General features: G+C 43.4%; 6 protein-coding genes across 8 annotated transcripts; 3 read left to right on the top strand and 3 right to left on the bottom strand.

Moving 5' to 3' along the window:
• Positions 1-11,656: 11,656 nt before the first annotated feature.
• cdcp2 (CUB domain containing protein 2) lies at positions 11,657-18,658 on the top strand. The gene is made up of 7 exons (XM_020467657.2): positions 11,657-11,942; positions 13,593-13,940; positions 14,141-14,292; positions 14,501-14,696; positions 16,551-16,904; positions 17,051-17,229; positions 17,559-18,658. The coding sequence occupies exons 1-7, from the start codon at positions 11,888-11,890 to the stop codon at positions 17,868-17,870; spliced, it is 1,596 nt and encodes a 531-aa protein (XP_020323246.1). The 5' UTR covers positions 11,657-11,887; the 3' UTR covers positions 17,871-18,658.
• A 1,437-nt stretch (positions 18,659-20,095) lies between these two features.
• On the bottom strand, positions 20,096-21,999 carry tceanc2 (transcription elongation factor A (SII) N-terminal and central domain containing 2). Its single transcript, XM_020466651.2, has 4 exons — positions 21,509-21,999; positions 21,249-21,390; positions 20,737-20,933; positions 20,096-20,473 (listed from the first exon to the last, which is right to left on the bottom strand). Exons 1-4 carry the CDS (start codon positions 21,605-21,607, stop codon positions 20,285-20,287), a joined length of 627 nt encoding a protein of 208 aa, XP_020322240.1. The 5' UTR covers positions 21,608-21,999; the 3' UTR covers positions 20,096-20,284.
• Positions 21,985-31,557, top strand: tmem59 (transmembrane protein 59). Its single transcript, XM_020466650.2, has 8 exons — positions 21,985-22,252; positions 22,723-22,828; positions 23,736-23,830; positions 24,176-24,328; positions 24,574-24,649; positions 26,791-26,917; positions 27,147-27,264; positions 30,342-31,557. The coding sequence occupies exons 1-8, from the start codon at positions 22,097-22,099 to the stop codon at positions 30,492-30,494; spliced, it is 984 nt and encodes a 327-aa protein (XP_020322239.1). The 5' UTR covers positions 21,985-22,096; the 3' UTR covers positions 30,495-31,557.
• A 4,002-nt stretch (positions 31,558-35,559) lies between these two features.
• Positions 35,560-40,228, top strand: LOC109874792 (low-density lipoprotein receptor class A domain-containing protein 1). The gene is made up of 6 exons (XM_031810253.1): positions 35,560-35,773; positions 35,945-35,984; positions 36,228-36,377; positions 37,826-37,963; positions 38,809-38,937; positions 39,905-40,228. Exons 1-6 carry the CDS (start codon positions 35,744-35,746, stop codon positions 40,060-40,062), a joined length of 645 nt encoding a protein of 214 aa, XP_031666113.1. The 5' UTR covers positions 35,560-35,743; the 3' UTR covers positions 40,063-40,228.
• Positions 40,229-44,968: 4,740 nt separating this feature from the next.
• On the bottom strand, positions 44,969-50,697 carry lrrc42 (leucine rich repeat containing 42). Of its 2 annotated transcripts, none has more exons than XM_031810251.1 (7): positions 50,089-50,697; positions 49,761-49,892; positions 49,131-49,252; positions 48,778-48,863; positions 46,827-46,940; positions 45,891-45,975; positions 44,969-45,598 (listed from the first exon to the last, which is right to left on the bottom strand). In XM_031810251.1, exons 1-7 carry the CDS (start codon positions 50,496-50,498, stop codon positions 45,249-45,251), a joined length of 1,299 nt encoding a protein of 432 aa, XP_031666111.1. In that variant the 5' UTR covers positions 50,499-50,697; the 3' UTR covers positions 44,969-45,248. The 2 variants fall into 2 exon arrangements, with proteins under 2 accessions (XP_031666111.1, XP_031666112.1); XM_031810252.1 differs by having other exon boundaries at positions 49,131-49,249; positions 50,089-50,687.
• Positions 50,698-56,166: 5,469 nt separating this feature from the next.
• LOC109875368 (homeotic protein spalt-major-like) lies at positions 56,167-68,789 on the bottom strand. 2 transcript variants are annotated; one of them, XM_031810250.1, is made up of 5 exons: positions 68,349-68,789; positions 64,299-65,006; positions 63,786-64,100; positions 63,324-63,734; positions 56,167-62,968 (listed from the first exon to the last, which is right to left on the bottom strand). In XM_031810250.1, the coding sequence occupies exons 1-5, from the start codon at positions 68,611-68,613 to the stop codon at positions 62,010-62,012; spliced, it is 2,658 nt and encodes an 885-aa protein (XP_031666110.1). In that variant the 5' UTR covers positions 68,614-68,789; the 3' UTR covers positions 56,167-62,009. The 2 variants fall into 2 exon arrangements, with proteins under 2 accessions (XP_031666110.1, XP_031666109.1); XM_031810249.1 differs by having other exon boundaries at positions 63,324-64,100.
• Between the last annotated feature and the right edge of the window lie 1,602 nt (positions 68,790-70,391).

Here is a 70,391-nt window from a genome sequence, read left to right as displayed (position 1 = left end):
CCTCCTCTATCCCCTGGTCATGTATCACTTCTCTATCCCTCCTCTATCCCCTGGTCATGTATCCCTCCTCTATCCCCTGGTCATGTATCCCTCCTCTATCCCCTGGTCATGTATCCCTCCTCTATCCCCTGGTCATGTATCCCTCCTCTATCCCCTGGTCATGTATCCCTCCTCTATCCCCTGGTCATGTATCCCTCCTCTATCCCCTGGTCATGTATCCCTCCTCTATCCCTGGTCATGTATCCCTCCTCTATCCCCTGGTCATGTATCCTTCCTCTATCCCCTGGTCATGTATCCCTCCTCTATCCCCTGGTCATGTATCCCTCCTCTATCCCCTGGTCATGTATCCCTCCTCTATCCCCTGGTCATATATCCCTCCTCTATCCCCTGGTCATGTATCCCTCCTCTATCCCCTGGTCATGAATCCCTCCTCTATCCCCTGGTCATGTATCCCTCCTCTATCCCTGGTCATGTATCCCTCCTCTATCCCCTGGTCATGTATCCCTCCTCTATCCCCTGGTCATGTATCCCTCTATCCCCTGGTCATGTATCCCTCCTCTATCCCCTGGTCATGTATCCCTCCTCTATCCCCTGGTCATGTATCCCTCCTCTATCCCCTGGTCATGTATCCCTCCTCTATCCCCTGGTCATGTATCCCTCTATCCCCTGGTCATGTATCCCTCCTCTATCCCTGGTCATGTATCCTTCCTCTATCCCCTGGTCATGTATCCCTCCTCTATCCCCTGGTCATGTATCCCTTCTCTATCCCTCCTCTATCCCCTGGTCATGTATCCCTCCTCTATCCCCTGGTCATGTATCCCTTCTCTATCCCTCCTCTATCCCCTGGTCATGTATCCCTCCTCTATCCCGTGGTCATGTATCCCTCCTCTATCCCCTGGTCATGTATCCCTCCTCTATCCCCTGGTCATGTATCACTCCTCTATCCCCTGGTCATGTATCCCTCCTCTATCCCCTGGTCATGTATCCCTTTTCTATCCCTCCTCTATCCCCTGGTCATGTATCCCTCCTCTATCCCCTGGTCATGTATCCCTTTTCTATCCCTCCTCTATCCCCTGGTCATGTATCCCTCCTCTATCCCCTGGTCATGTATCCCTCCTCTATCCCTGGTCATGTATCCCTCCTCTATCGCCTGGTCATGTATCCCTCCTCTATCCCTCCTCTATCCCCTGGTCATGTATCCCTCCTCTCTCCCCTGGTCATGTATCCCTCCTCTATCCCCTGGTCATGTATCCCTTCTCTATCCCTCCTCTATCCCCTGGTCATGTATCCCTCCTCTATCCCCTTGTCATGTATCCCTCCTCTATCCCCTGGTCATGTATCCCTCCTCTATCCCTGGTCATGTATCCCTTCTCTATCCCCTGGTCATGTATCCCTCCTCTATCCCCTGGTCATGTATCCCTCCTCTATCCCTGGTCATGTATCCCTCCTCTATCCCCTGGTCATGTCTCCCTCCTCTATCCCCTGGTCATGTATCCCTCTATCCCCTGGTCATGTATCCCTCTTCTATCCCTGGTCATGTATCCCTCCTCTATCCCCTGGTCATGTATCCCTCCTCTATCCCCTGGTCATGTATCCCTCCTCTATCCCCTGGTCATGTATCCCTTCTCTATCCCTCCTCTATCCCCTGGTCATGTATTCCTCCTCTATCCCCTGGTCATGTATCCCTCCTCTATCCCCTGGTCATGTATCCCTCCTCTATCCCCTGGTCATGTATCCCTCCTCTATCCCCTGGTCATGTATCCCTCCTCTATCCCTGGTCATGTATCCCTCCTCTATCCCCTGGTCATGTATCCCTCCTCTATCCCCTGGTCATGTATCCCTCCTCTATCCCCTGGTCATGTATCCCTCCTCTATCCTCTGGTCATGTATCCCTCCTCTATCCCTGGTCATGTATCCCTCCTCTATCCCCTGGTCATTTATCCCTCCTCTATCCCCTGGTTTATGTATCCCTCTTCTATCCCTCCTCTATCCCCTGGTCATGTATCCCTCCTCTATCCCTCCTCTATCCCCTGGTCATGTATCCCGCCTCTATCCCCTGGTCATGTATCCCTCCTCTATCTCCTGGTCATGTATCCCTCCTCTATCCCCTGGTCATGTATCCTCCTCTATCCCCTGGTCATGTACCTCCTCTATCCCTGGTCATGTATCCCTCCTCTATCCCCTGGTCATGTATCCCTCCTCTATCCCCTGGTCATGTATCCCTCCTCCAACCCCTGGTCATGTATCCCTCCTCTATCCCCTGGTCATGTATCCCTCCTCTATCCCGTGGTCATGTATCCCTCCTCTATCCCCTGGTCATGTATCCCTCCTCTATCCCTCCTCTATCCCCTGGTCATGTATCCCTCCTCTATCCCCTGGTCATGTTTCCCTCCTCTATCCCCTGGTCATGTATCCCTCCTCTATCCCCTGGTCATGTATCCCTCCTCTATCCCCTGGTCATCTATCCATGTATACCTCCTTTATCCCTGGTCATGTATCCCTCCTCTATCCCCATGTCATGTATCCCTCCTCTATCCCCTGGTCATGTATCCCTCCTCTATCCCCTGGTCATGTATCCCTCCTCTATCCCCTGGTCATGTATCCCTCCTCTATCTCCTGGTCATGTATCCCTCCTCTATCTCCTGGTCATGTATCCCTCCTCTATCCCCTGGTCATGTATCCCTCCTCTATCCCCTGGTCATGTATCCCTCCTCTATCTCCTGGTCATGTATCCCTCCTCTATCCCCTGGTCATGTATCCCTCCTCTATCCCTGGTCATGTATCCCTCCTCTATCCCCTGGTCATGTATCCCTCCTCTATCCCCTGGTCATGCATCCCTCCTCTATCCCCTGGTCATGTATCCCTCCTCTATCCCCTGGTCATCTATCCATGTATACCTCCTTTATCCCTGGTCATGTATCCCTCCTCTATCCCCTGGTCATGTATCCCTCCTCTATCCCCTGGTCATGTATCCCTCCTCTATCCCCTGGTCATGTATCCCTCCTCTATCCCCTGGTCATTTATCCCTCCTCTATCTCCTGGTCATGTATCCCTCCTCTATCTCCTGGTCATGTATCCCTCCTCTATCCCCTGGTCATGTATCCCTCCTCTATCCCCTGGTCATGTATCCCTCCTCTATCTCCTGGTCATGTATTCCTCCTCTATCCCCTGGTCATGTATCCCTCCTCTATCCCTGGTCATGTATCCCTCCTCTATCCCCTGGTCATGTATCCCTCCTCTATCCCCTGGTCATGCATCCCTCCTCTATCCCCTGGTCATGTATCCCTTCTCTATCCCTCCTCTATCCCCTGGTCATGTATCCCTCCTCTATCCCCTTGTCATGTATCCCTCCTCTATCCCTGGTCATGTATCCCTCCTCTATCCCTGGTCATGTATCCCTCCTCTATCCCCTGGTCATGTGTCCCTCCTCTATCCCCTGGTCATGTGTCCCTCCTCTATCCCCTGGTCATGTATCCCTCCTCTATCCCCTGGTCATGTATCCCTCCTCTATCCCCTGGTCATGTATCCCTCCTCTATCCCCTGGTCATGTATCCGTCCTCTATCCCCTGGTCATGTATCCCTCCTCTATCCCCTGGTCATGTATCCCTCCTCTATCCCCTGGTCATGTATCCGTCCTCTATCCCCTGGTCATGTATCCCTCCTCTATCCCCTGGTCATGTATCCCTCCTCCAACCCCTGGTCATGTATCCCTCCTCTATCCCCTGGTCATGTATCCCTCCTCTATCCAGGTGTCTCACTGAGAGCCGTTTTAGCAACAAAACATTTCACCATGTCACTGGATTTCGTAAAAAATTCGGTACAAAAAAAAATACCAAAATGTCCTTACGTTGATTACTTTTTGCATCCAATCCGTTTTCCATGTTGATTTAATGTCATCGCATTGATTTTTTGTGTTTGGGTAGAGGGTACCTATCCCAGTGGGGAGTAGGGAGGGAGAAGAGGAAGAATCAGAACACAATCTGGTCACGTAGAAAGGATTCACAGGCCTTAAGACATATGGAGGACTATGGCGACTTCCTGTAACTATTAACATTGGCACCGACTATATCACACCCATGCGGAGAACCATGTACATTCACAAGCTGGCGAATAACCAACGTTCCACCAAAAGGCCACAGATAACTGACCAGTTCCATCAACTGTAAAACTGGTGAGGAATATTCTACTGAATCTCTACTGTATCGTATGGAGAGTCATTCAGATCAATTATCTGACAGCAGGTTTCCCATTTTTTAAAATATTGGTTTTATATTTCTTTTGTTTGTTCATATACTGTGTCTGAAATGGCAGCCTGTTCTCTAATATAGCACATTGCTTTTGACCTGACCCCTATAGGTCACAGTCAAAAGTTGTGCACTGTATAGCGGACAGGGTCCTATTTCAGACACAACCATCTTGAGAGGATTTGACTCATCGGATTTGAATATGATCATAATTACCAGGGCTTTTATTTGGATTATTCTATTCTGTATTTTTAATTAGTTTTGTGAATATTCATGTGAGATCATAGCCGGATCAATCTGCTGATTAGGTGAGGTCATCATTACGACTCGGACGCCAGTGGTTATAATGGTAAAGGCTGGTAGTACAGCTTAAAACAAGTCTTCATACACATACACAAACACAGGCACGGGCACGTGCACACACACACACACACAGGCACGGGGGAGCACACACACACACACACAGGCACGGGAGCGTGCACATACACACACACACACACACACACAGGCACGGGCGCGTGCACACACACACACAAACACAGGCACGGGCGCGTGCACATACACACACAGGCACGGGAGCGTGCACATACACACACACACACACACACAGGCACGGGCGCGTGCACACACACACAAACACAGGCACGGGCGCGTGCACATGCACACACACACAGGCACGGGAGCGTGCACATACACACACACACACACAGGCACGGGCGCGTGCACACACACACAAACACAGGCACGGACGCGTGCACATACACACACACACAGACACGGGCGCGTGCACATACACACACACACACACAGGCACGGGCGCGTGCACACACACACACACACAGGCACGGGGGAGCACACACACACACACACACACACAGGCACGGGAGCGTGCACATACACACACACACACACAGGCACGGGCGCGTGCACACACACACACGCACGGGCGCGTGCACACACACACACGCACGGGAGCGTGCACATACACACACACACACAGGCACGGGCGCGTGCACACACACACAAACACAGGCACGGGCGCGTGCACACACACACAAACACAGGCACGGGCGCGTGCACACACACACAAACACAGGCACGGGCGCGTGCACACACACACACACACAGGCACGGGCGCGTGCACACACACACAAACACAGGCACGGGCGCGTGCACACACACACAAACACAGGCACGGGCGCGTGCACACACACACAAACACAGGCACGGGCGCGTGCACACACACACAAACACAGGCACGGGCGCGTGCACATACACACACACACACACACAGGCACGGGCGCGTGCACACACACACACACACACACAAACACAGGCACGGGCGCGTGCACATGCACACACACACAGGCACGGGAGCGTGCACATACACACACACACAAACACAGGCACGGGCGCGTGCACATGCACACACACACAGGCACGGGAGCGTGCACATACACACACACACAAACACAGGCACGGGCGCGTGCACACACACACAAACACAGGCACGGGCGCGTGCACATACACACACACACAGGCACAGCACACATATTACAAATACTTTATCTGAATCCACACATCATACCCAAGAAGGTCTTTGTATGCAGAGAAACCATCAAATATCCAGGTTACCCATAATACACACCAACACCGAGAGTGGTGAAACAGCTTAATGAAGTGGTTTTTATATATAACAGTAGCGTAATGTTTACCTGTCTGTGTCGGGGCCTCTACATCTCTCGCTCCTCCTGTTATGTGTTCTAGACGATTTACACTGCAGCCTGTCGCGTCACCTCGCTCACTGTATCATTCATTACATCAGTGCTGCCAATGCTTAAAGGAAAACTCTACCCAAAAACTAGATTTTGGTATTCGTTTCATTAGTCCAAAAACTATCCAAAAGATAGTTTTGGGGTGGAATTTCCCTTTAAATAGATAGACAATCAGACATGTTTTTCCAGTGAAATTTCACCTGAAAGAACAACTAAGATTATTGCACTGCACAGCACCAATGGCTTCTTGTTAGACGGACAGCGTGTGGGGAAAACGTCATGCCGCATTACATTTTTATGGGACTTCCTACGCTAGGCTAATGTCTGTGTTCAAAAGATAATTGCCATCTTTCTCATTCCCCCCGCATCCATTTGTGCTGTATCAGTTTCCGTCTCGTCTTTGAACTCCCATTTTGTTATTTTGCCTTTCCACTAAGCCTCTATGTGACCTTCAGAAAGTACGACTCATCATTGCAATGCAAAACGCCAACCAAGCAGCAACAGTAGCAACTAGCAAAAAAAAAAAAAAAAATGGCCACTTATAGAGAACCACATCCTGCAAGGTCAGGGGTCAAAGAGGCTCCTTATCCTTCATCACACAGCCCACACAGTATAATGCATTCCTCTCTCTCTCTCTCTCTCTAATGTACCTCAGCCTACTGTTATTGCTTTAGGAGGGAGGATTTAATTGTGTACGTATTGGCCATGGCGATAACTCACCTCCTCTATGCAATGAATGGTTGTATAAGGACGATCTCAATGGCGGATGTTTATTCACAGTCTCCTTGAGGGAGAGAGAGAACAGTTATAGACCCACCTTTTATAACTGGAGGAAAGAAATGACAGTGATGTAAAAAAAAAATAAGTACCCAATTGTCATACTTGAGTAAAAGTAAAGATACCTTAATAGAAAATGACTCAAGTAAAAGTGAAAGTCACCCAGTAAAATCATACTTGAGTAAAAGTCTAAAAGTATCTGATTTTAAAATGTACTTGAGTACAGTTGTGGAAAAAGTACCCAATTGTCATACTTGAGAAAAAGATATACATCAGAGTGTATTTTTTAAAGTCTGCTTAGTAAGTATGCCAGATCAGAGGCAGTAGGGATGACAATGCATTATATTGACATCTGTGTGAATTGGACCATTATTCTGTCCTGCCTGAGCATTTGACATGTACTGTAGAGTGTACCTTTTTGGTGTCAGGGAAATTGTATGGGAGTAAAAAGGAAATATTTAATTTAGGAATGTAGTTGAGTAAAACGAAGCAAAATATAAATAGGCAGAAAGTTAAGTACAGATAGCACATAAAACGACTTAAGTAGTACTTGAAAGTATTTTTTACTTAAGTACGTTATACCACTGAGAAAGAGACTGACTGTAAGGGATCTTCTTGTTGGGAACACACGGTTCAGCCTTTAGTACAACATCTGAATGAATATGCAGAGTTTCAGGGCGTAGGGTTGAAAAGATCAACCCACTTGGTTAATTAGCGCTAATACACAAAGCTAAGGAGCAGCCTTCGGTGGTCTGGATGGCTGTGTTGGAGCCTGCAGATGGAGACAGGACACACAATACAACATCTGAATGAATATGCAGCTCAGAGAGATTCAGAGAGTTGTAATTGTCCAAGAGAACAACTTCAATGATGTACCTGGTTAAATGATGAAAACACATAGAGAAATGGTAGCAGCCTTTCAGACGGTAGCACACAACATCTGAACGTACATTTTAAATAAGATATAACACGTGTCTTGGTGACAGTAGTATGGTTTCATAACTCCTATCCTCGGCCAAAGCAAGGTTGTGTTTTTTTCCTACTCCGGCACTAGTTATCTGAATCAACTGTTCAGTTTATGAGGCGCTTGAATCATGTCTTGTTACTGCTGTGATAGAATAAAACACGCGGAATCTAATGAGAGGCACTCTACCATTTGTTTCAACTGTGCGCCAACACGAGAATAAAAAAAAATATCCTAAATCCATTTAGTGCTTTTAATATTTCTGAATTCATAACAGCTTTTAAGTGTTCTAAACATCCTGTCAGGCAACTGAGAATTCTATATGTTATCAGCCTGAGGTATTTCACAAGGACCTTTCCACTGTAAACTTGGCTGCTTTGCTGTTAATTGAAAGGTGTTTAGCGGTCATTGAGTTATTTCATTGCTCTAAACAACTTATATCTCACTGAAACACATTTCCACAGGCACGGAGTATACAAAGCCTTCCGCTTTCAGAAAATTAACGCAAATTATGTTCTGAATCTGTCTGCAAAATCGTAATCCAACTTTCTTGGAAACCGGAGGCTTGTATGTATTTTGGTTCCAGGAACGGTTGTGACTGAGGAAAACATGAGTGATTTTAATCTGGTTCTTATTTATTTCAGTTCAGTTCAGGGCTCAGATACAAACCAATCATCAAACAGCTTGACTCCTTACGTTTCCCGGAGTTGACTTTCAGGGTGACTCTCAATACAGCGCAACAGCGCCATCTAGCAGACCGTTTGTGGAATTGTTGCATGTGTCAGCAATTCCACAAACGGTGTCCTAGATGGCGCTGTTGCGCTGTATTGCTTTTTTTCTCTCACTTTACTCGAGCAGAGGTCTACATCGCAAAAACCACAGCAATTTAGTTAAGTGAACACACATTAATCGGATGTATTGATCAACCATTAAAAGCACTGGAAGGCAGATGAGTAAGACATGCTGATACTAAAGCACTGTGTGCAGTCTCTCTATCTTTATCCCTCTTACTGACAGTTGTGGCTGCTTTGTGTGATATATTGTTGTCTCTACCTTCTTGCCCTTTGTGTTGTCTGTGACCAATAATGTTTTGTACCCTGTGTTGTGTTGCTACCATGTTGTGTTGCTACCATGTTGTGTTTCTACCATGTTGTTCTGCTACCATGCTGTGTTGCTACCATGTTGTGTTGCTACCATGTTGTGTTGCTACCATGCTGTGTTGCTACCATGTTGTGTTGCTACCATGTTGTGTTGCTACCATGTTGTGCTGCTACCATGCTGTGTTGCTACCATGTTGTGCTGCTACCATGTTGTTTTGCTACCATGCTGTGTTGCTACCATGCTGTGTTGCTACCATGTTGTGTTGCTACCATGTTGTGTTGCTACCATGCTGTGATGCTACCATGTTGTGTTGCTACCATGCTGTGTTGCTACCATGCTGTGTTGCTACCATGTTGTGTTGCTACCATGCTGTGTTGCTACCATGTTGTGCTGCTACCATGCTGTGTTGCTACCATGCTGTGTTGCTACCATGTTGTGCTGCTACCATGCTGTGTTGCTACCATGTTGTGTTGCTACCATGCTGTGATGCTACCATGTTGTGTTGCTACCATGCTGTGTTGCTACCATGCTGTGTTGCTACCATGTTGTGTTGCTACCATGCTGTGTTGCTACCATGTTGTGTTGCTACCATGTTGTGTTGCTACCATGTTGTGTTGCTACCATGCTGTGTTGCTACCATGTTGTGTTGCTACCATGCTGTGTTGCTACCATGCTGTGCTGCTACCATGTTGTGCTGATACCATGTTGTGCTGCTACCATGTTGTGTTGCTACCATGTTGTGTTGCTACCATGTTGTGTTGCTACCATGCTGTGCTGCTACCATGTTGTGTTGCTACCATGTTGTGTTGCTACCATGTTGTGTTGCTACCATGTTGTGTTGCTACCATGCTGTGATGCTACCATGTTGTGTTGCTACCATGCTGTGTTGCTACCATGCTGTGTTGCAACCATGTTGTGTTGCTACCATGCTGTGTTGCTACCATGCTGTGTTGTCATGTGTTCTATATTTGTATTTAATTTATTAGTATCTTTATTCCCAGTCCCCGTCCCCGCAGGAGGCCTTTTGACTTGCCTAGTTAAATAAAGATTAAATAAAGTAAATACAAATATATCCTGACACTAACCACAAGACGGCCTAGCTCATGAGGACCTGCTCAACAGTAGGGTTAGAACCAAAACCTGCACACACAGAGCTCCCCGGGAGAAGGGCCAGCCCTGCTTAAGACTCCACAATGAAAGTGAATGTGTTCCCACTGTCCAGATACTCCATGAACTTCATCAACGCTTCAACAAGATCTGGGACAGATCTATATATACAGTGCCTTGCGAAAGTATTCGCGAAAGTATTCGGCCCCCTTGAACTTTGCGACCTTTTTCCACATTTCAGGCTTCAAACATAAAGATATAAAACTGTATTTTTTGGTGAAGAATCAACAACAAGTGGGACACAATCATGAAGTGGAACGACATTTATTGGATATTTCAAACTTTTTTAACAAATCAAAAACTGAAAAATTGGGCGTGCAAAAAATGAAATGTGGCAAAAGGTCGCAAAGTTCAAGGGGGCCGAATACTTTCGCAAGGCACTGTATATAACCACCATATATCTGCCTCCCTCAGTGAACCCCATCTCTCTCTCTCTCTCTCTCTCTCTCTCTCTCCTCTCTCTCTCTCTCTCTCTCTCTCTCTCTCTCTCTCTCTCTCTCTCTCTCCTCTCTCTCTCCTCTCTCTCTCTCTCTCTCTCTCTCTCTCTCTCTCTCTCTCTCTGTGTGTGTGTGAACCCCCATCTCTCTCTCTCTCTCTCTCCCTCCCTCAGTGAACCCACATCTCTCTCTCTCCCTCCCTCCCTCAGTGAACCCACATCTCTCTCTCTCTCCCTCCCTCCCTCAGTGAACCCCCATCTCTCTCTCTCCCTCCCTCAGTGAACCCCCATCTCTCTCTCTCCCTCCCCCTCAGTGAACCCCCATCTCTCTCCCCCCGTTCCCCCTCAGTGAACCCCCATCTCTCTCCCTCCCCCTCAGTGAACCCCCATCTCTCTCCCTCCCCCTCAGTGAACCCCCGCCTCTTTCTCTCTCGCTCAGTGAACCCTAATCTCTCTCTCTCCCTCCCCCTCAGTGAACCCCCATCTCTCTCCCTCATTCCCCCTCAGTGAACCCCCATCTCTCTCCCTCGTTCCCCCTCAGTGAACACCCATCTCTCCCTCCCTCAGTGAACCCCCATCTCTCCCTCTCCCTCAGTGAACCCCCATCTCTCCCTCCCCCTCAGTGAACCCCCATCTCTCCCTCCCCCTCAGTGAACCCCCATCTCTCCCTCCCCCTCAGTGAACCCCCATCTCTCCCTCCCCCTTCAGTGAACCCCCATCTCTCCCTCCCCCTCAGTGAACCCCCATCTCTCCCTCCCCCTCAGTGAACCCCCATCTCTCCCTCCCCTTCAGTGAACCCCCATCTCTCCCTCCCCCTCAGTGAACCCCCATCTCTCCCTCCCCTTCAGTGAACCCCCATCTCTCCCTCCCCCTCAGTGAACCCCCATCTCTCCCTCCCCTTCAGTGAACCCCCATCTCTCCCTCCCCTTCAGTGAACCCCCATCTCTCCCTCCCCTTCAGTGAACCCCCATCTCTCCCTCCCCCTCAGTGAACCCCCATCTCTCCCTCCCCTTCAGTGAACTCCCATCTCTCCCTCCCCCTCAGTGAACCCCCATCTCCCCCACCCACATTTATTTTTGTGATAGAGGGATGAAGTGTCCTCCATCCTGGTGCCGTCTCCTTTATAAACTCCATAGCAGCTGCATGGTGTCCAGTGTGAGCGTGTGACACCGTCATTACTAATTTATCCCATCTTTCCATACGGAGCCCTGACAAGCCACCTTTGCCACTTGTTCACTCGAAATACCCAACATATCGGGTTCCTCCGCCAAGATCCTATTCCAGTTTCTCCCACCTCTGCCATCATCCCAGGGCTGTGGTGACAGGACTTTGCTCTTGTTTTTCTATTTATTTGTATTGCCATTGGCTTTGTAATCCTATTTGAAGTGTGACAACAAACGATAACAACAACAGGACTTTTAGGATGGATATACTCTTTTATTTACTGTTGGTTGTTGGCAAGGCTGTTTCTAAGAAAGGTGAGCTTTTTCCATTTAATATATTGCTATAACATTTGCCTCAGCAAATTCAGTTACAACGCTCACAGAGCCTTCGGGAAGTATTCAGACCTTTTAACTTTCACTTTTTTCTTTTTACATTACAGCCTTATTCGAAAATAGATTTTTTTTTAAAGAAATATATATATATATATATCAGCAATCGACACACTATACCCCATAATAACAACGCAAAAAACATGTTTTAAAAATAAAAATCTTTGCAAATGTGTTACAAATTAACTTTATTTACATAAATATTCAGACCCGTTGCTATGAGACTCTAAATTGAGTTCAGGTGCATCCTGTTTCCATTGATCATCCTTGAGATGTTTCTACAACTTGATTGAAGTCCACCTGTTGTAAATTCAATTGATTGGACATGATTTGGAAAGGCACACACCTGTCTATATAAGGTCCCACAGTTGACAGTGCATGTCAGAGCAAAAAACCAAGCCATGAGGTCAAAGGAATTGTCTGTAGAGCTCCGAGAAAGGGTTGTGTCGAGACACAGATCTGGGGAAGTTTCCAAAAACTTTTATGCAGCATTGAAGGTCTCCCTCGGGGGAGAAGGGCCTTAGTCGGGGAGGTGACCAAGAACACGATGGTCACTGTGACAGAGCTCTAGAGTTCTTCTGTGGAGATGGGAGAACCTTCCAGAAGGACAGCCATCTCTGCTGCACTCCACCAATCAGGCCTTTATGCTAGTGGCCAGACAGAAGCCACTCCTCAGTAAATGGCGCTTGACAGCCCGCTTGGAGTTTGCCAAAGGGCAACCAAAGACTCTCAGACCATGAGAAACAAGATTCTCTGGTCTGATGAAACCAAGATTGAACTCTTTGGCCTGAATGCCAAGCGTCAAGTCTAGAAGAAACCTGGCACGATCCCTACGGTGAAGCATGGTGGTGGCAGCATCATGCTGTGGGGATATTTTTCAGGGACTGGGAGACTAGTCAGGATTGTGGCAAAGATGAACAGAGCAAAGTACAGAGAGATCATTGATGAAAACCTTCGGGACACATCTCTGAATGTCCTTTAGTGGCCCCACCAGAGCCCGGACTTGAACCCGATTTAACATTTCCGGAGAGACCTGAAAATAGCTGTGCAGCAACGCTTCCCATCCAACCTGACAGAACTTGAGAGGATCAGCAGAGAAGAATGGGAGAAACTCCCCAAATACAGGTGTTCCAAGCTTGTAGCATCATACCCAAGAAGACTTGAGGCTGTAATCTCTGCCAAAGGTGTTTCAACAATGTTCTGAGTAAAGGGTCTGAATACTTATGTAAATGTTATTTAATTTTTTTATAGATTTTGAAAAATTGATAAAAACCTGTTTTTTCTTTGGTCATTATGGGGTATTGTGTGTAGATGGATGAGGGGGAAAAAAATATTTACATCCATTTTAGAATATGGTTGTAACGTAACAATGTGGAAAAAGTCAAGGGGTCTGAATACTTTCTGAATGCACTGTATATGTGTTGTAACTGTTACTAATGTGTAAATTATAAACTAATACATAACAGTAAACTAATTACAAAACTTTTACAAAACCCTCAGTCTACACTATATATAAAAAATATATATAATCTATAAAACTACACCTTTTACTCATCTAACTTATATTTCACCAAGGGGTGAAATGTGGTGGGATCCTCTCTGCCTCTTCCGGCAACATCTCCAGCCCCAACTACCCAGGTCTTTACCCGTACAACATGGAGTGTGTGTGGCTGATTGTAGTGGCCGAGGGGTCCTCCGTCCTGCTCACCTTCCACGACTTTGAGTTGGAGTATCACGTCACCTGCTCCTATGACCACATCAAGATCTATAACGGTGTATCCGAGGATGAGGGGAACCTACTGGGGACGTTCTGTGGTGTCATGTCCCCTCCTCAGTTCACCTCCTCCTGGAATGTTATGTCGCTCATTTTCCACTCCGATCGTCATGTGACTCACAGAGGGTTCTCTGTGAGCTACAGGAAAGGTGAGCTTTTACTTTCTCACACAGGATAATCAAAGCCATTGATATGCATGTATGGCTTTGCTGAGTACAGCCACTCAAACCTCACAGTACCCACAACTAGGAACAAGACAAGGCCTTTGAGTAGTTGAATCAGGTGTTTTAACTTAGAGCTGGGCTGGAACAAAATCCTGCACACCCTGTCTCTCTCTCTCTCCCACCAGACATGTGCGGTGGGGTCCTAACCGGTCTGTCTGGCATCATCTCCAGCCCCGGCTACAGTCCAGATACCCAGTACAGCAACAACGCCGACTGTTCCTGGACGGTCCATGTATCCAACCACAGCGTGGTCAGTCTGGTCTTCCTCGACTTCCAGGTACGTTCTCTAACATGTAAAGACAATCGATGCATCCCAAATGGTACCCCCCAATTGAATCTATATAGTTCACTACTTTGGGCCAGAGCCCGGACACTATATGGGGAATAAGGAGCCAATTGGGATGCACATACTGGAAGATTCTAAGTATCCCGAATGGGTCATAAATATGACGTGATAAAATAAACATGTAATTCATTCACTCCAGCTGGAGAACAACGAGGACTGTAACTTTGACTTCGTGGCTCTCTTCGACGGCCCCACCGTCACCCACAGACACCTGGGGAACTACTGTGGAGGGGAGACACCTCCTAAAATTGTTACTACCTCCAACCAGCTGCTGGTGGTGTTCAAGTCTGACTTCAACATCGGGGGACGAGGGTTCAAGGCTTACTACTACTCAGGTAGGTAGGATGCTGGGAGTCGTGTACCACGGGTTTACAGATCACTGCTGGGAGTCGTATACCACGGGTTTACAGATCACTGCTGGGAGTCGTATACTACGGGTTTACAGATCACTGCTGGGAGTCGTATACTATGGGTTTACAGATCACTAAATCACTCGCTCGTGGCTAAATCACTCGCTCGTGGCTAAATCACTCGCTCGTGGCTAAATCACTCGCTCGTGGCTAAATCACTCCCTCGTGGCTAAATCACTCCCTCGTGGCTAAATCACTCCCTCGTGGCTAAATCACTCCCTCGTGGTTAATCACTCCCTCGTGGTTAATCACTCCCTCGTGGTTAATCACTCCCTCGTGGTTAATCACTCCCTCGTGGCTAAATCACTCCCTCGTGGCTAAATCACTCCCTCGTGGCTAAATCACTCCCTCGTGGCTAAATCACTCCCTCGTGGCTAAATCACTCCCTCGTGGCTAAATCACTCCCTCGTGGCTAAATCACTCCCTCGTGGCTAAATCACTCGCTCATGGCTAAATCACTCGCTCATGGCTGTCCTGTACTATACCGAGGCCCACAGGGAGGGATTAAACTGTCCTTTACTATACTGAGGCCCACAGGGAGGGATTAAACTGTCCTGTACTATACCGAGGCCCACTGGGAGGGATTAAACTGTCCTGTACTATACTGAAGCCCACGGGGAGGGATTAAACTGTCCTGTACTATACTGAGGCCCACGGGGGGGATTAAACTGTCCTGTACTATACTGAGGCCCACGGGGAGGGATTAAACTGTCCTGTACTATACAGAGGCCCACAGGGAGGGATTAAACTGTCCTGTACTATACTGAGGCCCACAGGGAGGGATTAAACTGTCCTGTACTATACCGAGGCCCACAGGGAGGGATTAAACTGTCCTGTACTATACCGAGGCCCACAGGGAGGGATTAAACTGTCCTGTACTATACCGAGGCCCACAGGGAGGGATTAAACTGTCCTGTACTATACTGAGGCCCACAGGGAGGGATTAAACTGTCCTGTACTATACTGAGGCCCACAGGGAGGGATTAAACTGTCCTGTACTATACTGAAGTCCATGGGGAGGGATTAAACTGTCCTGTACTATACCGAGGCCCATGGGGGGGGATTAAACTGTCCTGTACTATACCGAAGCCCACAGGGAGGGATTAAACTGTCCTGTACTATACTGAGGCCCACGGGGAGGGATTAAACTGTCCTGTACTATACTGAGGCCCACGGGGAGGGATTAAACTGTCCTGTACTATACTGAGGCCCACGGGGAGGGATTAAACTGTCCTGTACTATACTGAGGCCCACAGGGAGGGATTAAACTGTCCTGTACTATACTGAGGCCCACAGGGAGGGATTAAACTGTCCTGTACTATACTGAGGCCCACGGGGAGGGATTAAACTGTCCTGTACTATACCGAGGCCCACAGGGAGGGATTAAACTGTCCTGTACTATACTGAGGCCCACGGGGAGGGATTAAACTGTCCTGTACTATACTGAGGCCCACAGGGAGGGATTAAACTGTCCTGTACTATACTGAGGCCCACGGGGAGGGATTAAACTGTCCTGTACTATACCGAGGCCCACAGGGAGGGATTAAACTGTCCTGTACTATACTGAGGCCCACGGGGAGGGATTAAACTGTCCTATACTATACTGAAGTCCATGGGGGGGGATTAAACTGCACATTCACTGACACCAGGACTGTATTCGGTAGGGAGAAAATGTTTTGAAACAGGAAGGTACTAGCAACACATTTTGTTACATTTTGTCTACTGTGTGACCTACTTAAGACAACCCTGTTTTGCCCTGTATGTCCATCTGTCTGACAGGTGAATGCCAGCAGGTGCTGTCTGTACCAAGTGCAAATTTCACCAGCCCCCACTACCCTAACATCTACCCAAACAACATCAACTGTCACTGGACCATCAACCTGGCCGCGGGATACCGCATCAAACTGTTCTTCAACGCTATGGAGCTGGAGGACAGGAACAGCCTATCAGACGAGTGTGACTATGACTCTGTAGCAGTGCATGATGGGAGCAGGGAGACAACCCCGTTGCTAGGGCGATGGTGTGGCTCGGAACAACCCGGGTCTTTGATCTCTAAGAGCAACAACATGCTGGTGGTCCTCAGTACAGACAGGAACTATGCTTATAAAGGGTTCTCTGCTTCCTATGTTGGAGGTGAGTGTCTGAACTGAAGCACGGCTGGCCGAAAGTTATCCAAACTATCAAGTTTATACTTGTTTAAATCATTCAAGAGACAAATGCAATTACAAACGTGTGTGTGTGTGTTCGTGCTTGTGTTATGTCTCCACCTCCGATCCCAGTGGTACCAGTTAACATCAGCTGTACGAGGACAGAGTTTACCATCCACATCTCCCAGCAGTCACTGCCTGGGCTGGAACGTGAGAGTATCTATCTGGGGGACCGCTCATGTCCCGCCCAGCTGACACCTACCACCTATAAGATACTGGCACGTTTCGAAAAATGTGGCACTGCAGGCCAGGTAACTAACTACCCACTGGTTGATTCAAATTGTTTCCATTTTAATTCAATTGCATTGAGCCAACGTGGAATAGACGTTGAATTGTCATCTGTGCCTAGTGGGTAGCCACGGGCATGATGATGACGCTAGTTTATAGCGGTTTCATTTTTCTTCTTCATTTGTCCATTTTATTGAAGCAACAGGACAGTGTGTAAGGGAATTAAGGATACTAGAGGATGTGACAAAATAGCACTGGGACCGGGATTTGATCCCACACGGTCACAAGCATATGTTGTCTGTTTGTTGTCCATCTGTATAACCCTGACCCTTAACCTCTAACCCCTGACCAGCCACGGCGTAACATCACCATGCTGGTGAACACGCTCTACATCGACTTCTCCGACGGGAAGGGGAGGAGCATCCAGGAGTACGAGGTACAGTGCGACGCCCAGCGCAAGATGGCCACCATTCACATTGTCTCAGCCGAGGAGCGCCAGAGGATGAACGAGCTGGCCCGACGCCAAGCAGAGGGGTCTGGGGGAGGGGGAGGGAAGGAGGCAGACCCAGAGCCTCACGACCCCAGTGATATAGTGTTTATTAGCATCTGTGTGCTGGCGGTTGTACTGATGGTGATCGCTGTAATCTGGCTGGTACTGCTTTAGTAGAGATGGGGGTACGAGGAGGGAGAAGAGGGCAGAGGTGGGCGACGCAGTCTGTGAGCCAGGACATGTTGAGGTTTATAATGAAAACTGACAGATATATTTTTGTAATAAAATGTCTATATTGCTCATTTCAATTGTACCAAAACAATTATTTAATATTGTCGCCGCTCTTGACATTCATAACGACATTCAATAAAAACACAGGCAGAGATCAACATTTGATTTACTTCAATATATAAAATCTAAGATGAATACAAAACAGCTCAATTAAAAGAGGTAGGCCTAATTCATACGATTAATGACCGTGTGCTCCAAATGTCTTTCACCATTTTAGAAAAAGGCACCAATCCAGTATTTGCCAGAATGTCCCAGGTTTCCAGACACCTGACACCAGGTGTTCGGGGCTAAGTGGCTAGCTTCTTCTTGTGATTGGAGACCAGCTTTTTTTTTTTTTAAAGCACCAGTCCAGAAACAACTGGCATGTCGCAGTCTTCCTTTGCAGCAGGTCTCATGGGTCTGTGTTTAGCTACCAACATGTTTGAGTAGATCCATTTGAGCAAAGCGAGGCTCAGAATCCCCCTATCTTGATCAAAGAATCTGATTCTTTATTTTGGGTTGCTTTGTAGAGCAGTGATTCTGCTCAGTCCGACCGCAACAGAGTCGATCTCAAACACTTCAACAGTCTTCTGCAGCTGGATTGGGGTTAGCTAGCCACTTGTTAGGTTTGACTACACGCTTTGAATATATATATACATACACACACATACAGTACCAGTCAAACGTTTGGACACTACTCATTCAAAGGTTATTCTTAATTTTTTACATTGTAGAATAATAGTGAAGACTTCAAAAGCATGAAATAACACATCGAATCATGTAGTAACCAAAAAAGGTGTTAAACATATGAGATTCTTCAAAGTAGCCACCCTTTGCCTTGATGACAGCTTTGCACACTCTTGGCATTCTCTCAACCAGCTTCATGAGGTAGTCACCTGGAATTCATATCAAATAACAGGTGTGCCTTGTTAAAAGTTGATTTGTGGAATTTCTTTCCTTAATGCGTTTGAGCCAATCAGCTGTGTTGTGACAAGGTAGGGGGGATTTACAGAAAATATCCCTATTTGGTAAAAGACCAAGTCCATATTATGGCAAATAAGCAAAGAGAAACTACAGAAATTCATTACTTGAAGACATGAAGGTCAGTCAAGACGAAAAATGTCAAGAACTTTGAAAGTTTCTTCAAGTGCAGTCGCAAAAACCATCAAGCACTATGATGAAACTGGCTCTCACGAGGACAGCCACAGGAAAGGAAGACCCAGATGTATCTCTGCTGCAGAGGATATGTTCATGTTTTTGTGGCCCCACCCCCATCAAAGTTCCTCATCCCTAATCTAGTCCAAGTGTTCAGAGTTAACTGCACCTCAGATTGCAGCCCAAATAAATGCTTCACAGAGTTCAAGTAACAGACACATCTCAACATCCACTGTTCAGCGGAGAGTGTGTGAATCAGGCCTTCGTGGTCAAATTGCTGCAAAGAAACCACTACTAAAGGAAACCAATAAGAAGAGACTTGAGATTTATTCAGAATTCAAGGCACTCTTATCCAGCATGGCTACCACAGCATTCTGTAGAGATACGCCATCCCATCTGGTTTGCGCTTAGTGGGACTTTGATTTGTTTTTCAACAGGACAATGACCCAACAGATCGCCAAGCTGTGTAAGGACTATTTGACCAAGAAGGAGAGAGATGCATCAGATGACCTGGCCTCCACAATCACCCGACCTCAACCCAATTGAGACGGTTTTGGCATTAGTTTTTTTAACCTTTATTTAACTAGGCAGGTCAGTTAAGAACAAATTATTATTTACAATGACGGCCTAGGAACAGGGGTAACATGGGCTTTGTTCAGGGGCAGAATGACAGATTTTTACCTTGTCAGCTCGGGGATTCGACCTAGCAACCTTTCGGTTACTGGCCCAACGCTCTAACCACTAGGCTACCTGCCACCCCAAAATGGGACCGAAAGTTGGACCGCAGAGTGAAGGAAAAGCAGCCAACTAGTGCTCAGCATATGTGGGAACTTCTTCAAGACTGTTGGAAAACCATTCCTCATGAAGCTGGTTAAGAGAATGCCAAGAGTGTACAAAGCTGCCATCAAGACCAAGGTTGGCTACTTTGAAGAATCAAAATAAATTATTTTGATTTGTTTAACACTTTTTTTGTTACTACATGATTCTGTGTTATTTCATACTTTAGTTTTGATGTCTTCACTATTATTCTACAATATAAAAACCCTGGAATGTGTAGGTGTTTCCAAACATTCGACCGGTACAGTGTGTGCTGTATATATATATACCCACAAAGAACCCTTTTAGATATTTTTTCCATAGAGAAGGTTCTGAACAGAGTGCATTTACTTCTTGTGGGTGGACACCAGCTGGTTTACTGGGATCTTACTCTCCTTGACTTGACCCCTGACCTCTGGCTGGTGTTTGAGGGCGAAGACCAGCTTCCTGATAGTTCGTCTGTAGGAGCCGCTGACCAGCCGAGAACTCTGGTGGAACACCTCTCTCTCTATGTTCTCCACCAGACCACTGTCTGTCTAATAGATCACATATAATGAGAGGAAGATTACTATATTGTCCAATGTTCTAGAATGTCCAACAGAAATTTGTGTTCTGTGAGTATGTGTTCTGTGTATGTGTTCTCCCAAAGACAGAGCAAGAGACACCAAGACAGAGGGAGGTACCAAGAGACACAGGCAGAGAGAGTGAGACAGAGAAAGGAAGAGAGACAAAGAGACAGTGAGAGAAAGAGAGAGATTGGTGTATTGACAATCCCAACACACAGTAAAAGCCCCCTCACCTCCACTTCCAGAGCTTCAGACAACATTCTCCTGGCGTTGTTCCTCAGTCCCTCAGTCTGCTTGTCACAGCGTACTTCTATGGAGGGCTTGTTGGAGTGCTCTTCAATGAAGCGCCTCCATACAGTGTACACTTCAGCCGCTAGGGAACTCACCTCAGGGTCGGGGTGATGCTTACGCATCTTGTTAACAGTGTGGCCTAAGAGGGAAAGAGACGAGCAGAGTTATCTGTGAGTGTGTGTGTTGACTGTGTTTGGTTGTATTTGTGTACCAGAATGAGATGAACTGAACATAGATGACAAACTTTTAACAGGTGTAGTTTTTTAGGAAATGAATGAATACACTACTAGACTGTTTTGATAGATTAAGTGAATGGCAAGGGAAGCAATGCCATGATCCAAGTTCACAGACAGTGTGCTAAAAGAGAACTAAGGAATGAGGCTCCTTCCAGTTTGTGTGATTACCTCAAGTGAAGCGTCCCAATGGCAACAGGGTTGTTGGACTTTTCCCTTACCTATTCTGGTTGACTTGAGCACCTCCTTGGACGGCATCTTCTTGTTGAGCTCTGCCAGGGCTAGTAGCAGATTCTCCTTGGTCTGGCCAGGCAGTTCCAGCATGGACTTGTACCTTTCAATGTCTTCAATCACCACCACTCTCTGGTAGGAAAGGAAGACAGATCATAGATGTGTTATGTACGCATGTTTATTAGGCAGGCCTAAGTGCACAATATCATATCATGTTTGACTTGAGAAGGGGTTGGTGACAAACACTTACGCGTAGAGACTCAATAGTTGCTTGTCGATACACCTTTTCTTTACCCTTCGTTTCCTTGGGTACTTCCCCGTTTGGTAGACGCACCCCGAATTTGTCCATTTTCCAAGGTGTTGGATTTATTTATGGATGGGGGGATGGGGATGGGGGGGGGGGTCGATCATCGATATAGTATTTTATTTGTAATCATTATGAAGAGTTCGTAAACGAACAGGGAAAACAACTCTTCCAAATACTTGTTCTCCTGCGAAAAAAGGTGTTCGGTTGACAAGCGTCTTAACTAAGCGGCGCGAGTTCACGTACTACCTACCGGTAGATCGATTTCAGTGGCATTGACAATGCGTAAATAGCTCCAAATTCAGAGTGTTTTCTAGTATTATCCTCGTATGGTGTAAAAATAAAATAAAAACGCTTCAAGAAGATTGGTGGACTTTAATTTTCTCTTTGAAATCTGCGCCGCTAGGGACTAGTTGTAACATCCACGACCCAAACATCCCGAATCATGATTTTATTCTCGCGAGATTTCCACGAACGAGGAAGAAGAAGGAGCACTCGCTTGTTGTTTGTTGGGATTTTTCGCAGCAGGCTAAAATGAGGGCATTGAAGTCCTTTCGTGTGTTCGTGAGTCTGTGCTTCGTGCTCGCATACACCTCGGCAACTGCCGATGTTTTTGATGGAGTTTTGGGAAATACTGCGTCTTGCCATAAGACATGTCAAATGACTTACAGTTTGCACACATATCCTCGGGTGAGTTGCTGCAAGCTAGCTAGTAACGTTAGCCGTTTTGCTAGCTAAGCAAGTCTACTAACGGTACACCCCAAAAAAAGCTGGATAAGCTAAACTGTTATTCAGCAACCGAAAAAGGACTCTGTGGCACCTACAGTGTATTGGGCTGTTGTAGACGTCTGTCCTGTGCATGGTTGTAATGAGTGATTCAGATTGGAGGTGCCGAGTGGGCTTTTTTTCCCCTCGATTGTTTGTATCTTAACGTTACATTTTTAGTACGACATTTTTTAGAAGTACGTAGCGACGGTGACGGGAGTAACGTTTAAAATGTAGATTACAGTAGTTGCTCAGCGAAATGAACGTGCTTTTGACGTAACTCTTGCGGAGCTGGTAAATGGGAGTTTGAATCGGAGCTTTCTGAGCGTTCGAGAGAGAGAACACAAAGATACTGCTTCAGTCCTGTCCATGACTGTGTTCGTCTGTGTTTGTAGGAGGAGGAACTGTACGCCTGCCAGAGAGGTTGTCGCCTGTTCTCCATTTGCCAGTTCGTGGGTGACAGCGAGGATCTGAACCAAACTAAAGTCGAGTGTGACTCCAGTAAGATTCTCATGCAATGTCTTCAAAACAGATAGCTAGCAGCATGACTGGTACTAAGTATATAGACTCATGTGCAGGAAACAGATAATACAACTGTAAAGGCAGTTTACAGTTGAACCAAAAGCTTTATTACAAGATTTCAGGGAGGGAGAAAGAAGGCCGAGGCAAATAAAATGTCTAACGGGCCTCTTGGAAACAGGCCCTTTATATTCTAATCAGAAAGTACCAAATGTTCCCTAAACATCAGCTTGAGAGGCTTGTACGAAGTCAAACCAAAAGACAGTGACTTTTCAAGCTGCTACAGAATCAGTGTTCGTAATGTCATCAATACAATAATAATCAGGGTGTCCTTGTCGAAGAATCTAAACTTTTTTTTTTTTTAAATGTCATGGCTTGGGGGCCCACATTGATTTTGTTATCATCTTAGTTACTCAGATAGCCTAAGAACACGGCATACGCCATAACAAAATGTTTAGAATGGCAGGAAATTAGCTTTAAAACTATAAAATTCTCTCTCTGCCCCCCCAAAATGTGTCTGGGCCAAGAGGACAGTGCCATTGGCCACGCCCACTACCCCATTTTGATTCAGAAAACAACATAGTGACAAGTTACAACGTACATTGAGTATACCAAACGTTAGGAACACCTTTCCTACAATTGAATTGCACCCCCATTTTACCCCCAGAACAGCCTCAATCGATTTGAATTCGTCATGATATACCCAATCATGTGTCCTTGCGATGTCTGACTAAATTATAGAAGACCACCTATACAGTTCTTCATTCGAATTAGTTAAAATTACACCATTTAGACAGTCTTCTGGTTCCATTTAGACAGTCTTCGAGTGTTATCTGATCTGTCTGTAACCTGTTTTATTTTAATTTTTTTACTTCCTGATTCTCCCCAGCTTGTCATGAAGCGTACAGCCAGTCAGAGGAGCAGTATGCCTGTAACCTGGGCTGCCAGAGTCAGCTACCGTTTGCTGAACAAAGACAAGAGCAGGTAGTGTTCTACACCGCTCCCTCAAACACACTCAAGTGACTGCCATTGTTTTGTTGAAGACTGATATTGACAACAGAAATATTGTTGGTGAACTGGGTGACATGTAGGACAATAAACTGGAGACAGCCTATTGGAGTAGAAAATGTTGTTAACCAAGTGTGTGTGTGTGAGGAGCCTGGTCCCAGATCTGTTTGTGCTATATAGCCAAGTCTTGCACCATTGACCATAACATTTGTCCAAAAAAAGCACAAACATTGCCTGGTCCCAGATATGTGATTCCTACCTGACCCCATGAACAAGGGATGTGTGTTTGACCCTTGACCCCATAATACTATCATCCTCCAGTTGCTGGCCATGATGCCCCGTATCCACCTACTGTACCCTTTGACTCTGGTGAGAGGGTTCTGGGATGATGTCATGAGTCAGGCCCACAGCTTAATCTCCTCCTCTTGGACCTTCTACCTCCAGGCTGACGACGGGAAGCTGGTCATCTTCCAGGTAGTGTTTTTTTTTTTTCGTGGAGCGACTTCAACCCTATTCATCCAAACTAGCACTCCTTTAGGATTATTTTTCACTTCCTGTTGCACATTGCCACTAATTGACTAATGGAACTTGAGTAGGTATTTTTTTCGTATTTAACCTTTATTTAACTAGGCAAGTCATAAACATAAGTTACCAAACAATTGACCTTTTATCAAAGTAATTGTTGGGTAACTTGAGTATGTCATTTGGTTTTTTAACAGACTGAACCACAGATCCAGTTTATTCCTGCGTTTGAGCTCCAGAAAGAGGAAGTCAGGGGAGAACCACAGAAGAGATGTAAGTCCTCTTTATCATATTCACAGTTACTAGCCGGCTACCATCCGGTACTCTACCCTGAACCCTAGAGACTGCTGCCCTATGTACATATACCCTGAGTGTACAAAACATTAGGACACCTTCCTAATAGTTGAACTCCCATAAGAACAGCCTCAATTCATCGGTGCATGGACACTACAATGTGTCGAAAGCATCTATGCTGGCCCATGTTGATTCCAATGCTTCCCGCAGTTGAATCAAGTTTGTTGGATGTCCTTTGGTGGACAAGTGACATCAATAAGGGATCGTAGCTTTCACCTAGTCAGTCTATGTTATGAAAAGAGCAGGTGTTCCTAATGTGTTGTACACTCAGTGTACATGTACATAGTCATTGGACACAAGTCACTTCAATAATGTTTACATACTGTTTTACCCACTTCATATGTATACTGTATTCTAGTCAAGGTTCCTCCTATATAGCTACTGCAGTACACACCTATTTTATATTAATATACTGTATATACACATCATTATATATATCTATATCATGAACGAATTAGGTGGACGCCTACTTGTTGAACATCTCATCCCAGAATCGTGGGCATTAATATGGAGTTGGTCCCACCTTTTCTGCTATAACAGCCTCCACTCTTCTGGGAAGGTTTTCCACTAGAGGTTGGAACATTGCTGCGGGGACTTGCATCCATTCAGCCACAAGCATTAGTGAGGTCAGAGACTGTTGGGCGATTAGGCCTGGCTCACAGTCGGCAATCTAGTTCATCCCAAAGGTGTTCGATGGGGTTGAGGTCAGGGCTCTGTGCAGGCCAGTCAAGTTCTTTCCACACCGATCTTGATAAACCATTTCTGAATGGACTTCGCTTTGTGCACGGGGGCATTGTCATGCTGAAACAGGAAAGGGCCTTCCCCAAACTGTTGCCACAAAGATGGAAGCACAGAATGGTCTAGAATGTCATTGTATGTTGTAGTGTTAAGATTTTCCTTCACTGGAACTAAGGGGCCCAAACCATGAAAAACAGCCAAAGACCAGTATTCCTCCTCCACCAAACTTTAATGTTGGCAGTATGCATTGGAGCAGGTAACGTTCTCCTGGCATCCATCAAACCCAGATTTGTCCGCTGGACTGCCAGATGGTGAAGCGTGATTCATCACTCCAGAGAATGCGAGTCCAATGGCAGCGAGCTTTACACCACTCCAGCCGAAGCTTGGCATTGCGCATGGCGATCTTAGGCTTGTGTGCAGCTGTTCGGCCATGGAAACCCATGAAACTTCCGACTAACAGTTATTGTGCTGCCAGAGGCAGTTTGGAACTCGGTAGTGAGTGTTGCAACCGAGGACAGACAATTTTTACCTGCTTCAGTACTTGGCGTTCCTGTTCTGTGAGCTTGTGTGGCCTACCACTTTGCGACTGAGCCGTTGTTGCTCCTAGACGCTTCCATGTCACAATAACAGCACTTACAGTTTGACCAGGGACAGCTCTAGCAGGGCAGAAATTTAACGAACTGACTTGTTGGAAAGGTGGCAACCCAAGACGGTACCACATTGAATGTCACTGAGCTATTCAGTAAGGCCAATGTTTGTCTATGGAGATTGCATGGCTGTGTGCTCGATTTTTATACACCTGTCAACAACGGGTGTGGCTGAAGTAGCCGAATCCACTAATTTGAAGGGGTGTATATATGCAGCAATATTCCAACATCTAGTGGAAAGCCTTCCCAGAAGAGTGGATGCTGTTATTGCAGCGGTGGGGGGCAACTCCATATTAATGCACATGATTTTGCAATGAGGTGTTTGACAGAGCAGGTGTCCACATTCTTTTTGCCATGTAGTGTTCTGGACTGACATTTCTTAATTTTGGCGATTTGTGTGTATTGTTAGGTATGCTGGATGGTTGGTACTAGAAACATAAGCATTTCACTTCACCTGCGATAACATTTGCAAAATATGTGTACTCTGCTGATTTTAAAATTTTATTTAAAATGTATATATTTTTATCAAATTGACAAACTGGAAAAACTAACTAAATGCTTTGTGTGCATGTAGTATTTACGTATGAACTTTTACAGAATCACAATGTTTACTGTGTAATGCAACAACAAAAAAACACAATTGGTAAGGAAACATGTCCATCTCTCCCGCTCCAGATCCTGGTCTTGGTAGCCCGGTGTACAAGGACTACCAGCGTAGTTTCGTCCAGGAGAGGGACAGGGACATGTATGTGGACCGCAGCATCAACGAGGACAACTACAACCTCTTCAGCTGTCTCTCCAGGTCAGTGACAGAAGGACACGCCTTGTACACAAACTATTAGGTTTAGATGGTTAATCAGGCAATACAGCTGAGGAAGCAGGAGGCGAAGTTCGGGGGTGCTAAAATAGAGTCCACGGTTTATATACTGAAGATTAACCTAAGATGTCAAGAAGGAAGTGTTTATGGAATAACACTGAGCTCCTGATTTGAATGACTCATTGATGTGTATCTGACATCCCTCTCTCTCCAGGAACCCCTGGCTCCCAGGCTGGATCCTGACCACCACTCTGATCCTGTCTATTCTGGTTCTCATCTGGATCTGCTGTGCTACTGTGGCGACCGCTGTTGACCAATATGTCCCAGCTGAGGTAACTCTTCCCTCTAGGTCAAAAATGATGAAGGAATATTCTAAAATCCCATAAATCTTTGCAGAAATGCAAAAAAGAAATAAAGGGACGGCACTGGTCCCACGAATCCCACTTAACCTGGGTACAGATCTGAATTTGTCCCATTTCGTCACAGGAGGATTTGATTGAATATTTAGAATCGCCACCCGGGTGCAGCTGGCAGAGGTGTTTTGTAGGCTATACAATGCAGTACCGTACCATAGTTTCTAAACCCAGGGGCGCAACATAGCGAGACTTCCAGGAACGCTTGTCAAGCAGACCACGCCAGGGTTTGGTGTTTGAGATGTCAATAAGGGAAGTTATTATTTATATATATATATATATATATTATTTTATTTTTCATTCGTTAATTTTCTCTAAATTGTGAAAGGTGCAACCTAGATTCGAGCCAATTTCTTAAGTAGTTGACCATGGTATTATTCAAACCTGGTGGAAGTGACACTGACACGGTGTATCCTATAATAACTCAAATACATAGGTAGGTTATGCTACAGTTAACACCATCTGCTATAAAATTCACTCACTTTAGGCAACGTCATTCCAAACAACAATGTAGGCTACTTTAAACAACACTATAATTAAACCAGGTCTAAAGGCATATCCCCATGAAACTGACTGACGTCAAATGGTTACTATGCAGTTGAATAATTATCATTCACGATTGAATGTGGTGGTGTTTTTGTCTTACAGTAACGCTCTGCTATTTGGTTCTGTTTGGTGGAATACTGAGATGGTTGTGATCTTGTAGACATTGATTCAGCTTTGATAAAATTTTGATCAAATGAACACCATTCGTCGGGGTAAAATATTGACCGTGTTTGAAATGTGTTACTAAATCTAGTCAATCAGGGGATTGAGTTGTTTGAGCCAGAAGGGCGTGGGTCGGAATTGAACCTTCACCGTCACAGATGTGTGCTGAAGGCAGCTTGGGTTGAATGTAATAATTCTAATTCCCTTCTCCCCTCTGCCAATCGCCATTCTCCGAAGCACCTCTCACTCGCGTGGCTCTCTCTCGGATATCTCAATTCTTATTTGCCGTGATCGAGGTCATTCTCACAGGCATCTCGGCTCTGAAGACGGACACATCGGGGACGTAACTGTAACCTTATCGAATTCCAAGGCACATATTGAAGATCTTAGGAGTACTGTCTACAGCCTCTCCTACCCCCCCTATATCAATCTCCTGTCCCCTCTCCCTATATCAATCTCCTGTCCCCTCTCCCTATATCAATCTCCTGTCCCCTCTCCCTATATCAATCTCCTGTCCCCTCTCCCTATATCAATCTCCTGTCCCCTCTCCCTATATCAATCTCCTGTCCCCTCTCCCTATATCAATCTCCTGTCCCCTCTCCCTATATCAATCTCCTGTCCCCTCTCCCTATATCAATCTCCTGTCCCCTCTCCCTATATCAATCTCCTGTCCCCTCTCCCTATATCAATCTCCTGTCCCCTCTCCCTATATCAATCTCCTGTCCCCTCTCCCTATATCAATCTCCTGTCCCCTCTCCCTATATCAATCTCCTGTCCCCTCTCCCTATATCAATCTCCTGTCCCCTCTCCCTATATCAATCTCCTGTCCCCTCTCCCTATATCAATCTCCTGTCCCCTCTCCCTATATCAATCTCCTGTCCCCTCTCCCTATATCAATCTCCTGTCCCCTCTCCCTATATCAATCTCCTGTCCCCTCTCCCTATATCAATCTCCTGTCCCCTCTCCCTATATCAATCTCCTGTCCCCTCTCCCTATATCAATCTCCTGTCCCCTCTCCCTATATCAATCTCCTGTCCCCTCCCCCCTTAGTTACAAGCCCTTAACCAACAATGCAGGTTTAAGAAAATATTTACTAAAATAAAATTGAAAAAAAAGTTACACAATAAAATAACAATGAGAGTATGTACAGGTAGGGGTAAAGTGACTATGCATAGATAATTAACAGCGAGTAGCAGCAGTGTAAAAACTAAGTGGGGGGGGGGGGGGGGGGTCAACGTAAATAGTTTGATGCCATTTGATTAATTGTTCATCAGTCTTATGGCTTGGGGGGGTAGAAGCTGTTAAGGAGCCTTTTGGATTTAGACTTGGTGCTCCGGTACCGCTTGCCGTGCAGTAGCAGAGAGAACAGTCTGACTTGGGTGACTGGAGTCTTTGACAATATAGTATATGGGTTCTGGATGACAGGAAGCTTGGCCCCAGTGATGTACAGAGCTTTACGCATTACCCTCTGTAGCGTCTTGCGGTCGGGTCAGGATGCTCTCGATGGGGCAGCTATATAACTTTTTGAGGATCTGGGGACCCATGTCAAATCTTTCCAGTCTCCTGGGGGGGCGGGCGTTGTCGTGCACTCTTCGACTTTCTTGGTGTGTTTGGACGATGATAGTTTGTTGGTGATGTGGACACCAAGGAACTTGAAACTCTCGACCGACTCCACTACAGCCCTGTCGATGTGAATGGAGGAATGTTCGGCCCACCTTTTCCTGTAGTCCACGATCATCTCCTTTGTCTTGCTAAATATTAGGAAAGTTGATCATTATAGTGGGCCTAGCCTATGGAAAGCTGATGGGATCCTCTTTTTAAGAGGCCATCAACTTTGTTGTCTCACAATTGCATAGCTCATGGACTCTCATGCAGTGTTGGATTACATTTTTGAATACATTTGCATTGATGTCAGAGTGATTAGAGGGACAAATAGAGTGCTGAGTACCAGGCAGTTAGCAAGTTTGGTAGGTTACTAATGACCATCAGCAGCATCCGAGCTTGGAAGAAGCCTAGTTACCTTGACTAAACGGTCACGACTCGTGACCACCAGTGTGGCGGGAATATACTCACCGCAACAGCCCTAGTCCAGGTAGCTATTTGGTTAACTATTTATCAGTCTTATGGCTTGAGGGTAGAAGCTGTTCAGGGTCCTGTTGGTTCAACTGACTGGTTTTAGTGAAAGGGTACTTAACAGTGGTTTATTAACACATGATAGCAATCAAGACAGAACCAAAGTCTCCCTATCAATATTGAAAATCAAACTTTTACGTCTTTTGTCTTTGTAGAAACTGAGTATCTATGGAGACATGGAGTACGCCAAGGACCAGAAACTGCTGACCCCTTACCCAGCATCCTCTCTGGTCATCATCACCTCTGGGCAGGAGGAGGAGGCTGGACCCCTCCCTTCCAAAGTTAACCTGGACCAGTCCAACATCTAAACATCAAACCAGCTAGCCTGGGCACCAGTCAGTTTGTGCTATCTTTCCGCTTCTTGCCACTCCTAAACTGGCAAGGACACAACCCAACCTTTACCCAGGCTACAAACCAACAGGGGGGAGATGATGATTAAGAGTAAAATGCCTTTTTATGGAGATTTTCGAGACTACAATTAATCAGGTTGAGGTTGAGGAAGGAAATCTAAGAAGATTTATGAAAAAGCATGCTAAATTGGGTATCCATTGAAAGGGGTGTTCTTCAGTCCAGGAGTAGGTTTAATCTGGGTCTGCAAACTGAAGCTGGCCCTTGTTTTTGTTTTAATTTCCCAGAAAGCCTAAGTCAGTCTTACTTTTTCACACTGTTAGAACCCGTTTTAGTCTAAAACTGCTTCTAGCACATTTTTTTTTTTTGTAGTGACTGTTGTCTTGTTCCTCTCTCAAGCTCTAGAGATTGGCATAAGAATTGGGGGGTGTTTATTGTTGTTCTGTGAATTGGCATAAAGTGATGCACTATCACGATGATGGCAGCACAGTTACATTAGCTTCTTTTTAAGACTTTCTTTGTTGGTGTGTGTGTATTCCAGACCCTCATTTGATGTATTATTGAATCATTATTATTTTGTTGTTTGAATTCTCTTCATGAGTCCCCAATGGCCCCCTATTCCCTAGATAGTGTTGTCAAAGAATACTGCACTAAAGGAAATAGGGAGCCATTGGGGATGTAGCACAAGTTTTATGTGCCAGTTTCATTTAGAATGTAGAAACCCTAAATACATTTTGGTGAAATGACACGGGTCAGTAACGGGCTATGTGCATCTACCACTACCGCTGCATCTATCCCTTTCACTTATTGTGGTCGTGTTTAATCTGTAGTGTTTGGGTGGAGGTTTTCTGTTTATAAGCAGCTCTTTGTCACAACAGAGACTTTTGTTTTAAAATATACAATTAACGCTGATAAATGTGACTTCAGATTTGCTTTAGACATGACAGCGCTGTGGGTTGTTGTAACTTTACTTTGGTTTTCTCCTGATGAGGAATGGTTTTGAAATAAACAAGATTGAGTCAAGCGGCTGTTTGTCTATATGTTATTTTGACAGCGTGATACTTCAAATACTTTAACTTGTAGTCATGTTTACCATATTGACTGTTCGGTCTGTCCTAAATCCTCTAAATCACAGCAACATGGCAAAAGGAGAACTTTGGAAGGAAGGGGTGTAAGTATCCAAGAAGTGCCTGCGTCACCCACAAATGATTTCCCTGTCCCCCTCCCTCCCTTTCTCTGTCTCTTCACTCTCATTAGTCTGGTCCTCTCCTTCCCCCTCCTCCCTCCCTCCTTAAACGTATGCTTAAGGGAAGAAGAGAAACGAAGTCTATCGAACATCAACGATTGAGTATCTATAGGGATGTTTGAGCTCCAGAAAAAGGAATCCCAGTTTATTTTTATTTAACTAGGCAAGTCAGTTAAGAACAAATTCTTATTTACAACGACGTCCTACTGGGGAACAATGAGTTAACTGCCTAGTTCAGGGGCAGAAAGACAGATCTTTTTTTTCAACATTGTCAGCTCGGGGATTCGATCGAGCAACCTTTCGGTTACAGACCCAACGCTCTAACCACGAGGCTACCTGCTCGTAAGGCCTCACTGTATCATTGTCCACCCAAGATCAGAGACATTATCTAATAAATCATGACAATGTTGTATTGCAACAATTTGGATTTACTTAGTGTGAAACACAATTTTTGATTAAAACGTTTCCATCTCCTACCACAATTCCAGGCATGAGACGCTGGTGTACAAGGACAACCAGCGTAGTTTTGTCCAAGAGAGGAACAGGGACATGTATGTGGACTGGAGCATCAACGAGGACAACTACAACCTCTTCAGCTGTCTCTCCAGGCCAATTCTCACAGGACACGTCTTCTGCCATTGGGCCTTTGAGCAAAGCACTTAACCCCTGAAACTGCTCCAGGGGTACTGCAGACTAGCTGATCCTGCTCTTTCAATCTCTCTGTGTGTTTTCTGTTCTCAACCAGTTAAGCAGGGGTTGGAACCGAATACTGGGGGGAAAAAAACATTTTTTGAGGAACAGAATCAGAACCAGGAACAAACGTGTTCAATCCTGTTCCAGAACAGAACCGTTATTTTAAAAAGCATTGGAACCAGTTAATAACTATTTCACATCCCAGGCATTTTTTTTCAGTCCCGCAAAAAAATGCAATGGGGCGCCAATTCTTGATCTTCACTAGGAACCACTGGCTTCACTAGGAACCACTGACTCGCACAATGGATCTTTCTGATCCTGTCTTTTCTGACTTTCATCTGGATCTGCTGTGATGCCATGGCAGCTAGTTCAATACATGTAGTTCAATACATCCCAGCTGAGGTAAGTCTTCTCCTAGGCTGAAAATATAAGTGTTAGTATTCTAATATCCCATAACTCTTTGCATAAATGAAGAAAAAAAACTAATGGATATGAACAAGCAAAATTGAAAATATTTATGTTGTCTTTGTAGAAACTGAGTATCTATTTGTATTTGTATTTATTATGGATCCCCATTAGTTCCTGCCAAGGCAGCAGCTACTCTTCCTGGGGTCCAGCAAAATTAAGGCAGTTTATACAATTTTAAAAACATTACAATATATTCACAGATTTCCCAACACACTGTGTGCCCTCAGGCCCCTTCTCCACCACCACATATCTACAGTACTAAATCCATGTGTATGTATAGTGCATATGTTATCATGTGTGTGTGTGTGTGTATGCATGTGTCTGTGCCAATGTTTGTGTTGCTTCACAGACCCTGTTGTTCCATAAGGTGTTTTTTTATCTGTTTTCTAAATCTAATTTTATTGCTGGCAAGAGTTACTTGATGTGGAATAGAGTTCCATATAGGCATGGCTCTATGTAGTACTGTGGAATAGAGTTCCATATAGGCATGGCTCTATGTAGTACTGTGGAATAGAGTTCCATATAGGCATGGCTCTATGTAGTACTGTGGAATAGAGTTCCATGTAGTCATGGCTCTATGTAGTACTGTGGAATAGAGTTCCATGTAGTCATGGCTCTATGTAGTACTGTGGAATAGAGTTCCATGTAGTCATGGCTCTATGTAGTACTGTGGAATAGAGTTCCATGTAGTCATGGCTCTATGTAGTACTGTGGAATAGAGTTCCATGTAGTCATGGCTCTGTGTAATACTGTGCACCTCCCATAGTCTGTTCTGGACTTGGGGACTGTGACTTCTCCCCAATATGTTTTGACCATGTCAGTTTACAATCTAGGGTTACTCCAAGCAGTTTAGTCATCTCAACTTGCTCAATTTCCACATTATTTATTACAATATTTAGTTGAGGTTTAGGGTTTAGTGAGTGTTTTGTTCCAAATACAACGCTTTTAGTTTTAGAAATATTTAGGGCTAACTTATTCCTTGCTACCCATTCTGAAACTAACTGCAGCTCTTTGTTAAGTGTTGCAGTCATTTCAGTTGCTGTAGTAGCTGACGTGTATAGTGTTGAGTCATCTGCATACATAGACACTCTGGCTTTACTCAAAGTCAGCGGCATGTCATATACATTTTTAAAAGAAAGGGGCCTAAACAGCTACTGTGGGTAATTCCTGATTCTACCTGGATTATATTTGAGAGGCTTCCATTAAAGAACCCCCTCTGTGTTCTGTTAGACAGGTAACTCTTTATCCACATTATAGCAGGGGGTGTAAAGCCATAACACATATGTTTTAGCAGGGGGTGTAAAGCCATAACACATATGTTTTAGCAGGGGGTGTAAAGCCATAACACATATGTTTTAGCAGGGGGTGTAAAGCCATAACACATATGTTTTAGCAGGGGGTGTAAAGCCATAACACACATGTTTTTCCAGCAGCAGACTATGATCGATTATGTCAAAATCTGCACTGAAGTCTAACAAGACGGCCCCCACAATGTTTTTATCATCAATTTCTCTCAGCCAATCATCAGTCATTTGTGTAAGTGCTGTGCTTGTTGAGTGTTCTTCCCTATAAGCGTGCTGAAATTCTGTTGTCAATTTATTTACTGTGAAATAGCATTGTATCTGGTCAAACAGTATTCTTTCCAGATGTTTACAAAGTGTTGGTAACAGGCTGCTTGGTCGGCTATTTGAGCCAGTAAAGGGGGCTTTATTAATCTTGGGTAACGGACTGACTTTTAGTTTCCCTCCAGACCTGAGGGCAAATGCTCTCTAGTAGGCTTATATTGAAAATGTGGCAAATAGGAGTAGCAACATCGTCTGCTATTATCCTCAGTAATTTTCCATCCAGATTGTCAGACCCTGGTGGCTTGTCATTGTTGATAGACAACCATTTTGTTCACCTCTTCCACAATGACTTTAACGGAATTCAAAAGTACTATTCTAGTCTTTCATAATATGGTCCGATATACTTGGATGTGGAGTGTCAGTGTTTGTTGCTGGCATGTCATCCCTAAGTTTGCTAATCTTGCCAATGAAAAAGTAATTAAAGTCGTTTGCAATCTATGGAGATATGAAGGAACCAGAGTCATTCCAATATTGAAAATAAAGCTTTTCCGTCTTTGTAGAAACTGAGTATCAATGGATACATGGAGTACGCCAAGGACCACAAGCTGCTGACCCCTTACCCAGCATCCTCTCTGGTCATCCCCTCCAAGCAGGAGGAAGAGGCTGGACCAGTCTAACATCTAAACATCTAGGGGCCAAACCAACATGATGGAGATACAGGAAGTACACTGAAAATCCATTTCCAATTCTCTGTTAATGCTCGTCTAAAATGTATTTTGATAGTGATACCTCCAATACCTAGCATTTCCTTTAAAGCCGTATTCCCATATTGACTGTTAGGTCAACCGTAAACCCTCAAACACACAGTAGCTATGGCAAAGAACAATTCAAAGGCTTTTAAGTTTCTAAGTGACTATAAACCAACCACTAAAACTGATTTAGAACTATTTCCCCATTCAGACTTCAGTCCATTGAGCCTTGGTGCCCAGTTTATTATTGACTGTTTAATTAAGGATAGAGTCTGTTTACCTTTGTCACTGTGGGCATGTCTGAGCTGGTGTGAGGTGACTTGAGGGGAAACTGTTGTTTCCACAATGCCTCAATGGTAACCAAGTAACTATCACTGAACCTATCAACCTACCTATAATTACCTACCATAATGGTACTGTGCGACTAGTTCAGCTGTGCTTCAGTAGTGCTTAGATATGTTGAATAGGGAATATTGAAGAGCTACAACATGAAATCCAACCGGACCCACCCACAGCAGGTAATGTCACAGAAGTGTCCGTTGGAACGGAATTTGGAACAATATATATATATTTTTTTGTAAACATCCATGGAATCATTTTAATTTCATCAATACGGAAACAACGATTTCCTCCATGTTGGAAAACATTTCCTGGGACTTAAAATGTATCACTTTTCTATTCCATGTCAGAGACTGTTTGATGACCGTTCAATGGGGTCACCTGATGAAGGTAAGACAAATTATTTTGTCATCACCTAGAAATTGTGTACTTTAATGTGTGGTACACGTTATGGTACACGTTATGGTACACGGTATGATACACACAGGGCCTCCCAAGGAATCCCAACAATACAGGGCTCTGGCCAAAATAAGTTTACTAAACGGAGCATAGGATGCCATTTGAGAAATAACTATAGACGTGTACAGGATCTGTCGCTGGACTGTGGTCTTTCTCCCGTCTGTCTGTCCACAGACTGCTGTGGAGAGTGCTGCAGGCCTAGCTGTCGGTGCTGCAGCAGACGAGCAGTCTGTCTCTCCAGTATAATACTAACTGTAGGAACAGTCCTGGCTGTGGTAGGGGTTATACTCGCTCTGGTCTTTGGGATCCCCAAATCACCTCCTGGTAAGATAAATAAACACACGGGTCTTTCTCTGCTGGATCACTATTATTTAGGAGGGGACTGTGGATATGTCTCCGTACATTAGTCACACACGACGATATCTCAGACTGCAATAGCATGATTCTGGCGAAACTTGGGTGAATGGTGCATGTTTTACAAAATCACACTGATTGGCCAGATGGTGGCACTTTAACTAAGCAATAGGTCCCGAGGGGGTGTGGTATATGGCCAATATACCATGGCTAAGGGCTGTTCTTATACACGACGCAACGCTTAGTGCCTGGACACAGCCCTTAGCCGTGGTATATTGGCCATATACCACAAACCACAGAGGTGCCTTATTGCTATATATATATATATATATATATATATATATATATATTATAAACTCTTAACCAATGTAATTAGAGCAGTAAACACAAGTGTTTTGTCATACCTGTGGTATACGGTCTGATATACCACGGCTGTTAGATAATCAGCATTCAGGGCTTGAACCACCCAGTTCATAACAAGAGATTGAAAATGCTAACTTTGAAAGGTCACACCACTCACCCCGTTTGAGTCATGAAATACCGTACATAAGTCCCTCTCCTCATAAGGAACACATTTGACTCAGGGACCCATAAGGTCCGCCATTGATGGATTTTCGCCATTTAGAATATTGTAAAAAAAAAAACACTTAAAAACGCTACTCTTTCTGGCACCGAATGTCCGATCTTCACGAAACTTGATATGTGGCGTCTATGGACGAAGGTCTCTCAACGCAATATTGTCCAGACTAGTACTTAAAACAAAATTCACGTTGGCGTGGTCTGGCACATAAAAAAAGTCAAGGATATTCATATTGTAAATACATTTGGTACACATGTTGCATACAATGTCAAGACTCAGCATATGCAAGAACATTCATATCAACCACACGGTGGCGCTATAACAGGCACGTGTTTATATCTCTTGATGTGTTTGACTCAGTGTTGAAATTTGGCGCACATGCTTAGGGAAATGAGATTAGCTAACCCACGTGATATGTCAGACACCACTGGCCTGGTTTAGACAACTTTGGTGAATGACAAGTCTTGGAATAGAGATCTGTCAGTTACAAAATTACAGTGATTGGCCCAAGGGGGGGGGGGGGGGGCTGCATCATTCGTAGGGGACGACATGTTTACTGTTGTCTTGTTTATCCATGTAATAGAGTGCTATTGTATGCAGTTACTGATATCTGACACAAGATGGCAGTAAATACTACCTTTCAGTGATATCCTGGGTTTGAAGGCCTATTTGTTGTGAAGACTTGGGGCCCTGTTCATAAAGCATCTCAGAGTAAGAGTGCTGATCCTAGATCAGCGCTCCCCCCCCCCCGGTTCTTTCATTATGGTCTGAAAGGTCCTAGATCAGTGATACTGATCCCCAGTTCTAGTAATGAGGGTTTGTAAATGTCCCCTTGTAGTAAACCGTGTCTGCAGGACAGCGGACAATGCGACAGGCTTCCTGTGTGACGACAGACTGACCTGTATCCCGCCCTCTGACCTCTGTAACGGGTTCGTGACCTGCCCCAAAGGAGCCGATGAGGACACACACATGTGCAGTTAGTCACTGTTCCAATAATGTTCTTATTTATTTTCCATTTTAGTAATTTATTTTTATTTAACCTTTATTTTTTTAATTTTAGCAAACACGATCATTAAAAAAAATACATTAATGGTAATAAGTGATGTGATGCGTTTTTGGTCGATATCCGATATTCTTCTTGCCCAAAAAAAACCCAGATACCAATATTTAAAATTTTAGCGGCCTTTTAAGCATTCTAGTACAGTTACATTAGTTAAAACACACACGTACGCAGCAGTCTAAGGCACTGCATCTCAGTGCAAGAGGCGTCATTACAGTCCCTGGTTCGAATCCAGGCTGTATCACATCCGGCCGTGTTTGGGAGTCCCATAGGGTAGCGCACAATTGGCCCAGCGTCATCCGGGTTTGGCCAGGGTAGGCCGTCATTGTAAATAAAAATTGGGTCTTAATTGGACTTGCCTGGTTAAATAAAAATAAACATTGTTTGCATCCATGAGCTAGCTAGCTTTTTTTTGGACAAGCACTATAGGTGCGCGAGACAACTTTACTACGCGTGATAGTGTAATCAATGTGTAATAACTACGTAAAAAAAACGGATGAACGCGTTCAATTATGTGAATATTTACATGAAAATCTGTCGCCAATTGGATGTAAACCTAGCTATTGTAAGTTAAACCTTTCCTCAGTAAAGCAGCTATTAGCAAAACCAATGCTATTCATTTTCCTAAGAACCTTGGGTTAAGAACCTCAGGGGGACTAGAACCCCAGGTTGAGAACCTCAGGTTGAGAACCTCAGGGGGACTAGAACCCCAGGTTGAGAACCTCTGCTCTAAGTAAACATGCCCATACTTTTCCTTTCAGGTGATCTCCCCAACAACCTTCCAGGTGGTCTTGTGTTTCGATGTGGAAACCCTCAGTTCTGGGTCTTTACTGACAAGAAGTGTAACAACTTCAATGACTGTGGGGACTGCTCTGATGAGATTGGGCCTTGTGAGTTGTATTATTCAAATTTCAGAGTCAAGTTTAATGCTGTTTTCTTCGCCTACAGATTGCCGTCATTTTAATTTAACTAGGCAAGTCAGTTAAGTACAAATTCTTATTTACAAAATGACAGCCTACCCCCGGGCCAATTATGCGCAGCCCTATAAGACTCTCGATCATGGCCGGTTGTGATACAGCCCGGGATCGAACCAGGGTCTGTAGTGACACCTCTAGCACTGCAATACTAGGCAAGAAATAGGGCAGTAATTATTTAGGTCACAAGGGTCACCACCTTTGTGAAGGGGGGAGTACATGGGCCGCCTTCCAAACCTTGGGGATAGTACCAGATTTATTTATTTATTTAATATATATATATATATATATAAATTGCCAGGTTAGCGGGAGTACATGTTACGTTCTAAATGGAACAAAAATGCTCGAGTTGAATGGTGCTACTCACTGGTTGTTTCCCCTGCTGTCCAGTAACCTCTTTGTACACAAAGGAGGGATTCTTTATCGTCTCCTTAGCAACCAGGCTGAACTCTTGTTCTGTCTGTTTAGACTGTCACCATTGTATAACACTGCTATCTTAAGACAACATGGGCTATGAAAACTGGTTCCAAACTGCTTTTATTTGTTTCAATGCTTTAAAAAAGGGAGTAGAGCGAAGGTACCCTTATCGCTCACGTAAGCAGTTCTTTGTGTAGGTGATGTATATAAATGAATAGGTCATTTGTATACTTTTATGTTCCTCCCCAGTATATCTGGAGAGTTTACTTCCTTGCAATTGCTTGAATAAAGTCTTTAAAAAACAAATGGAAAATGATCTATATCTGATCCTTGGAATACGTTTTTCTTCAACAAGACATTATTTCAGTATCAAATTGTATGCAATAGACTGTGTTTACCAACCTCCTATATTCAGACACACACAGTGACGGAGAGGTGGCCTGTGCTTCTCATCTCCCCTCTACAGATTCTGGCTGTGCCCCCTGTGGTGTGAACTGGTGGCCCTGCATACCAGTGGACTTCCAGTACTGTTCCTGCATCCCTCGCTGTCTGTGCCGTGATGGACGCCATCACTGCTACGACTGGTCTGACGAGTACACCTGCCCCAAAAGTTTAACCTGCTAGACTAAGGTGACCAGATTTCTGAAATGAAAACCGGGGTCATTTCCAGCTCGGCGGTCAATATATCATTCAAATATCCAATGTTATTATCTATTATATATAATATCAATATATCATTCAAAATATCCAATGTTATTATCTATGAAAAATAAAAAGGGAACAATTCCGGTTTCACGTCTTTAGTCTAAGACAGAGAAAACACCTATACTACAGAAACACTACAGACAAGACAGAACTGTCCGATCTGAACAGCCATTCAGTGGTCCTGCTAGTCTGGGTAGAACTGATCTGAACAGCCATTCAGTGGTCCTGCTAGTCTGGGTAGAACTGATCTGAACAGCCATTCAGTGGTCCTGCTAGTCTGGGTAGAACTGATCTGAACAGCCATTCAGTGGTCCTGGTAGTCTGGGTAGAACTGATCTGAACAGCCATTCAGTGGTCCTGGTAGTCTGGGTAGAACTGATCTGAACAGCCATTCAGTGGTCCTGGTAGTCTGGGTAGAACTGATCTGAACAGCCATTCAGTGGTCCTGGTAGTCTGGGTAGAACTGATCTGAACAGCCATTCAGTGGTCCTGGTAGTCTGGGTAGAACTGATCTGAACAGCCAATCAGTGGTCCTGCTAGTCTGGGTAGAATAAGAGCAGAATAGAACATGAGCAAAATTGAAGAAAAAAAAACAGACAATAGTATATGTGAAATAGTTAACAACATAATAAAGAAATATTGGTAACTCCATAATATACTTATACTAACCTAATCTGTATATTTCTCAGAAGAATGTATCTTCTTCAGGATTGCTCTGTCTTTGGCCAGCTTCTCCATGAACTTCTGGCAGGGGAGGTTGAAGTTTGTCTTCACAATAAGCATGGCCTTGATGGTAGGAACAGTGAACCTATTTCTTGCTGCTGTCCATAGATCATTCATTTGGGAGAACACTCTCTCGACTGGTGCATTACTTCCAGGTAAGCACATGACAACAGACGCTAATCTAGCCAGGTTAGTGTGTGGGACGTCATTCTTTTTGAAGTCGGTAACCACCATGCTCCATCTCTGACTAAACGGTGTCTCAGATGTGTTCCATTCTTCAAGCGATCCCCCCTTTAGGAACTCTTGCAGGCCAGTAACCACCATGCTCCATCTCTGACTAAACGGTGTCTCAGATGTTTTTCATTCTTCAAGCGATTCCCCCTTTAGGAACTCTTGCAGGCCAGTAACCTGGTCACACAATGCATCCTCATTGATGGTCACATTGGGGCATTTTTCCTGCAGTGTGCCTGCTGCCTTCTGGATCTCTTCATGCTGAGGTTGCCTTTTTAAAAGGAGACCATGTAAATCTTTTAGATGATCTGTGTGCTTTCCCCAATGCTTGCAAGTAGTTCACAGCCGTAGTGATGAACGATTGGGATGTTTTGAGAAAGCGGTCTTTGAACATTGCTCCATTGTCCTCCAGCTCTCAGAAGTCCTCTGACCAAAACTGGAATGAAGTTGTCATTTTTATTTTTTATTTATTTTACCTTTATTTAACCAGGTAGGCAAGTTGAGAACAAGTTCTCATTTACAATTGCGACCTGGCCAAGATAAAGCAAAGCAGTTCGACAGATACAACGACAGAGTTACACATGGAGTAAAACAAACATACAGTCAATAATACAGTATAAACAAGTCTATATACAATGTGAGCAAATGTGGTGAGAAGGGAGGTAAAGGCAAAAAAGGCCATGATGGCAAAGTAAATACAATATAGCAAGTAAAACACTGGAATGGTAGTTTTGCAATGGAAGAATGTGCAAAGTAGAAATAAAAATAATGGGGTGCAAAGGAGCAAAATAAATAAATAAATTAAAATTAAATACAGTTGGGAAAGAGGTAGTTGTTTGGGCTAAATTATAGGTGGGCTATGTACAGGTGCAGTAATCTGTGAGCTGCTCTGACAGTTGGTGCTTAAAGCTAGTGAGGGAGATAAGTGTTTCCAGTTTCAGAGATTTTTGTAGTTCGTTCCAGTCATTGGCAGCAGAGAACTGGAAGGAGAGGCGGCCAAAGAAAGAATTGGTTTTGGGGGTGACTAGAGAGATATACCTGCTGGAGCGTGTGCTACAGGTGGGAGATGCTATGGTGATCAGCGAGCTGAGATAAGGGGGGACTTTACCTAGCAGGGTCTTGTAGATGACATGGAGCCAGTGGGTTTGGCGACGAGTATGAAGCGAGGGCCAGCCAACGAGAGCGTACAGGTCGCAATGGTGGGTAGTATATGGGGCTTTGGTGATAAAACGGATTGCACTGTGATAGACTGCATCCAATTTGTTGAGTAGGGTATTGGAGGCTATTTTGTAAATGACATCGCCAAAGTCGAGGATTGGTAGGATGGTCAGTTTTACAAGGGTATGTTTGGCAGCATGAGTGAAGGATGCTTTGTTGCGAAATAGGAAGCCAATTCTAGATTTAACTTTGGATTGGAGATGTTTGATATGGGTCTGGAAGGAGAGTTTACAGTCTAACCAGACACCTAAGTATTTGTAGTTGTCCACGTATTCTAAGTCAGAGCCGTCCAGAGTAGTGATGTTGGACAGGCGGGTAGGTGCAGGTAGCGATCGGTTGAAGAGCATGCATTTAGTCATCACGTCTTGCAGTCAATTTTGCCTCAACATTTCTAAGAATTGCAGTGGACTCCACAGCACAGTGGTCCTGGCCTCCAAGCATCTTGATCGTGTCACTGAATATGGTCAAGTTTCCATGGACAAAGGCCAGCCAAAGTTCAGTCAGTAGATCTTCGAACATTGTTCACAGGACAACAGGGCATTTGTCTTCAGAAAGAAAAAAGGATTTCAATGGCACCTTTTCAGCACTCTTTCTAGAGCAGGAAGCATGGACAGCCAGCGAACATTGCTGTGTCCTAAAATGTTATGTTACTCCTGGCCAACAAACTCACAAAAGCCCTTCAGTCTTTCTACTTTGACGGTGAAAATATCTTTGTGAGCAGGTACTCAACATCAAGGGAAATCATATCCAAAGCTGTTTTGGCTGTGTTATGAATGATGTGGGCAGGACAAGCCAATCACCTCCTGCTGCAGAGCATTTTCAACTTTGGTATGGACATTGACCCTCACCAGCCTATTCAGTCCTCCAAAGAAGGTATTTGTGTTGTCGGCAGAGAATGTTTTCCAGGTTAAATTTTGGGATGACCACCAGGACCTCAGCTGCAATCTCCTCTGCTGTTTCTCCTTTCAATTCAACTAAATCAAGCAGTTTTGTTTCCACAGATGTGTTTCCGACCATATATCTGACAATATCTGACTACTACTGGCAGCAGCTTTACATGTCCATGATTGGACACATCAATGGACAGGGACACAAATTCAACCTGGTCTAGGTCCTGTGTTACCAAAGTAGTTGGCCATGGTGCTAACACGTTACTCACTATGGCGTCACATTTTGTCCTAGCACATGTAAACTTTGGCTCATAAAGCTTCCATGTCAGTTGTGCTGTGCAGTCCATAGATCTGTAACTATGATTGTGTCGCATAGTGTGGAATGCAAAGACACCCTCCTGCACAGCTAAATCAAATTCTTCTTGGGAAGGCTCTACCTTCTTAAAGAATGTGGTGACAGAGGGCAAACCAACACGGCCAATCAGAGAGGCTTTATGCTTTTTAGACTGTTGATGTTCTACCACTGCTGTTCTTCTCCGGCTGCCAATTGAAAGGGAGGAATTACAAAGGGTGCAGTGAACCATTCTATCATCTTGACCTGAGCGTATAAATGGACATTCTCTCATCATGTTGTCATTAAAATGGCATTTCCGTTTCTGGGAAAGAGCCATTGTACCTCCTGTCTGCTCTTCACTCTCCTTGTGTTGTCACTCTCCTTGTGTCGTCACTCTCCTTACTCTCTTAACCTTTTCTTCTCCTCCAATCTTTAATAATAAATAGTACACTATTAGATAAAATAATTTGGTTAACAGACTCCCACTGCTTGCCTCATTTTTGTATTTTATCTATAAAAAAAATGGTTTGCAATAATAAATTGGCAGGCTCTGTAATCATATCTTTACCTTTCCTCCTCTCTCTTTCACTCTTCTTCCTCTCCACTCTAACAGAAAACATTATGCTAATATTATCCATGAAAATGTCTAAATATATTTTCACACTACTTATAATGCCAAACCATTAAAATTGTAATGTACAAATACATATTCTCATAATTAACTGTGCATGAATTTAATATAATCATATTTTCAAAATAGCCCGTCCACTGCATGTTTACATGTGAACGTTTTTTTTTTACCTAGTTACCATGACAGTAGATGGCTAACTTAGCTAGCTAGATAACTTAGTCGACATAGCTCATGTTAGCTAGCATAACCTATTTAAAACCTTATAAAGCAGAGCATCTATCTATATAATAGTGACATTATAACATCATTAGCTAGTATCTCAAACAAGTGTAACTTTGTTTGTTTGTGGTGATGTTGTGGATTCACTTGACACTTGCTAGCTTCTGGCCGAGTTTTCCGCAGCAGTTCTCTCTACAACAAGCGCGAGCAAGTAGTTAGAAGAAGAGTGAGTGAAGCTACTATAGTGAGCAGCCCCCTCTGCTGGACGAAACAAGCACAACGCGATTGAGACGTCAACCGGTAGGCTCTGCTGCCTGGTCTTGCCACGTATAATATTATTTCACTTTGCAAATCTGTTTTTAACGCACAGTAAAAAACGGGGACAGCTCCAGCCAGGGACAGGCCACCAAAACCAAGGACTGTCCCCGGGAAAACGGGGACGTCTGGTCACCCTATGCTAGACTGACTGCCACATCCATCCCCTAATCTCTGAACCAAATCGAAGGTGTGTACCCTGGCCATGTGAACATTCTGTCATCAGAGACCGGATCCACACCAATGATCAGAATCTTGGAACAGTTACAATAATAAAACAACATACTTTTATTTGTAAAAAGTTTCAAACGTAAATAAGCAGCAGATTGACGAAGAAAACACTAAATGTTCCTCCAGCTAAGGAGTGCTTGGGGTCCACTTAAACAAAAACTAAAAAACCTACCAAAGCTAACCTAGAGGTGGAACCTGAACTCTACAGAATGCATGACATCAGGAAGAGTTCAAATTGAGCAGTGCATTGTCACACACACACACCCGCACACATTTGGAGACTGTGGACCTCGGCTACAGAGGAGAAGAAGCATCAGTAACTGTTGAGTAGATCCAAATCGCCTGCTGTGAGAGCTGGTGATGAAGAGGCACGTTTAACAGGAGGACTGTGATGACCACTGTCCCCGACCCGGTGTTTACGAGGCCTCTTCTTGTTCTGTGAACAGGGTTTTACATGTCTGTTGGTGGACCCTGCGATTTCAACGCTGTCGAGTGACGAGGGCTTAATTTGTCCACTTTTAGTCCCTGTGCATTGGGTCTGATGTGTGTGTGTGTTTGTTGCTGGTTTATACAAATGTATCCTCTCCCTGGTTTTGTCTTGTTCTTTATCCTGGATCAGAGGTGATGCGCTAAGGATTCCTCTGACAAACTTCTCTCTGCCAACTGAAGAGCAAATAGTAATGGTCTTGTTTACAACAACAGCACCTGTATTGACAGCCATATATTGTATATAAAAACAGCACCAAACTGGCCACTGCAGAGACAGACAAGCTTAGAAAATAGCCTGGTTCAGATCGGGAATGTGCTTATAGCCAATTCCCCTAACCTCTGACATGTATGGCATGGCTAAGACTATCCGATTGGGCTAAAGAACACACAGCTCCCAACCTGGTTAGCTTTAAAATGGTCTTTCATTAAAATAGTGATGTATATACAAAAGGATGGTAACACTTACAAAAGCGAATAGCTGATGTTCTTGACTCTTGGATCGTCTTTAGTTTGGGCAGTTCTGTTGCACTCAACTCCCACCGGTTTACTACCTGTCACAAACATACATGCCATACAAATAAAACAAGTTATCAATAAACTACTTTAGTACCATAAATGTGTGTTTTACAACAGGAGTGTTACCTGTTCTGCCCAGCCTCGTGTTTTACAACAGGAGTGTTACCTGTTCTGCCCAGCCTCGTGTTTTACAACAGGAGTGTTACCTGTTCTGCCCAGCCTCGTGTTTTACAACAGGAGTGTTACCTGTTCTGCCCAGCCTCGTGTTTTACAACAGGAGTGTTACCTGTTCTACCCAGCCTCGTGTTTTACAACAGGAGTGTTACCTGTTCTGCCCAGCCTCGTGTTTTACAACAGGAGTGTTACCTGTTCTGCCCAGCCTCGTGTTTTACAACAGGAGTGTTACCTGTTCTGCCCAGCCTCGTGTTTTACAACAGGAGTGTTACCTGTTCTGCCCAGCCTCGTGTTTTACAACAGGAGTGTTACCTGTTCTGCCCAGCCTCGTGTTTTACAACAGGAGTGTTACCTGTTCTGCCCAGCCTCGTGTTTTACAACAGGAGTGTTACCTGTTCTGCCCAGCCTCGTGTTTTACAACAGGAGTGTTACCTGTTCTGCCCAGCCTTGTGTTTTACAACAGGAGTGTTACCTGTTCTGCCCAGCCTCGTGTTTTACAACAGGAGTGTTACCTGTTCTGCCCAGCCTCGTGTTTTACAACAGGAGTGTTACCTGTTCTGCCCAGCCTCGTGTTTTACAACAGGAGTGTTACCTGTTCTGCCCAGCCTCGTGTTTTACAACAGGAGTGTTACCTGTTCTGCCCAGCCTTGTGTTTTACAACAGGAGTGTTACCTGTTCTGCCCAGCCTCGTGTTTTAGAACAGGAGTGTTACCTGTTCTGCCCAGCCTTGTGTTTTACAACAGGAGTGGTCGAAGGCCTCCAGTAGTTTCTCAGACAGGACCAACCCCATGGTGTTCCTCACGGTCTGCTTGAATGACGGGCCAACCTGGGAATCAAATAGTATACATTTCACCCTCAGTTCTGTTAGCGATCAGCGGTGCCATCTTGTGGAAGACATGTTACAGATTGGAAACAAAGGGGTCAGAATAGAATCTTAGCTATGGTCTGGTGCAGGGCTCCAGACGGTGCCAGCCGCACATTCTACACGGTCACCTCACTCAAAAACATCTTATTTTATAGAAAGCTAAAAACATGGATTTGGTCAAACGAGTAAAGTGGTACATTATTCTTGTAATTAAAAAGTGTCTGTCTGTCCCTTTTCACTGGGGCCTGCTGCTGTGTACCGAGCGAGCCACGCTCCCTCTCCCCGGAAATAAAATGCTCTGTGTTCTGATTGTATAACATTTCAAAATCCTATCCTACGGAAAACACGGCTATCATGTTGTCACCGTTGAAGAAAGGAGGTTCAGCTTTCTGTATGTTATTTTTTTACTCAGCTCTCAATAGCAACTATTTTTTACAACCAACATATTTGATATGGCTTTGAAATACGGACAATGCGAAATGTGCATTGGCCTCACTGGGATTGCATTGGCCTCACTGGGATTGCATTGGCCTCACTGGGATTGCATTGGCCTCACTGGGATTGCTTTGGCCTCACTGGGATTGCTTTGGCCTCACTGGGATTGCTTTGGCCTCACTGGGATTGCTTTGGCCTCACTGGGATTGCTTTGGCCTCACTGGGATTGCTTTGGCCTCACTGGGATTGCTTTGGCCTCACTGGGATTGCTTTGGCCTCACTGGGATTGCTTTGGCCTCACTGGGATTGCTTTGGCCTCACTGGGATTGCTTTGGCCTCACTGGGATTGCTTTGGCCTCACTGGGATTGCATTGGCCTCACTGGGATTGCATAGGCCTCACTGGGATTGCATAGGCCTCACTGGGATTGCATAGGCCTCACTGGGATTGCATAGGCCTCACTGGGATTGCATAGGCCTCACTGGGATTGCATAGGCCTCACTGGGATTGCATAGGCCTCACTGGGATTGCATAGGCCTCACTGGGATTGCATAGGCCTCACTGGGATTGCATAGGCCTCACTGGGATTGCATAGGCCTCACTGGGATTGCATAGGCCTCACTGGGATTGCATAGGCCTCACTGGGATTGCATAGGCCTCACTGGGATTGCATAGGCCTCACTGGGATTGCATAGGCCTCACTGGGATTGCATAGGCCTCACTGGGATTGCACAGGCCTCACTGGGATTGCATAGGCCTCACTGGGATTGCATAGGCCTCACTGGGATTGCATAGGCCTCACTGGGCAATAGGCTACAACATTTGAGCCATTCAAAATGTACTGTTAGATGAATACATGGCTACTAGCAGTGGGTAATATCTTTAGAGTTAGCGTCAGCGATCTTACTAATGTGCTTTGAGTTTTCACTTAATCAGATGGTGAATTAGCCCCAATTAAAATGAGTCTACGATATTAGTGCGCATTAAGATGCAGGCTAATTCATCTCTATTGAACCCCAAAAAAATATATATAATTACAGACATTTCTGGAGCTCTATTTTAACAGTAAAATATAACAAATAGTCTAATTTGTCAAGTCAAAATGTATGACAATCACTGGATTATGTTGCACATTCAAATATTTTAAAATCACAACATGAAAATGACTAAATGTATTTATTGTAGTCTACTACACTTTTTAATAAAGCACCAAATTATTTTATATACTAAAATGTTATATTTCGTGCATTGGTTGGTGCCACCCAACTGAAAAACTTAAGAGGCACCAGTACCACCAGGGGAAAATGTTAGTCTGGAACCCTGGTCTTGTGACAGGGAGAAGTACAGAGTCAAAACCTTCTCACCTTTATGTTAGTTCCTGATACATCAAGACCTTGTAACTTTGGGAGGCATGTGAGATATCCAACTGCCTTCTCAGTGATCGGGTTGTCTGTTTGAAAGAGAAGTGAAAACATCCGGTTTAGAGCTATGCTGTGGCTCCCCTGGACCACCCTAAGACTTCCTGACCTTGTCTCCCCTCCCATCTTCACTAGCTGGAAAAGAACAGGACAGATTAAAAATCACAAAACATGTATGGCATCCCTAAGAAGAATCTGCTTTCACGATTCAGATTTCCTTCCTAGCTGTGCAAATAACTAAGGATGGGACTAGGAAGCCATGCTGTACTATTGAGATGCCCCCATAACAGACTACTCACAGGACAGGTCCAGTATCTGTAGGTGTCTCAGCCCCCTTCTCATCATCCTGACAGGGGCTGTCAGTCTCTGGAGACCCTGGTCTGACAGGCTGTTACCACCCAGGGACAGCTGGACCAGGCTACTGAGAAAAAGGAGAGGAGAACTACAATTGGACCAGGCTGATGGGGAGACAGACACAGGACTAACTTTACAAGGAAGTGGATACTCAGCACACACATCAAAAGCTTAGGCCTAGAGACCTAAATTGGTTGAGGTTACAATTGGGGGTTATTTCAATTTTTAAAAAGGCAAGTTAGTTAAGAACAAATTCTTATTTACAATGACAGCCTAACCCAGACGACGCTGGGCCAATTGTGCGCCACCCTATGGGACTCCCAATTACGGCCGGTTGTTATTACAGCCCAGAATCTAACCAGGGTATGTAGTGACACCTCTAGCACTGAGATGCAGTGCCTTAGACCGCTGTGTCACTCGGGAGCCCAATATAGTTAGGTGAACCACCACCCAGAACCACTTGAAATCTGCCTGCTAAAGACACATCAGGGTCAATCACACACATGCAGCTCAGCCTCAGTGAATTAATTAGGCATTGTACTGTACGATAGAACAACAACAAAATATATTCATACCTGGACAATGCATCTGATGTGAGATGTTGGAAGATGTCGTGGCTGTCTCCCAGTCTGCAGCCAAAGAGATCCAGGCACTTCAGACTATGAAACGTTTTTATCTCTTCCAGCTTTTCAGACAGCAAAGGAAACCTGTACGGAAATAAGGCAACAGGCAGCCAGCCCATGTATTAACTGTCAATGAAGTGCATCGCAAGTTCCTAAATTGGCTGTAGGTTGAAGGTTACATAATGTTGGTGGTACTACAATGTGGGGTATGTAGGCTAACTACAATGTGGCACGGAAGGTGTTTATAACCAAGCGTTGTCCCCTGCCAATACTGCCTTACCTATGCCGTAAACAAAGTGACCCGAGCACTATGTCCCCGTATGCATCACTGAACAACTGCAGAGCCTTGGGGGCTGCATCAGGATCTGAAAATATCTGTTTTTCCTCCGCGGCGGCGAAGAGTCTGTCCCCTACTTGTTCAGGAAATCCTTCGAGAGAATCGACATGGTTGATGTTGTACGCCACAAACAGCAGAGATATGTCGTAGAGGGATTTGGCCGTGTACTTCAAACTGCCTTCTTTGTTATAATTGAAGACGAAGTGTTCCTTTTTCAACGCCAGAGGGTTTGTTGTTCTGTGTGATGATGATGACGATGAAGGCGGCTTCGTCTCCGCGAGCACAATGTTATTGACGCGACGAAGCTTTCCTCTCTCGCGCACATATACTATGCCAGAGTCAAGGTCGCCCATTGTATAAGACTTTACTACGAATTAACGTCTTTCCACACCATTCATCTAGCTACAGTAGCTAACCATCAGGTCGTGTTAACTAAGGAGATGTTCGATTCTGCCGCCAGCTTCCGTTAATAATTCTGTCTGAACTGGGCCAGTCTAAAACGACGTCTTGGGTATTCATTCGTCCTTCACAATAAAGGTCCCTCACGTTGATAACCTACAATCCATGAAGACAAAATATATATATTTTGCTCCGTCAATTTAGTACAACAATATTTCAACATATAACAAAACTCACAAAAGACAAGAGATAAGTTACGAAAGAAAACAAATAAAAGAGGACTTAACTATAAACTAAAGTTGTATTATAAACTCAGTAATAGGTAGAAAAGTCAGTTGAAAGATTAAACAGTCATTGGGGAAAAAAGTGTTATGGGTGTAAAATGGCACAGTGATGCCGCCTGTTGGTAAACGTTAATTACTGCGATACCCGGAAGTGTTGCAATGTATTGAACTGTTTACTCGCATCAATGCCTCTGCCTCGTCATTTAACGTCCAAACAGAAAGATTCTTATAACGTTTTTAAAAAATATAACTGAGAATAGGTAATATAGCTAAACATGACCTCAAGTGAAGTTTGCTATATCTACAAAAGAAAATGTATGAAAACTAAGAGGAACATTGGACTAGATCAGGGATGAGGACCTTTGATGGGGGTGGGGCCACAAAAACATGAACATATCCTCTGCAGCAGAAGTACCTCTGGGTCTTCCTTTGCTGTGGCTGTCCTCGTGAGAGCCAGTTTCATCAAAGCGCTTCATGGTTTTTGTGACTGCACTTGAAGAAACTTTCAAAGTTCTTGAAATGTCTCGGATTGACTGACCTTCATGTCTTAAAATAATGATGGACTGTTGTTTCTCTTTGCTTATTTGCCATAATAAGGACTTGGTATTTTACCAAATAGGGCTACTTCTGTATACCACCCCTACAGCACAACTGATTGGCTCAAACGCATTAAGAAGGAAAGAAATTCCACAAATTAACTTTTAACAAGGCACAACTGTTAATTGAAATGCATTCCAGGTGACTACCTCATGAAGCTGGTTGAGAGAATGCCAAGAGTGTGCATTACTGTCAACAAGGCAAAGGGTGTCTACTTTGAAGAATCACACATATATTTTGATTTGTTAAACACTTTTCTGGTTACTACATGATTCCATATGTGTTATTTCATAGTTTTGATGTCTTCACTATTATTTTTACAATGTAGAAAATAGTAAAAACATTATTTTTTAAAACTTGAATGAGTAGGTGTGTCCAAACTTTTGACTGGTACTGTATGTATATGTATTTATAGGTATAGAAATGCATTTATTGATGTCTACATTCATTTTTAACACGTTTGTTATATAACATACACCTTAATGCATACTTTTAAACTATATTATGTAAGCTAAACATAAACATGATTATATAAACAATTTTTTTTGTACTAATGTTACTGTCCCCACTACAGCAACTAAAAATATATGTTGTTTTGTCCTTGAAACATTTAATTGAAATACTGTAGAATTCCATTCATTGCTATGAAGGACTGCTCCTACTGAGGAGAGCCAATATGGCCGACCGGTGGCTTCAAAGCCTCTCAATGGCCAATACCTCGCATTAGCAGTTCGGGGTTTATATACATCATTGTTGCCGATCCAGTAGTGACGAACCTACCGATTCTACATGTAGAATCACAATACTTGTCGGTGGCCAACAACTTATATTTGAGTTAATCAGGGAGTACAAACCCACACTTCGAGGAGCCCAACAAAAAAAAGAGAAAAGCACCACTTTTTATCTATTTTTTCTAAAGTCATCAATGGATTATGGAAGTATAGGATATGGATCAGCAGCTCAGACATCTTTAAAAAAGCTAGATGTTATCCAGCCCCAAGCCCTAAGAATATGTTGTGGAGCACTTAGGACCTCTTCTGTGGCAGCGATGCAGGTAGAGTTGGGAGAGATGCCATTATTTTGAGAAGACAACAGCTAGCTATGACATATTACGTAAATCTACAAGGACATGAGGTTACACATCCTACAAAAAGTTGCTCCTATGGTGCTGGGAACATGGACAAAATCTGAATCCAATCTTTGGGTGGATAGGCAATTGCATGGCGAGAGTGATGGGATTGTTTGGGAGGGTGTTTAACCCCTCTGTGGTTCTTCCTGCTATCCCACCTTGGTTTCTCCCTCAACCAGGGATAGACCTAGAGTTGCTTGAGAGGCTAAGAGCTGTTGAGGAAGGAGTAGATTCAGTTGTAAGGGAACATTTAAGAACACAGTAACTATACTTTCTTTAATATATTCACAGATGGATCTAAGGACCCTAAAACAGGAAGGGCAGGAGTAGCTTTTAGTGTTACTGAGTTTAATGTGGCAAAAAGAGCAACGGATCATTTATCTGTTTACACAATGAGGTTGTCGGCCTTTACTATTGGCTGCAGAGTGGGTGGAGGAGGTGTGGCCAGACAGGGTAGTCATCTGCTCTGACTCCTGTACAGCACTGATGAGCTTAAAGTCATGTGTGTCCCAGGGCAGACCGGATCTATTGTATGAGGTTTTGCAGTGCTTATATAGGGTGAAACAGATGGGGGAATTTGTGATGTTTCTCTGGGTACCAACTCATGTGGAAGTAGAGGGGAATGAGGAAGTGGATATTATCGCCAAGAAGACTCTTAAACATCCTAATGTCGAGATGGAATTTTCAATCAGTAGCGGTCCAAAGATGATCTATTTTATTGACAAGATATTTGAGTGACCGCTCTAACAATGGAAATAAATTGTGTATAGATTAATCAGAACATGACGATTATATCGACTTTAAATCTTAAAGTTCCTGAACATTCAAGGAAAGACACACTTTTTCTAAATGGAACTTTAATCATTATCATGACAGCAAATAAAACAATCCTGAATGAGAATACAACAACCATACTTTCTAATGTTATAGGCCTACTTTAAAAACGATACAAATTCTTAGCGTCACAAACTGGAATTCCAAAAGGGAGGTTGAAAGTCATCAATTGATAGAATATAGTCATTATATAACATTAACACAAACTGAACCTATAAGACAATGCAGTAAAATAAGCTTATAGGTTGAGTTCTGATGGGGTATGACAGATGGACAAAGAGGCGTTGAGGCCTTCATGAATTATTTTCTTCAAGAATTAAAGGGTATATTGTGACATCGTGACTTCCGGACTTGTCTCCCTGCTACTGTGCTGTTTGTTGCTACTTGGCTACCTGCCAAACTTGAAAGTTTTTACTTTTAATAGTGCTAAACACGGCTGCTAGAATCTTGACTAGAACCAAAACATTTGATCATATTACTCCAGTGCTAGCCTCTCTACACTGGCTTCCTGTTAAGGCTAGGGCTGATTTCAAGGTTTTACTGCTAACCTACAAAGCATTACATGGCCTTCCTCCTACCTATCACTCTGCTGTACATACCTACACGTACGCTACGGTCACAAGACGCAGGCCTCCTAATTGTCCCTAGAATTTCAAGGCAAACAGCTGGAGGCAGGACTTTCTCCTATAGAGCTCAATTTTTATGGCATGGTCTGCTCATCCATGTGAGAAACGCAGACTCGGTCTCAACCTTTAAGTCTTTACTGAAGACTCATCTCTTCAGTAGGTCCTATGATTGAGTGTAGTCTGGCACAGCAAGGCACTGGAGTGACAAATCACCCTTGCTGTCTCTGCCTGGTCGGTTCCCCTCTCTCCACTGGGATTATATACCTCTAACCCCATTACGGGGGCTGAGTCACCGGCTTACTAGTGCTCTCCCATGCCGTCCCTAGGAGGGGTGCGTCATTTGAGTGGGTTGAGTCATTGATGTGATCTTCCTGTCCGGTTTTGCGCCCCCTCAGGCTGTGGAGGAGATCTTGGTGGGCTATTTTCAGCTTTGTCTGTTGGGTAATAAATTGGTGGTCTGTTGATATCCCTCTAGTGGTGTGGGGGCTGTGCTTTGGCAAAGTGTGTGGGGTTATATCCTACCTGATTGGCCATGTCAGGTGTATCATTGGACGGGGCCACAGGAAACTTCAAAGTGACCTCGAACTTTTGAACGGTAGTGTACAGTTGAAGTGGGAAATGTACATACATTTACATATAGTCAAATACATTTAAAAACTCAGTCTTTCACAATTCCTGACATTTAATCCTAGTAAAAATTCCCTGTCTGAAGCAGAATAACATTAATTGGGGGGGTTATTACTCTCCCAAATTAGTTTTTTTTATTGAAGGAATATGTTGAAGGTTTTTTTGTTGTTGAAGGAATATGCTCATCTTTTAGTATTTGTTGTCTTTCTTGCCTTTTGTAGAGGAAGATGGAGAACCCATACTGTGCAGAGGCAGGAACCACATACACGCACAAACAATGGTTACTGCTTTTATGTTGCTATTTAGACTAAGATATTTTGTGCCAAATAGAATGACCTCTGTTTTATCTTTTGTTTAATTGAAGGAAGTTCTGTGACATCCAGTTATTCTCACACACAAGCTCTCATTCCTGTTAATCAGCGCTCATTCCTGTTACTCGGCACTCATTCCTGTTACTCAGCGCTCATTCCTGTTACTCAGCTCTCATTCCTGTTACTCAGCGCTCATTCCTGTTACTCAGCGCTCATTCCTGTTACTCAGCGCTCATTCCTGTTACTCAGCGCTCATTCCTGTTACTCAGCGCTCATTCCTGTTACTCAGCTCTCATTCCTGTTACTCAGCGCTCATTCCTGTTACTCAGCGCTCATTCCTGTTACTCAGCGCTCATTCCTGTTACTCAGCGGCGCTCATTCCTGTTACTCAGCGGCGCTCATTCCTGTTACTCAGCGGCGCTCATTCCTGTTACTCAGCGGCGCTCATTCCTGTTACTCAGCGGCGCTCATTCCTGTTACTCAGCGGCGCTCATTCCTGTTACTCAGCGGCGCTCATTCCTGTTACTCAGCGGCGCTCATTCCTGTTACTCAGCGGCGCTCATTCCTGTTACTCAGCGGCGCTCATTCCTGTTACTCAGCGAGATCTGCATGGAGGAATGGGCCAAAATACCAGCAACAGTGTGTGAAAACCTTGTGAAGACCTCTATTATATACCCTTTGTTGGCAATGACAAAGTATTGAGATAAACTTTTGTTATTACCAAATACTTATTTTCCACCACAATTTGCAATTAAATTAATAAAAAATCCTACAATGTGATTTTCAGGATTTGTTCTCTCTCATTTTGTCTGTCATAGTTGAAGTGTACCTATGATGAAAATTACAGGCCTCTCTCATCTTTTTAAGTGGGAGAACTTGCACAATTGGTGGCTGACTAAATACTTTTTTGCCCCACTGTATATAACAACGTTCCAACCTTGTTTAGCATCTAGTCCAAAATGTGACATTATTCCACTATTTGTATCAATTTGCATCAATTTCAATGGGGAACTTTTATTTTGAAGGCAAACCGCAAACACCACTATTGTGGCTTATTGGGGCTACCTTCAAAGGTTTTGGCTCCAAGCTAATTGTCCAATTTTTTTTTGTTACTGTAAATACTAGAGAAGTGAGCACCAAATTTGCATGGGCAGAAATAGGAATCTCATGTGTTTTTTTTTACTGTCAACAAGTAAAACAGTGAACCCACAAGATTTCCATTCAGAATTTTACATTTATTAAAGAATACACCAGCAGATACGAAACAAAGCAAATTTAAGAGTGCGTTTTTGAACATATGAGTCAAAAAATCAAATCTATCATTTGAACTACTCAACGAGTACGGTCACATGCACACAATAATGCGATTGTGAATCGTCTGATGAATATAATTTGATTAAAACGTTTACATGCTTTGCAAGAAGAGCCATTTCCCTAATAATCTTGTTTACATGATTTACATTACAAAATCAGGCTACCCGATGGCACTGATAAATGCAGAAAATTGCCAATTAAAATAAACATTCTACCACAGTGACCATGTTATTTTTGTGAGGCATATTTGATTAGAGTTCGGACATTTAAAAGTTTGTGAAAACTACTTCTAAGACCCGTTGTTCCGAACTCACTTCACTAAAGAGTGAGGCTCGCTCGGGTGGCGCAAGCACATGTGCAGATCAAATACACAGGTAGAATGCTGATTAAGTCCAGGAACCACACCCTAACAGAGATTTATTTTTTACACTTAAAACAACTTTTACTAGTTGAATGTAGCAAAATGTTTTTTAAAAACTAATATGCAAATGAGGCAATACATAATTAAATATGCGCATACAACATAAATGAATTTTTCTGGACACTGAATGAAGTCAGCCTAAATATTTTAATTTAATTTTAAGACAGTCCAGCACCAGACTTGTCCAGAGCAGATTGTGGATCAAACAATTTTTTTTCATCTATCAGTAAAATAAAGACATTTACATTTTTACAAATAAAATGTTACTTAGAATAAAAAATTTACAGCATATCAACAATTCCCTCTGGGCAAGTCTGGATAATATATATCTAAGGATAACCAAACAAAGTGGTGAATGCTGATGCTGCTGAAAAGGAGTTGGCATGTGGTAAGAGTCTGACTTTCAGGAAATGGCAGTTTAAAGACGAGTACAATGAATTAAGAGTACCAAACACCAAAACCCTATTTAGACCCAATCCTCATCTCTTCAAAGTATGTTCCTAAATAAAGTACAGTTTTGTAACATTCTCTATGAAATGGGCTTGGAAATTGTGTAATTCAATGTAGTGAGCTTTGAAATGACTGATGCATGTCCGGTTGAGCTAACGTGCGCTAATATGATTAGCATGACATAAGTAACAAGAACATTTCCCAGGATATAGACATGTCTTATATGGTCTGAAAGCTTATATTCTTGTTAATCTAACTGCACTGTCCAATTTACAGTAGCTATTACAGTGAAAAATTTCATGCTATTGTTTGAGGAGAGTGCACAACAACAAAACTATTAATCACGGCAACTGGTTTGATACATTCAGTAATATTGCTCTGATATGTCACCCTGAGGGTCCCAGAGATCAAATGTAGTATAGTTCTGTTTGATAAAATCCATGTTTATATTAAAATGTAGGAACTGGGTTCCCCACCATCTAGATGTGTGAAGGTTAGTGTTTCTGTAGGGAAGCTAATTATCCTTCATTTGACATTCCTGGGAGTGTGTAAACTTAAATTTCGTATTACCATATAATTTTTGTATGTTGTCTATAGTTATGTACTTGAAAATGTATCAATTGACCAATTCGGCACAGTTGGGCAGACTTGATACAACATTGTGAACAGTAATGCAATGGTTCATTGGATCAGTATAAAACTCTGCACATACACTGCTCCCATCTAGTGGCCAAAATCTACATTTCTCCTACACTGCTAAGTGATATAATGGCCTCTCTCTTGCATTTCAAAGATGGAACAAAAAATAAAAATAGATTTTTTTTTAAATTATCTTTTACCAGATCGAATGTGTTATATTCTCCTTCATTAATTTCACATTTCACAAACTTGGTATGAGGAACTTGCATATCCTTGCTTCAGGTACTGAGCTAAATAAAGGGAGTTAGATTTGGGTATGTCATTTTAGGCAAAAAAAAATGAAAATTAAAAAGGGTCCGATCCTTTTAAGGCATTCTAATAATTAGAAAGATTACTTAGAAAACCAGGTGTTTTAATTTTGACCTTACGCCGATTAAGATAAACGCCTTACATGACTATTGCATAATATGTTTACTGACATAATCAGTTTAATATTGAATTATTACTGTGCATGTAAACATACCCATTGAGTAATAAACAACCCTACCATCAACGTCTTCATACAAAACAAATAGATATGTAACCCACATGTTAAATTGGATCATTGATCCATACGTTTGATGCAGGAAGAAAAGAAAAACGTTGAATAATTCAATTGTTTTTCCTTAAAAACACATTTTTTTCCCCCTCCCTTCTATATACATTATTGGAGAGATACCTGATGACAACTTTATAAACTACTAAAAATGTTCATTTTTCCATAGCCCCAGCATTTGAATATCTTTAACATCCTTTGGGCTCCCGAGTGGTGCAGCGGTCTAAGGCCTTGCATCTCAGTGCAAGAGGTGTCACTACAGTCCCTGGTTCGAATCCAGGCTGCATCACATTTGGCCGTGATTGGGAGTCCCATAGGGCGGCGCACAATTGACCCAGCGTCGTCCAGGTTTGGCCGGGGTATGCTGTCATTGTAAATAAGACTTTGTTCTTAACTGACTTGACTAGTTAAATAAAGGATTTTTTTTTAAACACACAAAATGTATTGGAAACAAATATGACATCTTATCACAATTTAGTTGGACTTCTAAACTGTTACCAATAGCAGCCAAATGTCCCATACTCATTAACCGGTTTTGATGAGGACGAAACAACTTTCAGTTAGGGTGCATCCCAAATTAGAATCAATTTCTTACATAGTACACTACTTTGACCCATGGTCTCTACAGTGGCAAGAAAAAGTATGTGAACCCTTTGGAACTACCTGGATTTCTGCATAAATTGGTCATAAAATGTTATCTGATCTTCATCTAAGTCACAACAAGAGACAAACACAGTCAGCTTCAACTAACACACAAACATGTCATTTTCATGTCTTTATTGAACATGCTGTGTAAACATTCAAAGCGCAAGGTGGAAAAAGTATGTGAACCCTTGGATTTAATAACAGGTTGACCCTCCTTTGGCAACAAAAAAAATTCTGTAGTTGCGGATCAGACCTGCACAATGGTCAGGAGTAATTTTGGACCATTCCTCTTTACAAAACTGTTTCAGTTCAGCAATATTCTTGGGATGTCTGGTGTGAACCACACTCGAGGTCATGCCACAGCATCTCAAATTGGGTTGAGGTCAGGATTCTGACTGAGCTACTCCAGAAGGTGTATTTTCTTCTGTTGAAGCCATTCTGTTGTTGATTTACTTCTGTGTTTTGGGTCATTGTCCTGTTGCATCACCCAACTTCTGTTGAGCTTCAATTGGCAGACAGATAGCCTAACATTCTCCTGCAAAATGTATTGATCAACAGAAAAATGATTTTGCAAGTTTAAGCTGTCCAGGCCCTGAGGCAGCAAAGCAGCCCCAAACCATGGTGCTCCCTCCACCAGACTTTACAGTTGGGATGAGGTTTTGATGTTGGTGTGCTGTGCCTTTTTTTCTCCACACAGTGTTATATTCCTTCCGAACAACTCAACTGCAGTTTCATCTGTCCACAGAATATGTTGCCAGTATCGCTGTGGAACATCCAGGTTCTCTTTTGCAAACTTCAAACGTGCAGCAATGTTTTTTTTTGGACAGCAGTGGCTTCTTCCGTGGTGTCCTTCCATGAACACCATTCTTGTTTAGCGTTTTACATATCGTAGACTCAGATGGTATCATGTTCCAGAGTCTTCAGCTGACACTCTAGGATTCTTCTTAACCTCATTGAGCATTATGCGCTGTGCTCTTGCAGTCATCTTTGCAGGGACAGCCACTCTCTTAGGGAGAGTAGCAACTTGAGGTCGACCGATTATGATTTTTCAATGCCGATACCGATTATTGGAGGACCAAAAAAGCTGATACCGATTAATCTGACTATTTTTATATATAAAACAATGACAATTACAACAATACTGAATGAACAAACACTTATTTTAATAGATCAATAAAATCAATTTAGTCTCAAATAAATAATGAAACATGTTCAATTTAGTTTAAATAATGCAAAAACAAAGTTTTGGAGAAGAAAGTAAAAGTGCAATATGTGCCATGTAAAACAGCTAACGTTTAAGTTCCTTGCTCAGAACATGAGAACATATGAAAGCTGGTGGTTCCTTTTAACATGAGTCTTCAATATTCCCAGGTAAGAGGTTTTCGGTTGTAGTTATTATAAGAATTATAGGACTATTTCCCTCTATACCATTTGTATTTCATAAACCTTTGACTATTGGATGTTCTAATAGGCACTTTAGTATTGCCAGCCTAATCTCGGGAGTTGATCGGCTTGAAGTCATAAACAGCTCAATGCTTGAAGCATTGCGAAGAGCTGTTGGCAAACGCAGGAAAGTGCTGTTTGAATGAATGCTTAAGAGCTTGCTGCTGTCTACCACCGCTCAGTCAGACTGCTCTATCAAATATCAAATCATAGACTTAATTATAATATAATAACACACAGAAATACGAGCCCTAGGTCATTAATATGGTAAAATGCGGAAACTATAATTTCGAAAAACAAACGTTTATTCTTTCAGGGAAATACGGAACCGTTCCGTATTTTATCTAAATGTGTGGCATCCATAAGTGTAAATATTGCTGTTACATTGCACAACCTTCAATGTTATGTCATAATTAAGTACAATTCTGGCAAATTACTTCGCAATGAGCCAGGCGGCCCAAACTGTTGCATATACCTTGACTCTGAGTGCAATAAAACGCAAGAGAAGTGACACAATTTGCCATTGTCTTTTAACTAAATATGCAGATAAAAAAATATATAGTTCTGTGTATTGGTTTTAAGAAAGGCATGGATGTTTATGGTTAGGTACACATTAGTGCAACGACAGTGCTTTTTTCGCGAATGCACTTGTTAAATCACACATTTGGAACAGTGGGCTGTGATTCAATGTTAAATTAACAGGCACTGCATCAATTATATGGAACGCAGGACAAGCTAGATAAACTAGTAATATCATCAACCATGTGTAGTTAACTAGTAATTATGTTAAGATTGATTGTTTTTTTACAAGATACGTTTAATGCTAGCTATCACCTTACCTTGGCTCCTTGCTGCACTGGCGTAACCGTAGTCAGCCGTCACGCAGTCTCCTCGTGGAGTGCAATGTAATCGGCAATTATCGGTGTCCAAAATGCCGATTACCGATTGTTATAAAAACTTGAAATCTGCCCTAATTAAATCGGCCATTCCGATTAATCGGTCGACCTCTAGTAGCAACAGTGCTGAACTTTCTCCATTTATAGATAATTTGTCTTACCGTGGACTGATGAACATCAAGGCTTTTAGAGATACTTTTGTACCCCTTTCCAGCTTTATGCAAGTCAACAATTCTTAATCTTCGGTCTTCTGAGATGTCGTTTGTTCGAGGCATGGTTCACAGCTTCTAGTGAATAGCAGAGCAGCTCTAACCAACATCTCCAATCTTGTCTCGTTGATTGGACTCCAGGTTAGCTGACTCCTGACTCCAATTAGCTTTTGGAGAAGACATTAGCCTCGGGGTTCACATAATTTTTCCAACCCACACTGTGAATGTTTAAATGATGTATTCAATATAAAAAAGAAAAATACAATAATTTGTGTATTATTAGTGTAAGCAGACTGTGTGTCTATTGTTGTGACTTAGATGAAGATCAGATAACATTTTATGACCCTAATCCAGGTAATTCCAAAGGGTTCACATACCGTTTCTTGCAACTGTATAGGGAATAGGGTGCCATTTGAAATGCAAACAAATACGCTTTGGCCCTTGATTAACCTGTATGAAGTCTCTGATGAGCTTTCAGGCTGCTCTTCTGAGTGAAAGTCTTACCACATATCTCACAGCTGTAGGGCTTCTCATCAGTATGAGTGTGCAGGTGTCTTTCAAAATGACTATGGCGATCAAAACTCTTTCCACAAAAGGAGCATATGAAACATCTATTTCTTGTGTCGTCTGTAGTGGCACTGGTTCCCTCTGTACTGTCAAAACTGTCTATGCCAAGGGCAAATAAAATCCCCTCTTGACTGTAGTTTGGTTCTGTGATGTACGCTCTCATTGCAGTTTCCTCCTCTACAGGTAGTGGTGACGGTGGTACCCGGTCCTGAAACCTGGGTAGTACTGTTCCATCACCATCCTCCCTGTTCCTTGCATGTAGAACCACCCCTGCATACTGCTCTTGCTCAATCACATCCAGCTTGTCTTTCTCATCCTGAAAAGACAAGCCTTCAAGTTCCACCTCTCTAGAAGCTGACATATAGAACCCGTGGTGGTGGTGCAGTCCATCAAAAGGACTGTGATGGTATTTGACACTGGGTGAAACAGGATGGGAGTTCTGCTGCTTTGTCGCATCGGAGGAGCAACCTGGATTTAGTGATCCAGACTCCATATCACTGTGCCTCTCTGTGAAAGATCTACACAGCTGACTCTCCCTCTCATCCATGACATACTCTGGGTCGTCCTGGTAACCTGGTCGCTCTGTGCTTTGTTGGTGTTGAGGTCCTGACTGACTGAGTATCTGGGATTCAAACTGCTTCTCTTTCTCTGCTCCCCCCACCAACCCCCGCCCCCTGCCCTCCTCCTCCTCACTGTGCCCGGAGCTAGGCTGTGCTTCAGCAGATGAGGGCTGATCAAATAAATCCCTCGGTTCCCCTGGGTTCTCCGAGGGTATAGGATAAACGTCAGGCTTTTTATCATCTAGCGGAGGTAGACCCGTTAGCATGTCAGCGCCGTCTGTTTGACAGGAGAAAAAAAGTATAGAGTATTTTAACAACACGGCAATTTAAACAATGAATTGTTTAACGTCATCTTAAACCACTGATGAAGAACGGGAAAACACTTCGTGTCCATCCCAAAATGGCACCCTATTCTGTATGTAGTGTACTACTATTGATTAGAGCCCTTTGGGTCCTGGTCAATAGCAGTACACTATAAAGGGAACAGGTTTCCATTAAGGATGCAGCCTTATTTAATTATAGAACGGGCATACTGTCTGTTAATTACAGAATAATTGACTGATTTACACTCCTAAGAGAGTTAGTTTTTCATGTATTTAAAAAAATATATATATATTATTCTAATCTCTTACCTCTGTGAGTCTTCAGATGTCCTTTGAGGCTACCCTTCTGGTTGAAACATCTTCCACATATGTCACAACTATACGGTTTCTCACCCGTATGAATTCGCTGGTGCCTTTCCAGATGACCAACACGCTCAAAAACCTTCCCACAGAATGAGCAGATGAAGCACTTCTTGTCCTTGGTGACTCCTTGGAAGGTTTTCACCTTCCTTTCCGGAAAACTGGAGAAGATGGGAGGATGGTTCAGAGAAGCCCCGTCCGTGACCTGCGAGTTTGGTTGTACTGTACCGTCACTTGCTATCAAGAGTGTGTCTGAAGGTCCATAATGTTGCTGTCTGAGCTGTAAAATCATATCCTCGCTGACATCTACATATGGTTTCCCTGGAGATGAAGCACTGCTACATGACGCCTCCACCCTTCCTGGGACAGGAAGTACAGGAGAGTGATCAGTGAGACACTGGGAGTTCTGACCTGAACTGATGAAATATTCTGAATTGCTCGTCTCCATATCGTTGTCTGCTTGTGAACTGGACATCCACGGCCGACCGTCTCTCTCGTACGTTGACAAGTCATCATCCAGTTGCTGTTCTGCTCTTCCTGCAGTCTGTTCTCCTGCTTTATGATCTAGTGTCTGGAATGCATCCTTGTCCTCCCCTGGCTCAGACTTCATGGGCATCTGAGGAGCAGTTTGGAACACTTCGTACTTTCCGTTGCAACGCTCTTCCTCAGACTGACGTCTATCCAGGAGAGGCTTCTCTTCGTTGTTAGCTAGCCCGTCTATCGATACTGTGTGGAAAGATCACATTTGATTGATAAAATATTGATGCATCGGTCATGTCTTATATTAGCACCCTATTATAGGGGGTCTGGTCAAAAGTAGTGCACTACGTAGGGAAAAGGGTATCATTTGGCGTGTACATGGAATGATCTGTTGTAAAATTGTGTGCTATCTGCCGTCATTAGCTAGTGATTCTAATCTCTTACCTCTGTGAGTCTTCAGATGTCCTTTGAGGCTACCCTTCTGGTTGAAACACCTTCCACATAGGTCACAACTATACGGTTTCTCACCCGTATGAATTCGTAGATGTCTTTCAAGATGGCTGTAACGTTCAAAACTCTTTCCACACAGTGTGCAAATGAAGTGTTTATTAACCTGGAAAAATCTCTTGGTCCTCGCCCTCCTTGCCGTATTGTAATTCGGGCCAAAACCGAATTCACTTTGAGGGTCTGGGTTTGCCTTTACCGTGCCGTCGCTTGCTCTCCTGAGCGCTTCTGACTGCCTATAACGTTGTTGCTGTCTGAGTTGTAAAATCATATCCTCTCTGACATCTGACTCCAAATATGGTTTCCCTGGTAATGAAACACTGCTGCATGAAGCTGCCGTCATTCCGGAAGGTTCAGGAGAGTGATCAGGGAGACACAGTGAGTTTGTCTCCATATCATTGTCTTCTTGTGTACCGGGCATCCACGGCTGGCTGTCTCTCTCGTACGTTGACAGTTCAGCATCAAGACGATCCTCGTCTTTTCTCCTTGTAGTCTGCTCTTCCTGTTCACCCTCCCCTCCCGGCTCAATCTTGACCAGAGTCTCATCCGCAGGTCCAACGCCTTCATCCTTTCCATTGCCGTCTCCCCCAGGCTGCAGTTTCTCAACGGAGGTCCTCCTCACACAAGTGGTACCATTTTTACCAGGCCCTGTGGAAATATTCAGTCATCAATATCCTTCATTGTTTGTTTTAACAATAATCCAAATGGATTTGGATTATACACACACACACTATTGTTATTCTTATCGTGTTCTTTTTTTCTTTACTTTAGTTTATTTGGTAAATATTTTCTTAACTCTTTTTAAACTGCACTGTTGGTTATGGGTTTGTAAGTAAGCATTTCACGGTAAGGTCTACACCCGTTGTATTCGGCACACGTGACAAATAAAGTTTGATTTGAGGCTGTGGGCGATTGGGATCAAGGGTTGTAATGGTTTGTAAGAATAGATTATTTGATTTCACAATCCTACTATCATGATAGTGAGTAAGCCTCGTCCGAGCCAGGACGGCCCATAGGGCAAGAGCGTCCTGTTCCTATAGTGGGATGTACAAGTACAGCTAGGGGTCACATTGAATTTTCCACAGCAAACCCCCCCCCCCCCCAGTAGAATAGTTTACTTATTCAATTGTTCAGACCGTCTCATTCTATGAGACAATATTATGTTCCTCTAAGGCTCCTTCAAATTGCGAGTGCGGCACAGGGAGAGAAATACGCCCAGTCGTTGTAGCCTACAATCTTAATACAGTTGCAGGGGGCAGTATTTTGACGTTTGGCTGAAAAACGTAGCCAAATGAAACTGCCTATTTCTCAGGCCCAGAATCTGAGAAATTATATGCAATATAAATTGTCAGATTAGGATAGAAAACACTCTAAAGTTTCCAAACTGTCAAAATATTGTCCGTGAGTATAACAGAACTGATATTGCAGGCGAAAACCCGAGGAAAATCCAACCAGGAAGCGCTTCTTATTTTGAAAGCTCCCTGTTACATTGCATGCCTTCCCTCCATTTAAAGGGATATCAACCAGATTCCTTTCCCTATGGCTTCCACATGGTGTGAACAGTCTTTAAACATAGTTTCAGCCTTGTATTCTGAAAAATGAGTGAGAACGATCACATCGCGTCAGTGGATGGCTGTGTGTCCCCAGAGTTTTGCATGTGCAACAGCTTGGAGCAGACATTTTCTCTCTCTCTGTCTCTCCTATTGAAAAAGCTACGGTCCGGTTGAAATATTATCGATTATTTATTGTAAAAACAACCTGAGGATTGATTATAAAAAACATTTGACATGTTTCTACGAACTTTACGGATACTATTTGGAATTTGTGTCTGCCCGTCATGACCTGCACGAGCCTGTGGATTTCTTAACAAAACGCGCCAACCAAATGGAGGTTTTTTTTATATAAAAAATGATCTTTATCGAACAAAAGGAACATTTATTGTGTAACTGGGAGTCTCGTGAGTGCAAACATCCGAAGATCATAAAAGGTAAGCGATTCATTTTATTGCTTTTCTGACTTTCGTGACCAATCTACTTTGCTGCTAGCTGTTTGTAATATTTTGTCTGCTGAGAGAGATGTCCTCACATAAACGCTTGGTTTGCTTTCGCTGTAAAGCTTCTTTTTTTTTTATTTTTTATCTGACACACCAGGTGTATTAACAACCAGCTATGCTGGTTTTGTTATATTGCACCTGTGATTTCATGAAAATTAAATATTTTTTGTAATTTAATTTGGTGCTCTGCAATTCAACGGATGTTGACGAAAATGATCCCGCTAACGGGATGGGTGCGTCAAGAAGATAAAAGACGATGATCACGGAGCCTTTCGGGTGTTATTAGGCTACACTTATTTCTCAAATCCCAATGAAATGGTGTAAAATGCACCATTTTATGAACTGAATTTTTAGCAGCAGCATTGTTAGCAGGCTCCATCGGGCGTTGAATACATAGGGCTAAATGTGACACGGGTCCGGTACATGATCCTTGGGTTGGCTGTGCGCCAGCGGAACACTTTTTTGGGACATTCGAATCATCAATATGTTGCTATAACAACAACAAGATAGTCTATGTTTAGACTTTAGACTTTGATCTAGCTAAAAAATTATCCCAGTGGTGGAAATGCAGATGGGAAACCTTCCGCCTATTTATTTCTTGCCAATATGCTGCATGAAGGTGAAATAAAAAAAATACTTAAAATCAGTTGGTCTACATCATAATGCTTATTGCTAAATAGCACAGCTGCCTGATTTACTTAATTTAACCTTTATTTAATTAGGCAAGTCAGTTAAGAACAAATTCTTATTTACAATGACGGCCTAGGAACAGTGTGTTAACTGCCTTGTTCAGGGGCAGAACGACAGATTTTTACCTTGTCAGCTCGGGGATTCGATCCAACGCTCTAACCACTAAGCTACCTGATATTGACCAACATGTTATATTGGGCTCATTTCTTGAGGGGGAAATTATATTTCAGATGTCAGCATCTTGTTATGTTGGAGTAGGATTTCCTTCTAAAAAGGTCACCAGAACTGACTCTCTCACAGTCACCCCCCCCCCCAAAAAACTGTTAGGTTCTTCCGCAACCCCAAACTAGGAACCCCCTATCTCCCAAATCAACCACTGAGTACAACCCATGGACAGGATTCTTGTCTGTTGTAGGGCCTTACTCCCAATCCATCTCCTTAATGTGAGTGCTAAACAATCTGTGTTCAAATCAATGATTTATATATACACACTAGATGACTATTAGGGAGTGCTGTGTTGAAGCCATCGTGCCTCCATCTTGGCTCTCCCCCACCATTGTAAAGAAATATTTTGGGAATGATAGAAAACGCATTTATTAATGTCAACATTCCTTTTTGCTACATGTATTTTATTACAGACACCTTATTGCAGTTTTAAATACATTAAAAGTTTTCCTTAAAGTCGTTTTTTGAAATTACTAAAACGTTACTGTCCCCACTACAACAATAAAAATACTTAAATGCATGTCATTTAAAACATTTGAAACATTTCATTGAAATACTGTAGAATTCCATCCATTGCTATGGAGGACTGCTCCTACTGAGGAGAGCCAATATGGCCGACCGGTGGCCTCAAAGCCTCTCAATGGCCAATAAATAGCGTTTACAATCCAGGATGTATATATATCGTTTGTTCAAACCCTCAACCTTCCAATCTCAGGGCGTAGGCCTGCACTCTAACCACAAGGCCACTGAGTTGGTTATAATGATAGTCATTGCTATTCCTCTCCCATCCCATTGGGCAGTCTGAGATATGACTGGAGGACATGAGGCCTTCAAACTGCACATTTTTTAGCCCAGGGCTAAATGCCGTGAGAACGTGTGTAGGCTGATTAAATAAGGCTAGTTACATTGTTTACCAGCGAAATGGTCATGTAATATTGCTAGAACCCTAATGTGACTTGCACAGTTAACTATTGATAATTGATTGATAGTAAAAGTGAGTTAGTACCACTACTTCGACCCACCTTTTCTCCCAAGATTCTCAGCAGCGACTGATCGACCATGATGGATGCGTTTTCGAGGTTGAATCCCTCGAGCTCTTCGAAGCTCGCTGTCAAGTTGTTGTACATTATTTTTCAGGACGTTGATTTCATTTTCCCGTCGACACATTTCCACACGTAACACAACTATGCCATCGTCGACTACTTTGCTAATTTCTGAAACCGCAGCTTTAGAAAGTACCTCTATGATGGAAGCGATCTGAGCCCGGAGAGAAACACTGCTCAACATTTTCAAACGTTTGCGAAAACTAAACAGAGATCGGTTGACTTCCGCAGAAGATTTAAACTTCGTGTCTAAGTAATATGCTAATAATGTTTTGAAAATGGTAAATATGCTAGCAACAATTTGATCCGTCTAGTTCTGAGTAGATAGCTACATACACCGCTGTGAAGCAGGCAAGGATAACTAAGTACTTCCGGATCACGGATTTTCGGAATCCTTCAGAATAAGAGTCTTGTCATGTATACTTTGTGAATGAATAATTAGGACGAAAATTATGGAAACTCTCCAGAATTATCTATATATCTTATTATTGTTATCATACAAAGAGTAATTAAAAATACTTCTATTAGATATGTGATTTATTTGTTTATTTTTTCAAGCCGAAATGGTCAACAATGTTTTTTTGTGTGTACTCAGGAGCACTTCTAGTTTCCAAATCCACCCAGAGCATCGTCGGTGCTCATTTTGAGGCCCTTTAAGATCCAATAATCATCATTAGGATCATGTAGATCATTTACAGGTATGCCGTCAGTTTAACATTAACACGTCATCTACAGATCACATTGGTCGGAATTTGGCACCTCCATTATAAGGAAATCCAAGTGCTATATTTGTACCATTGAGGGCCAGTTTCCCAGACAGATATTAAGCCTAGTCCTGAACTAAAAAGCTTGTTCAATAATGATTCTCCATTGAAGGTGCTTTGTTCAAACTCATCTGTTTTGTATGCTATGGACTCTAGTGAGTAGCCTGGACCCTGGTTTTATGGACACACAATCGATTATGTACGGTGCAATATTTATGTCTGGAATGAAAAAAGTACTGCATTTAAATGTGATTCGTCACTTTTTAAGGGCCCCAAATCGTCAGTGACGTCCTCTGGGTGTAAACTGTGGATATGGAAACTAGAAGTGCTCCTGATTAGAATACATCCCCCTTTTAACTGTGACACAACGTACAGGAAATTGTCTACGGTGCAATGTGGTATGTTCAATATGAAAGAAAAATGATTGGATTCAAGCCGATTGGCCACTCTTTAAGGGCCGCAAAATGAGCACCAATGATGATGGGTGTTTAAAACCTGTGGATTTGGAAACCGGAGGTGCTCCTGAGTAGAATGGACCCCCCTTTTACTGCGACACAATGTACAAGCAATTATGTATGGTGCAATATGTATGTCTAATATGAAAAACGTACTGAACATCATTCAATAAGAATGGGCTAAATAACACTGGGATATTATTAAACATTTATTATTATTTATGGTATACAATTTATAGTACAATTATAGTTTTTTATTTTTATTTATTTCACCTTTATTTAACCAGGTAGGCTAGTTGAGAACAAGTTCTCATTTGCAACTGCGACCTGGCCAAGATAAAGCATAGCAGTATGAACAGACAACACAGAGTTGTTATTATATATATATATATTTTTTATGTATGACCTTAGCGGCCTATAAACCTACTATATAATAATAATTATTAACAGTGGCATTATAACTAATGTTTTGTTTGAATTACTGGCGTTACCATAATAACTATAACTATCTAGTGATCATTACTTCCAATACTGTTTACAATATCGGCAATGCTATAATATTATTTGTGGCACTAAAATGTTTATATAGTCAAACAAAATTCTAAGTCTGTTAACATTTCCTAATAAAAATGTTACAAAAGAAAAAGCTTAGTTGTGGGACTTTTATTTCGAAGGGAAATCTCCGAGTTAAACGCCTTATTCTTGCTTGGTCTTGCTTATTTATCAGCGCCTCAGAGCTCATC

This window comes from Oncorhynchus kisutch, linkage group LG30 (genome assembly GCF_002021735.2).
Source record: "Oncorhynchus kisutch isolate 150728-3 linkage group LG30, Okis_V2, whole genome shotgun sequence".
In the NCBI taxonomy this organism is placed as follows: Eukaryota; Metazoa; Chordata; class Actinopteri; order Salmoniformes; family Salmonidae; genus Oncorhynchus; species Oncorhynchus kisutch.
The sequence above is the reverse complement of the archived record's forward strand: the minus strand, read 5'-3'. Positions and strand labels throughout refer to the sequence as shown.

Excerpts from the sequence above, each read along its gene's own strand:
- cdcp2 (XM_020467657.2), top strand. The coding sequence starts at position 11,888 with ATGGATATACTCTTTTATTTACTGTTGGTTGTTGGCAAGGCTGTTTCT. Across the intron at positions 13,941-14,140 it reads CTCTGTGAGCTACAGGAAAG|ACATGTGCGGTGGGGTCCTA; the intron begins GTGAGCTTTTAC and ends CTCTCCCACCAG. Across the intron at positions 14,293-14,500 it reads TGGTCTTCCTCGACTTCCAG|CTGGAGAACAACGAGGACTG; the intron begins GTACGTTCTCTA and ends CATTCACTCCAG.
- tmem59 (XM_020466650.2), top strand. The coding sequence starts at position 22,097 with ATGAGGGCATTGAAGTCCTTTCGTGTGTTCGTGAGTCTGTGCTTCGTG. Across the intron at positions 23,831-24,175 it reads CTGAACAAAGACAAGAGCAG|TTGCTGGCCATGATGCCCCG; the intron begins GTAGTGTTCTAC and ends ATCATCCTCCAG. Across the intron at positions 24,650-26,790 it reads GGGAGAACCACAGAAGAGAT|ATCCTGGTCTTGGTAGCCCG; the intron begins GTAAGTCCTCTT and ends CTCCCGCTCCAG.
- tceanc2 (XM_020466651.2), bottom strand. The coding sequence starts at position 21,607 with ATGGACAAATTCGGGGTGCGTCTACCAAACGGGGAAGTACCCAAGGAA. Across the intron at positions 21,391-21,508 it reads CAACTATTGAGTCTCTACGC|AGAGTGGTGGTGATTGAAGA; the intron begins GTAAGTGTTTGT and ends CTTTCCTACCAG. Across the intron at positions 20,474-20,736 it reads CTGAAGCTCTGGAAGTGGAG|ACAGACAGTGGTCTGGTGGA; the intron begins GTGAGGGGGCTT and ends GTGATCTATTAG.
- LOC109875368 (XM_031810249.1), bottom strand. The coding sequence starts at position 68,613 with ATGTTGAGCAGTGTTTCTCTCCGGGCTCAGATCGCTTCCATCATAGAG. Across the intron at positions 65,007-68,348 it reads TGAGAATCTTGGGAGAAAAG|GGCCTGGTAAAAATGGTACC; the intron begins GTGGGTCGAAGT and ends ATATTTCCACAG. Across the intron at positions 64,101-64,298 it reads ACATCTGAAGACTCACAGAG|TATCGATAGACGGGCTAGCT; the intron begins GTAAGAGATTAG and ends CTTTCCACACAG.
- lrrc42 (XM_031810251.1), bottom strand. The coding sequence starts at position 50,498 with ATGGGCGACCTTGACTCTGGCATAGTATATGTGCGCGAGAGAGGAAAG. Across the intron at positions 49,893-50,088 it reads TCACTTTGTTTACGGCATAG|GTTTCCTTTGCTGTCTGAAA; the intron begins GTAAGGCAGTAT and ends ATTTCCGTACAG. Across the intron at positions 45,976-46,826 it reads CACAAGGCTGGGCAGAACAG|GTAGTAAACCGGTGGGAGTT; the intron begins GTAACACTCCTG and ends TGTTTGTGACAG.
- LOC109874792 (XM_031810253.1), top strand. The coding sequence starts at position 35,744 with ATGAAATCCAACCGGACCCACCCACAGCAG. Across the intron at positions 35,774-35,944 it reads ACCGGACCCACCCACAGCAG|AGACTGTTTGATGACCGTTC; the intron begins GTAATGTCACAG and ends ATTCCATGTCAG. Across the intron at positions 35,985-36,227 it reads AATGGGGTCACCTGATGAAG|ACTGCTGTGGAGAGTGCTGC; the intron begins GTAAGACAAATT and ends GTCTGTCCACAG.